Source organism: Eleutherodactylus coqui, chromosome 1 (assembly GCF_035609145.1).
Source record: "Eleutherodactylus coqui strain aEleCoq1 chromosome 1, aEleCoq1.hap1, whole genome shotgun sequence".
Taxonomy (NCBI): Eukaryota; Metazoa; Chordata; class Amphibia; order Anura; family Eleutherodactylidae; genus Eleutherodactylus; species Eleutherodactylus coqui.
Genome location: NC_089837.1, coordinates 155,036,100 through 155,108,188, shown reverse-complemented (window position 1 = coordinate 155,108,188; position 72,089 = coordinate 155,036,100). Strand labels below are relative to the sequence as shown.

Below are 72,089 nucleotides of genomic sequence, written 5' to 3'. Positions count from 1 at the left end.
CTCGCGCCATGCCACCCTGCAGAGGCCGAGGTGCTCAAAGGTCTGGCAGTTTTTCATTGAGAGTGCAGACGACCGACGAACTGTGGTGTGCAAGGTTTGTCGTGCCAAGATCAGCCGGGGAGCCACCACCACCAGCCTCACCACCACCAGCATGCGCAGGCATATGATGGCCAAGCACCCCACAAGGTGGGACGAAGGCCGTTCACCGCCTCCGGTTTGCACCACTGCCTCTCCCCCTGTGCCCCAACCTGCCACTGAGATCCAACCCCCCTCTCAGGACACAGGCACTACCGTCGCCGGCCTGCACCCACACCCTTACCTCCGCTGTCCTCGGCCCCATCCACCAATGTCTCTCAGCGCAGCGTCCAGCCGTCGCTAGCGCAACTGTTTGAGCGCAAGCGCAAGTACGCCGCCACGCACCCACACGTTCAAGCGTTAAACATGCACATAGCCAAATTGATCAGCCTGGAGATGCTGCCATATAGGCTTGTGGAAACGGAGGCTTTCAAAAACATGATGGCGGCGGTGGCCCCGCGCTACTCGGTTCCCAGTCGCCACTACTTTTCCCGATGTGCCATCCCAGCCCTGCACGACCACGTCTCCCGCAACATTGTACGCGCCCTCACCAACGCGGTTACTGCCAAGGTCCACTTAACAACGGACATGTGGACAAGCACAGGCGGGCAGGGCCACTATATCTCCCTGACGGCACATTGGGTGAATTTAGTGGAGGCTGGGACTGAGTCAGAGCCTGGGAACGCTCACGTCCTACCCACCCCCAGAATTGCGGGCCCCAGCTCGGTGCTGGTATCTGCGGCGGTGTATGCTTCCTCCACTAAACCACCCTCCTCCTCCTCCTACGCAACCTCTGTCTCGCAATCAAGATGTGTCAGCAGCAGCACGTCGCCACCAGTCGGTGTCGCGCGGGGTGGCAGCACAGCGGTGGGCAAGCGCCAGCAGGCCACGCTGAAACTACTCAGCTTAGCAGAGAAGAGGCACACGGCCCACGAACTGCTGCAGGGTCTGACAGAGCAGACCGACCGCTGGCTTTCGCCGCTGAGCCTACAACCAGGCATGGTCGTGTGTGACAACGGCCGTAACCTGGTGGCGGCTCTGCAGCTCGGCAGCCTCACGCACGTGCCATGCCTGGCCCACGTCTTTAAAGGGGTTGTCCCGCGAAACAAAGTGGGTCTATACACTTCTGTATGGCCATATTAATGCACTTTGTAATGTACATTGTGCATTAATTATGAGCCATACAGAAGTTATCAAAAGTTTTATACTTACCTGCTCCGTTGCTAGCTTCCTCGTCTCCATGGTGCCGACTAATTTTCGGCCTCTAATGGCCAAATTAGCCGCGCTTGCGCAGTCCGGGTCTTCTGCTGTCTTCAATGGGGCCGCTCGTGCAGAATGCCGACTCCGTGTAGCTCCGCCCCGTCACGTGCCGATTCCAGCCAATCAGGAGGCTGGAATCGGCAATGGACCGCACAGAAGCCCTGCGGTCCACAGAGACAGAGGATCCCGGCGGCCATCTTCAGCAGGTGAGTATGAAGACGCCGGACCGCCGGGATTCAGGTAAGCGCTCTCCGGTTTGTTTTTTTAACCCCTGCATCGGGGTTGTCTCGCGCCGAACGGGGGGGGGTTAAAAAAAAAAAAAAAAACGTTTCGGCGCGGGACAACCCCTTTAATTTGGTGGTTCAGCGCTTTCTGAAAAGCTACCCAGCTTGTCAGACCTGCTCGGAAAGCTGCGCCGGCTCAGCGCACATTTCCGCAAGTCCAAGACGGACGCTGCCACCCTGCGGACCCTGCAACATCGGTTTACTCTGCCAGTGCACCGACTGCAGTGCGACGTGCCCACTCTGTGGAACTCTACGCTCCACATGTTGGCCAGGCTCTATGAGCAGCGTAGAGCTATAGTGGAATACCAACTGCAACATGGGCGGCGTAGTGGGAATCCGCCTCCTCAATTCTTTACAGAAGAGTGGGCCTGGTTGGCAGACATCTGCCAGGTCTTTGGAAACTTTGAGGAGTCTACCCAGATGGTGAGCGACGATGCTGCAATAATTAGCATCACCATTCCTCTGCTATGCCTCTTGAGAAGTTCCCTGCAAAGCATAAAGGCAGACGCTTTGCGCTCGGAAACGGAGACGGGGGAAGACAGTATGTCGCTGGATAGTCAGAGCACCCTCATGTCTATATCTCAGCGCGTTGAGGAGGAGGAGGAGGAGGGGGAGGAGCATGAGGAGGAGGGGGAAGAGACAGCTTGGCCCACTGCTGAGGTTACCCATGCTGCTTGCCTGTCATCCTTTCAGCGTGTATGGCCTGAGGAGGAGGAGGAGGAGGATCCTGAAAGTGATCTTCCTAGTGAGGACAGCCATGTGTTGCGTACAGGTACCCTGGCACACATGGCGGACTTCATGTTAGGATGCCTTTCTCGTGACCCTCCCGTTACACGCATTCTGGCCACTACGGATTACTGGGTGTACACACTGCTCGACCCATGGTATAAGGAGAACCTTTCCACTCTCATACCCGAAGAGGAAAGGGGTTTGAGAGTGATGCTATACCACAGGACCCTGGCAGACAAACTGATGGTAAAATTTCCATCCGACAGCGCTAGTGGCAGAAGGCGCAGTTCCGAGGGCCAGGTAGCAGGGGAGGCGCGGAGATCAGGCAGCATGTACAGCGCAAGCAGGGGAACACTCTCCAAGGCCTTTTGCCAGCTTTATGGCTCCCCAGCAAGACTGTGTCACCGCTGCCCAGTCAAGGCTGAGTCGGCGGGAGCACTGTAAAAGGATGGTGAGGGAGTACGTAGCCGATCGCACGACCGTCCTCCGTGACGCCTCTGCCCCCTACAACTACTGGGTGTCGAAGCTGGACACGTGGCCTGAACTCGCGCTGTATGCCCTGGAGGTGCTTGCTTGTCCTGCGGCTAGCGTCTTGTCAGAGAGGGTGTTTAGTGCGGCTGGGGGAATCATCACAGATAAGCATACCCGCCTGTCAACCGACAGTGCCGACAGGCTTACACTCATAAAGATGAACAAAGCCTGGATTTCCCCAGACTTCTCTTCTCCACCAGCGGACAGCAGCGGTACCTAAACAATACGTAGGCTGCACCCGCGGATGGAAGCATCGTTCTCTATCACCATCAAAAACGTGGACCTTTTAACTTCATCAATCTGTGTATTATATTCATCCTCCTCCTCCTGCTCCTCCTCCTGAAACCTCACGTAATCGCGCCGAACGGGCAATTTTTCTCAGGCCCACAAGGCTCAGTCATATGACTTTAGTAAACAATGTTAATACGTTTCAATTCTCATTAAAGCGTTGAAACTTGCACCTGAACCAATTTTTATTTTAACTGGGCTGCCTCCAGGCCTAGGTACAAATTAAGCCACATTAACCAAAGCGATTAATGGGTTTCACCTGCCCTCTTGGTTGGGCATGGGCAATTTTTCTGAGGTACATTAGTACTGTTGGTACACCAATTTTTTGGGGCCCTCGCCTACAGTGTAATCCTAGTAATTTTTATGGGCTTCGCCTGCACTCATGGTACAGCAAGGTGTGTGGGGTTGGCCTACACTTTTGCTACATAAATGTAACTAGGGCCTTGTCTATACTGCAACTACTGAAATGTGCAAGAGACTGTTATCTCCCTAAACTGCTGCAACGGGAATGTTACTGTTGCCTGTCTTGACTGCTACTACTACTGAAATGGAACTAATACTGTGCTCCCCCTATACTGCTGCTAGTGATATGTTACTGGGGCCTGTCTAGACTGCTACTACTACTGAAATGGAACTAATACTGTGCTCCCCCTATACTGCTGCTTCGGAATTGTTACTGGGGCCTGTCTGGACTGCTACTACTACTGAAATGGAACTAATACTGTGCTCCCCCTATACTGCTGCTAGTGATATGTTACTGGGGTCTGTCCCTAATGCTACCGCTGAAATGTTACTAATTCTGGGCTCTACCTATACCGCTGCTAATGCTATGTCACTGGGGTGTGGAAACGGAGGCTTCCCAAAGACATGATGGTGGCAAGGCCATTTCCCACCAATGCGGTTACTGTTAAGGTGCATATAACCACGGACACATGGAGAGGACACGTAGTGCCTCAAAAACATCCCCCTCCTCCTCCAACAATGAAAACATTCTTTGCAAATACCTTTGCATAGGTCCATCTGGTGGCAGTCCAAGAATTTCACCTTTACCGACACAACAAGAGAGCCCCCCCCCCACCATCCCCCCGCCACGGCCCACTTAATCCTGGACGCATTCCGAAAACCAACTAAATAAAACCGCGCTACTACGTCGGCAGTCGCCACCACATTCCCACCAACGCGGTTACTGTTAAGGTACATATTACCACTCTGACTGGGGCATGCACTGTGGGCCGAAGCACACCTGTATTGTATGTGATGTTAACTCTGCTGAGCAGGGCACTGCAATGGGATACATTAATGTACCGCCGAAGCCCACTTGCATTTAATCTGACGTTAGCTTTGCTGTCCAGGGCACTGCAATGGGATATATTTTTGTACCGCCGGTGGCTTCCTGGGACCCACCGATGCTGTCGGTCCACACGGAGTTGTGACTGCCTGTGTCTACTTATAAAGAACCCCAGTCTGACTGGGGCATGCAGTGTGGGCCGAAGCCCACCTGCATTAAACCTGACGTTATCTCAGCTGTGATGGGCAATGCAATGGGATATATTTATGTACCGCCGGTGGGTTCCAGGGAGCCACCCATGCCGTGGGTCCACAGGGACTTCACATTAGGGAGTTGTACCTGCCAGTGTCTATGTATTAAAAGCCCCGGTCAGACTGGGGCATGCAGTGTTGGCCGAAGACCACCTGCATTTAATCGGACGTTACCTCAGCTGTGATGGGCAATGCAATGGGATATATTTATGTACCGTCGGTGGGTTCCAGGGAGCCACCCATGCCGTGGGTCCACAGGGACTTCACATTAGGTAGTTGTACCTGCCCGTGTCTATGTATTAAAAACACCGGTCAGACTGGGGCATGCAGTGTGGGCCGAAGACCACCTGCATTTAATCGGACGTTACCTCAGCTGTGATGGGCAATGCAATGGGATATATTTATGTACCGCCGGTGGCTTCCTGGAACCCACCCATGCTGTCGGTCCACACGGAGTTGTAACTGCATGTGTCTACTTCTACAGAACCCCAGTCTGACTGGGGCATGCAGTGTGGGCCGAAGCCCACCTGCATTAAACCTGACGTTACCTCAGCTGTGAAGGGCAATGCAATGGGATATATTTATGTACCGCCGGTGGGTTCCAGGGAGCCACCCATGCCGTGGGTCCACAGGGACTTCACATTAGGGAGTTGTACCTGCCAGTGTCTATGTATTAAAAACCCCGGTCAGACTGGGGCATGCAGTGTGGGCCGAAGCCCACCTGCATTAAACCTGACGTTACCTCAGCTGTGATGGGCAATGCAATGGGATATATTTATGTACCGCCGGTGGGTTCCAGGGAGCCACCCATGCTGTGGGTGCACACGGAATTCCCATTGCGGAGTTGTACCTGCCTGTGAATATTTATAAAAAACCCTGGTCTGACTGGGGCATGCAGACACCTTGACAGAATGAATAGTGTGTGGCACATGGGTTCCCCATTGCTATGCCCACGTGTGCAGCTCCTGATGGAGGTGGCACAGGATTGGATTTCTCATTGCTTCTGTACAGCATTGTGGGCTATCGCCCCGCCCCTTTTGAAGAGGGTCACTGCCTGGCCGTGCCAACCCTCTGCAGTGTGTGCCTGCGGTTCCTCCTCATGGTAGACGCACTTATAAATAGACATGAGGGTGGTGTGGCTATGAGGCCAGCGTGTGGCATGAGTGCAGCTGAAGGCTGCGCAGGGACACTTTGGTGTGCGCTGTGGACACTGCGTCGTGCGGGGGGGTTGGGCAGCATGTTACCCAGGAGAAGTGGCAGCGGAGTGTCATGCAGGCAGTGATTGTGCTTTGTTGGAGGTAGTGTGGTGCTTAGCTAAGGTATGCCTTGCTAATGAGGGTTTTTCAGAAGTAAAAATTGTTCGGAGGGGGCGGGCCTACTCTTGCCGCTATTGTGGCTTAATAGTGGGACCTGGGAACTTGAGATGCAGCCCAACATGTAGCCCCTCGCCTGCCCTATCCGTTTCTGTGTCGTTCCCTTCCCTTTCTTGAATTGCCCAGATTTTCACAAATGAAAATCTTAGCGAGCATCGGCGATATACAAAAATGCTCGGGTCGCCCATTGACTTCAATGGGGTTCGTTACTCGAAACGAACCCTCGAGCATCGCGAAAAGTTCGTCTCGAGTAACGAGCACCTGAGCATTTTGGTGCTCGCTCATCTCTAATGCTGTGTCATCAACTCTACCACCAGTTCTGTGTGCTGTGGATATAAAGCATGGGCAGAACCGCTTCTTAGGAATGGCAGTAGACTTGGCTCACCACCTGCAGAACATAGAACTATTGCTTCAGTGGGAGCGGCTTGAAGTGCCAACATGGCCTATCCTCTACCACCTCAACCACCACCACTGACACATCTCCTACCCCTTGCTTACTTCATGTTTCTTTTTTACTTGCCTCCTTTTTCGTTTTTTGTTTTCTTTTATTTTTAGTATAGTTTTATCAGCTAACTTTGTAGTTTGCAGCTCCATAAGGCCTGCAAATAATTTGTAGTGGCCAGATTGACGACTTTAAATTACATCTGAGGCTACTGATACACAGCGTGTATTTGCTGTTTCCTTGTTTGGGTTTCTTCTTGTTTTATATTGACACAAAACACCACCACCAACTTAAGTCGCAATCCCTGGATGGCACAATATATGAAAACAGAAGGCCACAGAGTATATCTGTTCTGTCTGTATTGGACGCAAAATGCACAACATCCAGGACGAACCTGTGGCTTCATACAGTGAGCAGTCCATGGCTCAGAGTGCAGAAATAAGAGAATACAAAACAAAAAGAAGGGATAACCGTGCCCTGACTTCTTGGAAGGAAGAGCCCTGCCTAAAAGCGAGGTTATCATCTTGAAAAAGGCGGCCCTTCATCCCGTGCCTCATCGACTAACATTTTACACCTAACAAAAAGATAACAAACAGATAAATCCACTTCACATTAACGCAGGCTTAGGCCGCCTGCAGACGAGCGGGTCGGATCCGGCGGCGAGAATTCTCGCCGTGGGACCCGACCCGAGAGCCTGGAGGGAGGAGCGCGTACTCACCCGCGCTCGGCGGCCCCGGCTCTTTCATGTGTCGGCTGCCGGGCAGCCAGCGCATGCGCAGACCAGAGCCGGCGGCCGGGTGAGTGACGTTTCTGTGCGAGGCTCTGCGAGCCCCGCACAAAAATAGGCCAAACCGCGGCCGTCTGCATAGGAGTGCGTATTGTAATGCACTCCTATGCAGGCTTTTAGTGGCGGAAATCCCGCGGGAAATCCCGCCGCGGGATTTCCGCCCGTGTGCAGGCGGCCATACACAAAGAAAACTACTTAGCTTGTAGCAGCAGATCTCCAAAAGGCACAGCCTCACTCCACCAGAGTTGAGACAATAATCAGCAACACCTAAATCTAGGAACTGACTTAAATAATGACCAGTGTGATGTCATTGGTCAGACAAGACTCCACAAACATCAGCACAACACCTACATGCAAATTAGCGATAGGGGGAATACAAAGAGAAAGCAGACAAACAACCCAGAGACACAAACAAAGAACTACAATATATCCAACACCAAAGCATAGTTTGTCATTCTGGTTTGCTCCTATATACGTTTACAGCAGCAGAAATATACCCTTTCCCAATGTACAATCCACATTTCGTATAGGCATACAAATGTGATGTAGCTTCTTTCTTTGCTCCCTCCAACAGAATCCTGTTTAAGTTCTCTGCTGGTATACAAGCTTTTATACCCAGCAACAATAAATTCTCTTTAAAATATACATCCTTATTAACAACAGGCCACGTGTTATATAGCCATATAAATGTGATTCAGCTTCTTTCTCTGTTCCCTGGAATAAAGCTGCTTTCTCTGGTCCTTCTAATATAAATTTGGATAGACAAAAAAAGAGGTCGGCACTCAAAAGCCTCAATAAAAAGAATTTTGTTAATGCTTAGAGATGAGCGAGCAAGCTCGGATAAGTCAGTTACTCGAGAAAGCTTCGCTCCTCTCGAGTAACTGCATTCTTGTCTGAGCATGTTCAGGGGGCGGGGGGAGTGGGGGATAGCGGGGGGGAGGGGGAGAGAGATCTCTCTCCCCCGCCGCCGCCCCCTCGGACAAGAATGCAGTTACTCGAGAAGAGTGACGCTCGCTCAAGTAACTGACTTATCCGAGCGTGCTCGCTCATCTCTGATAATGCATACAGCCGGTTTCAGGAGAAACCATGTACTATTAACAAACAGAAATGGATAACAGCAAAGGAATCCTGTGACTCCTGGTTACAAAAAAAAGGAAGCTAAACTATTTAAATATGGGAACAAGGCAGGCAAAATTATGGCTAATTTAGCAAAAGGGCCTTTTCAGAAATCTAATATCACATGTCTAAAGGATTCGGCAGGAAAATCACACTCCCATCCCCCCAAATTTAATAGTATATTCTTTGAGTTCTACTTAAAACTGTACTCCCAATCACAACCAAACACAGTATCAGGGGAAGACCTATTTTCAGACATATCCTGGCCTTCACTGACTGAGGAACAATGTAAAGTACTGAATTTACCTGTGTCCCAAGCAGAAATTTAAGAGTGTATAAAAAATCTGAGCAATAATAAAGCTCCAGGACCAAACAGATTTACAGGGGAATACTTTAAAATATTAATAGACCAGATGTCCCTATTTACTTGAGTCTCTACTCAATAGTTATATGTATGACAACCCAATTCTCTCGGATATGAATATAGCTCATATTAAACTGCTTCCCAAATCTGGAAGGGACCCTATAGACGCTAAATCACATAGACCAATTTCTCTAATTAATGCCGATTTAAAACTAATGACCAAAATTATGGCAGATCGCCTAGCCACCATCATGCCTCATATAATTTCCCTGATGCAGACAGGTTTTACAAAAGGACACTCAGCTATTATAAATATATGGAAATTGACCATCCTCAATGATATCAAGTTACACCCGTCAGCTCACCCCTCCCCAGCCCTTCTCACAATAGATGAAGAAAAGGCATTCGATAATGTCTCTTGGTCTTGATTAATGGAGGTGATGAACAAGATTGGCTTCAAAGGTCCCTTTTGCTCCTACTTATGGAAGCTTTATTCTTCTTCACAAGTACAAATTAATACACCAGGTTTTCTATCCCTGAGATTCCCTTTACAGAAAGGTACTAGGCAAGGTTGCCCTCTATCGCCACTTTTATTTAATTTGGCAATTGAATCACTGGCATGAAAGTCCTTTAAAGAAATGTGTGAAGAATTCAGTATACTTTTGTCCCACTTCCTACCATTCGCTCAAGCACGTAGCTTCCTTCGGGACAGTCTTACTGATATATCCAAGGAAACAATACTCAACCCAATTGATATCTCTGTAAAAGACTATTCATATAAACATTCAATTTCAAAATTGTATACCAAATTTAGAGAGAGATGGGGGACGAAGAACAATTCTAACTTATTCAAAAAATGGGCTTGGAAGCTCCAAGATCCAGAGCTACCCGAGGGAATAATTGAGAGTTGGAATACCATGAGGCAGGTGATGTCAAATGAAAGATGGAGGGAAACCTACTTTTAAATAATTCATGGAGCCTTATATGACTTTGACAAGCCAAAGAACCCCATTGGACCGGCGAGGATACAAGTTTGTCCTAGATTCTCCCAAAAATACTGGGTAGAGGTTCAAAGGCTGATCCAAGATATGATGGGTGGGTGGGGGGGGCACTCCTGCAGTTGTCACCACAAGTGGGTTTTTTTCTCCAACTACCTGATCAGACAAGGAAAACCAAAATGATGCACACTATTCTATTGATCAGTAAAAGATGCCTCTTAAATGACTGGCAATTGGCTGAATCCCTGAGTATAAAGGACACTATACAACAATCAAAATATCTCCTAAAAATGGAGAGAATGTAAATAGAGAACCGAGTAGAGTCCCAGGTCCAGAAATTTTTCAAAAAGTGGAGGGAATTTGTGGTAAGGTTGCTTAGCCCTAACAAGATCAAGGAGTGTATGACTCAATTTACTAACACAACATGGTACTAAGGTCAGGATAACATGAGCCAATTGGGAATCCTAAAAATGACATTACAGGACTAGGGGAGGAGGTGGTTGCGGGAGGGGGGGTTTACTGTGGGTGAATTTAAATTCAAATGTTACAGTTGTATATTGGTTATTTTTATAATGTGGTGTGAGTTTGTTTGGAGGTTAGGGGAGGGGGGATAATAGGGAGAAATAAAAATGGAAGGTATATGCATGGACAAGGGATTGTTTGTTTTTGCTTGCTTTTTACACAGAAAACTTTAAATTGGTAAACTTATGTGAAGTATTATGTGACCAAAGTTTTTTTGTGACTGTTATGCCCCGCTCATGTATTTTCCTTTTCTCAAATGTCAATAAAAATGAGTTATTAAAAAAAAATTTAGGCAAGCTCAAAAACAGTTTCGCTAAATACATTCCCACTTAGCTTAAAACCCACAGTCGGTACAGTCTTAACCCTTTCCAATCCAATGTCGGGCCTGCCCCGATATCATAATTTCCCTCCACAGCTCCGATGTCGGGGCAGGCCCGACACTGCAGTGCAGGAGTGCATCTGCACCCGATCATCAGACACATCAGATACACTCCTGTACTGGTCCTTATCGAGGACCCCCGAGGAGAAGGCAGAAAGGGTTTTTAACCCTTTCTGCCTTGTCCTTTACACATTACATAGCGCTCAATTAGCGCTATGTAATGCACGGAGATTCCGGCCGGCGATCATGTGACGGCCAGTGTCACCTGACCCCCAGCGGTCACATGAACGCAGAGTCGGGAGCCTGCACCATGGGGGGCCTACTTACCTGTCCGGCATCTTCCGCATTCTACCTTCTGTCTCCCGGCTCGGCGATCATGTGACTGCTGGGTGCCACCTGACCCCAGCGGTCACATGATCGCCGAGTTGGGAAGCAGAACAGAGAATGTTGAAGACGCCAGACAGGTAAGCAGCCCCCCCCCCCCCTCCCACGGTGCAGTGAGCACCTGCACCCTCCTGAACTCTTTCAGTTCAGGAGGGTGCAGGGAAAATGTATTTTTTCTCATCCATTCTTCCCAGCTTCAATTTATTTGGAGCTGGAGAGAATGGGTGAGAAAAAATAATTGGATTGGAAAGGGTTAATATAAAATGGTACCATCTAATAATGTAACGTTGGTGTTCTAAAACTCTGACTGTCTCCACTAGTCAAAGTTAAGTAAGAACACAGACTTAACTAGAAGAAGTAGTGGTTTTAAAGAAACTAATAAAGCGGTATGTTTTACTGGAATAATGGTATACAGATGCAATTGCATATGTAGTTAATATGGGATTATAAGCAATCTGCCACAGTTACTGGTGAACTATCTGATACATCTGTTTTATCCAGTAGCAGTTTATCCCAGTGCTATAGATATACTGCACAGATCCATCAATCTAGCCATTATTATTTTTAAAACATATTAAAGGAAATATTTGAGACATGAGATATTTAAACCTACCTGAGAGTGACACAGAAGCTATGGCTTCCACGCTTTACAGTGCTGATCCAGAGATTTTATCTCCCTATCTTTGGCCCCAAAAACATAAATAATTGAAAGGTGATATAACATTTTCTGGTGTGGGAAAATTTGTATAGTGGAATTACCAGCTGTTCAATGCTAAAACATAAAAATCTCTGCCTAGACTATAAAAGTAAAGAGAAGAAGCACATGTACTTTTTGCTACTGACAGTGAGGGTCAAAGTAATCTTACTCCTTAGACAGTGATCTATGGAAGCTGAATAAGGGCCAAGAAAATGTCCTTTAAAGAGCTACTGTTTACACATGGATAGAATTTTTTAACTTAGTGGCTAGTAGCAATCGCCACTTCCCGTTAACCTATTATTTTTGGTTTCTATAATATCATCAATACGCTACAGTATTTGCATTGCTATTTAAGAACTGCACCACAGGTTACACTTAGTTGGTAAGTACCTTAATAATATTTCATTTTTACAGTTTCTTTCATCTGCAGCTAATTCAGTTACTGAGTATCAAATTAAAATCACAAAATAAAACTTGCGTGTGTTATAACGGTACGTTGCCAAGATGATGTCTATGTTTAAAGGGGTTATCCTATTTGTAGCTGTTTTGCTGCAGGAAGCAGACAGCTCCGTACATTGCACATTGACCCAGGCTGGTACTGCAGGCTGAGTCCCACTCACTTCAATAGGACTCAGCCTGCAGTACCAACCCTGGGTGACTGTGCTATGCGTGGTGTCTGCTTTCTGCAGCAAAACTGACAAGTTTATGTCAGTTGTAATCTTATATGTTTCTAAGCATTTACAAATAAATGTAATTTTTTTTCCATTATAAATTTTCTGGATGGATAGAGCCCAAAAATGCACACTTTACAAATTTAACAGCAAAATTCACATGGTTAGTCAACTGTGTAGTCAAAGTGCAGTGGATCTCCTCCTATCCTGCACATGTTGAGGAAATCACACTATTAAACAAACTAGTTTTTTTTCCTGATATTAATAACTATTGTTTTTTTTTCAGAAATATGTATAAAAAAAAACCCTCCAAAACCTATAATAATAACTGATAGCACAGCTGGAGCTGCACAGTGGTGGAAAAGTGATGTGTGTATATATATATATATATATATATATATATATTTATATTATTTTTTTTTTTGTGTACATAGGTGTGCATATAAAAATAAGTCAAATATGCATCACCTGATACTGCAGGGCAGGCTCAACCACCATATACCTTAGCAGCATGCAGAAAGCCAGATTGCAATATGAGGTAGCTAAATGTTCAGTGTAGACTAATGTGCAGCCACTCAACTCAACCCAAGATTAGGGGAGGGGTGACTGCAGACAACATAGTCGGCTTATATAAACCGATACCAATGAGGCTAGCCATAGGTAAGTGGGCCACACCATACAGGAATTCAACCCCTACTGGCAAAGCAGTGGGTTGCCCTGTATCTCCACAGTGCGCCACACTGGTAGGGCATCCTGGGCTCCCCCAGCATCTATAGCACACTGCATGCAAAAAAACACTGATAAATGTGGGTGCTAGTCTTCATTTTGGCCAAAACACGTAAGCTGATGGGCCACGGCAAGGCCACCACGCATCCGTCAGAACCTACGCTATCTCACTAATAGATAAATAAAATCATAGAGGTAAGAGAAAAAATGTAAAGACATAACTTACAGAAAAATAAGCCAAGCAGGCGTGGTGGCCTTGCGATGTCTGCTGCAGAGTGAGGAGAAGCCGCTGTTGGAGATGCAGAGACTCTACTGAGACGAATGCCACTCAGCCAATTCAAAAATCCCACCTCCACAATGTGATGGCTGTTGATTGGTTCTTAGAGAGCTGCTCAGCCAATCAATGCAGTGCTCGATGAACCAATCACAGCCATCGCATTGTTTCATCAAGTGCTCAAGAACCAATCAGAGGCAGTTTATGAATCCCAGAACCAAGAAGCAATCTTCTGTCAGCAGCTGAGGACTGCAAGGAGCTACAGATACCAGGGGGAGTACATGGATTGTCACTGCTAGGTAATTATAATAAGACATCCCCCGAAAATAAGACATAGTGCCTCTTTTGGGGCAAAAATTAATATAAAATAGAGTCTTATCTTCGGGGAAACACAGTAGATTCAACTGAGAGACCTGTGAAAGTTACTGAGACTATAACCAATATACTAAGTGCTCTAAACTATAACTAGACAGCTGTGTGCCCACAGTGAGAGACAGTTTCTTGATATTTGCAACCATCAAGCTAAGTGCCCCCCTAGGGTTTGTTCACATCTGCTTCAGAGACTCCAGTCGAAACTTCAGCGCAGAGCTGGCAAAAAAAAATCCTGGAAAAACTAACATAGCATGCTGCATTATTTTATCTGGGAAATTTATGAGCACCATGAGGGAAACCTATTATAACCAATGGGAATTCTGTGAAGGATCCAGCCTTTTTGTTATTTTCATTGCTTGGATCTTATGTCAATAACCAAAAAACAGAAATTACACTTCAAGTGTGAATGAGGCTCTAGAGAGTCTGTAACTGCCAAATCTGGCGCCATCACTGTAAACATCAAGCTCTATATCTTCTCAGGACTCTGTAACCTACAATTTGTACCCATTGTAACCATACCCACGTTATACTTCATTTAGAGTGAAACACTATTATGTTAGTGCTGGTGTCCATCTTAGCTATTGTGCCATCTTTGAGTGGGCCGCTGGAAGGGAATGAAGGGCCGCATATACAAATTGTCCCCATATAGATAACTATAGTGGTAGGAACCTGATCAGCAACAACGCCTAGGTAAGTTGTACTGATTTGAGGCATTTCAAATGGTAATATTACAAGATTATTATCTAGATCATTACACAATTACTACCACTTTCATATTGGCAAGCTAAGATAACATTTGGTACAGCATATCCTTCCTTAAGGCTCATTTACACACAAAGACAATCTTTCAAACGATTGAAAGATTGACAGTTTAAGCAATCGTTTTGCATGAACTGCTAATGGACACCAATGTACTCTAGCAGTTTATTACCTTAATTTGGGTGTGAGCCTCAAACAGCTGTTTGCAAATCCCAACATGAGGTCTGGACTTTGCACTCAGCTGCATTGTCTACGCATGGGCAGCAGCGGGCTGTCAGCTAAAAACAATGTAATTAGCTGCTCCTGTAGAGAGCATGCATTCCCTGCTATCTATCTCCAGCTGAACAATTGGATTTTATGCTCACCTAAAAATCATCCTTCAGCTAAAGAGTGAAAGATGAAAGCGTTCGTATGCAAAGATTATTGCTCAAAAGCCATCATTTGAACAAATTTTGAACGATAATCTTTGCATGTAAATGGGGCTTTAGCTTTTGTTTGCTGTAGGGTAGCATTTTTACCTATTTTACTCCATTTACTTATCTCATCAATAAACAGCCATTTATGTAATTTCTTTTATTTTTATAGAAGAATAGCTATTTCTACTTTATGGAAAACATTGAATAAAGATATATTTTTACTTTACTTTTATAGATTAATGTATAAAGACAATAATATAACTCTACAATGCCCATTGTGAAAGGTCATAATCTAAGGGAGTGTTATCTAATCCTAGATATTTATGACATAGCCACAGGGTATTTGAAGAACAGAGGTTTCCTTACCCCTATACCATCATAAGCGGCTGGTAGAGGTAATAAATGGAAAAGTGACAATGAAGCTTGCTCAGCTCTTTTCATAATTCCTTTAATGAAGATCGTGACGCACATAGCAGCCATTTCTCTATTCAGTCTTAAAGGGGTTGTCCCGTGAAAGCAAGTGGGGTTCAGCACTTCTGTATGGCCATATTAATGCACTTTGTAATATACATCGTGCATTAAATATGAGCCAAACAGAAGTTATTCACTTACCTGTTCCGTTGCTGGCGTCCTCGTCTCCATGGTGCCGTCTAATTTCAGCGTCTAATCTCCCGATTAGACGCGCTTGCGCAGTCCGGTCTTCTCCCTGGTGAATGGGGCCGCTCGTGCTGGAGAGCTGCTTCTTGTAGCTCCGCCCCGTCACGTGTGCCGATTCCAGCCAATCAAGAGGCTGGAATCGGCAATGGAACGCACAGAAGACCTGCGGTCCACCGTGGGTGAAGATCCCGGCGGCCAATCTTCGCAAGGTAAGTAAGAAGTCACCGGAGCGCGGGGATTCGGGTAAGTACTATCCGTTTTTTTTTCTTCAACACATGCATCGGGTTTGTCTCGCGCCGAACGGAGGGGCTATTGAAAAAAAACAAAACCTGTTTCGGCGCGGGACAACCCCTTTAAGTTGGGTGATACAAGAAGTAATGTATAACCCCCATGTATCAAACAATTATGACAAATGACTCTAAGTGAAGAAAGGAATTTTAAACCAAAATGTCAAAGTGTTGGACAGGAAGGGGGGTATAATAAAATTCCTTCAATTCAACATCAATGGAATCTGATAACTGCAGATTATCAAATGTTCTGGATTATATAATCATAGAAAATTATATAAACTCACTTTTAGGGTAGAGCTTTCAGGAACAAGTCCCAAAATCTAACATTTTGCAGTACTACTTCTTTATAATTAGAGAAACCTTCTTATTGATTCTCTTCACTTAATTCTGTGCAACTGTCTTGGATAACATTGTTATTGCAGCTCAATGCCAAAACCAAGCACCGGACTATGAGAGTTTCTGGAATATTTGACAGTAGATTTAAATGATTCAACTATATATAGATATATATTTATACATATATTGTTCTATAGTCATCTATTTTTTGCATTGTTAAACTTTGGGGCTTTTTAAAAGGTTTCAATTGCAGCCTGCAATTAAGCTGCAACAAAGGTAAAAAGGATAGTGAGTTACATGGAGGAAGTACAGTCTTAAAATAAAGATCAGTGGAAAATCTCTAAAAAATGATGTAAGAGAAACCTAGGCAGGGATTGGAGTGCGGAGGCTGGAGCAGGGTCTATAAAATCTCTTCCAGAACAAGCTTGAGAAGCGAGGATTAGACAGGAGGAGGAGGAGGAGGAGACAGAAACGTACTGAGCAGACATAAACTTTCAATCAGTTGAATTCTATTCAAGGTAAGCAGAAGAGGGATTAACAATATGCACTTTGATATTATGTTCTTTAAGACATATCCATCAAATGCATAACTTTATTTTTATTATACATATTACATACGTCCTGATAATAATATATTAGATAATACAAATTAACTCACATGTTTCTGTTAAAATCTGTTATCAGTTAAGTTCTTATAATATTCTTATAATGACTAAATAAAGCATGTAATTATGAATTATTAAAGATTAAGAATAAGCCAATAACACAACATTTGTGGGACATAATTCATAACACAATATAGGAATAATACTTAATATAGGTTTATACTGCTTAGAATATATATATATATATATATATATATATATATATATATATATATATATGCATATATATGTGTGTGTATATATATATATATATATATATATATATATACATATATATGTATATATATATGCATATATACATATATATATGTGTGTGTGTATGTATGTATGTATATATATATGTATATACACATACATACATATATATGTATATATAGAGAGCACTATTCCAGCTGCAGATTCCTAGACAGTATATGCTACAATGCTAAGTTATAAATTTGCTTTTCTTAAATGCTTTTTATATTCTGTCTGATTTCTTAAATCTACCTTAATTAGAGAAGAATTCCAGATACACATAGAGAAACACACAATTTTTATGGAACATATATATCTGTCTGATACTTCTGATGCTTGGATGTTCTACCTCTGTGATCTGATACATATAGAATCTATTGTATATCTATGCACAGGTAATTCTGTATTGGGAACACAGAAATTTCATATAGTTCACAAAATGTAGACAGTTTATGAAGTAAAGCAATAGATCATCCCTCACTAGTTAATATTGGCCATAAATTGTAATATAAAATAAATGGTATTATGATAAATCTGATCAATGTTAAAATTACATTATTTTAGTATTTTAGATCCATATATTATCCATATATTATTTTAGATCCATTTTACACAAGAACGTTTAATGTTATAATGATTCTTTAGTATATATATATATATATATATATATATATATATATATATATATATGGATCTAAGCTAAAGAATGACTATAACATTAAACAGTCTCATGCTAAATACATATATATATATATATATATATATATATATATATATATATATATATATATAATTTGTTATAATGAATTTAATACATGAATGAATTTGGTGCTTCCGCAATAAAAAAAAGTGTTTTGGCATTTCTTAATTAACTTGACTGATTATGTACTGCAGCAAAAATACCTTTAATGCTCTATATTTTATCTGAAAGAAAAAAATTAACAGATGTATAACCGGTATAGTGTTTTATTAATATTTTTGAAATGAACATTAATCTTTACAAATAATTTATCTCATTTTATCTAATTTTATTTTATGGGCAGTTTGGATGTCTAATAACCAAATCTGAGATTAGCATTATTTTTAATATCATTTTTATTAGTATATATATATATATATATATATATATATTTTATTTATTTTTTTATATTTTTTTTTGCTTACGTAATTTGTAGCCATGATCATAAATTATATTGGGATATATATTTATGTTTCAGTTATGGCACCTCTAAATGTGTAATATGGGACAAATCTATCAAATCAAGTGCAATGGGAAGTGCATAGGTTCTCCATGGCAACCAATCAGGTTGCTATTTTTACTTTTCAAAGAAAATGAGAGTTGGGATCTGATTGGCTGCTATGGTTAATTGTTGAATAATACAACAGTTTAGCTTGTTGCAACTTGAACAGATGACCCTTCAATTTTGATATATGTTAACCAGACTCCCATTTGTAAGATATAAGTACATATAAAATACAACTGGCCTACTACACATAATCACAATACAATTTTATATTCTGAGAAATAACTTGTAATCAAATTTCAAAACACTTAAATATGTGAGTTATAAATCTGCAAGGTAATTGTGCTTATTATGACATTATGTTTCCTAAAGACATGGACAGGTAGAATACCGTATGTATTACTATGCATTATCTAAGCAATGTTACTGGTATATTTGCTATAATAAGTTTTAAACATGAAACAGAATAAATGAATATACAAATGATAGAAGCAAAAAATGAGATGTTGTTAAAGCCTAATCAGTAAAAGTGCCATTTATTAAACCAGCCATACATATTATGTCAAACTGGCCAAGTGGCAAGAGGGATAAGCTGCTTCCAGACTCTTCTAGCAATGGCTTATCTCCATGGTAAGCAATTGATAAAGCAAAAAAAAATTAAAAATGCGTAGCTCTTCTTTCTCTTGCAAATAGACGACTATGCTACCCCAACAATAGATGCTTAGCTGTATCCACTGAACTAGATGGGTTTGTTTTATCACATTAACTATTCTCACTGGTTCTGAAAATACTGTGATCCCTTAGTCACAAAATTAACACATAGATATATGCAAAGTAGTTATGCAGAATGGCTACTTTTTGAAAAGTAAAGGGAATTTTTTGTCCAACATTGATAATTGATAGGAGTCGCCCTTTTATAAGGGGGGTTTGCAGCATCTGAATTGCGCACTATAAGGCTCCGCAGCTGCTGGGGCACAGTACTGTAAAATACACACTGCATCTGCTAAACAGAGATGGAGTATTACATATCAGTCATTCAGTAGAAGGCAGAGAAGGAGGAATTTCCTACAAAAGCAATCTGTGATAGACTGTTTCTGCAGAAAAAGGCGCTTCTATGTGGAACTAGGTACCTTTGTATACGTACCTCGTTCAGACGAGTATTGTTTTCATGCTCTTAGCAGCAAGAAAACATTGTTGCTGTAGTGCTGAAAAGATCATGTGAACAGGCTACTTCAAGCTATGGGAAGTTGCCCATTCACAAGATCCGGGGTGTGGGCTGCGTGCTTTCAAGGCTCCCATAGGAGCCTATGGAACACACGCAGCAAAGATAGGACATATCCTATCTTTGTGCACACCTCGGAGCACTCACATATCCTATCTTTTGTTAGGTGCGCCTTACATTCCCTCATGTGAACCTATTGGTTCCTATTAGAAGCGCATTCTGTGCACTGCAAACAGCACTCGTCTGAACAAGCCCTAATCATCAGGTTCTGACATCAGAATTAATATAAATATAATTTAGCAACATATCAATAGAAATATCCATCTCCAACAAGAAAATGAGCAGTAAAGACCGGCAACAGAGATCTGATGGTCAATGTTTATTTTTGGTGTAGGATCAGTATTAATTAGGAAACCTAATTCCTATTTTTTAGATTATTTATGCAAAATATTGTAATCCTCAAAAATGTATCCGTACATAAACCACAGGCGTTTTAGTAGCCTCTGCACAAAACAAAATGACGTTTTACACTGTTGCCCCTTGTTAGCCCCCATGCACATAGTAGTATTATGAATCTGTGTTTTGGAGATTATACACTCTGCTCTTGTAGCCTAAAATATACCCATACCATTACCTCAAAGTGCCTCTGATTGTATAAGGGAGCACACAGAGGTTCCTGTTTCATCTACTTCATTCTAAGGATTTATTTTTCAAAACTTACAAATATGGTACTTTAACTAAAATAAAGTGATAGAAAAATATATCAAGAAATAGGTCAAGTAATTATGGGTTTTGATAGAAATTGTAGCCTTGTGGGCTGTTTGAGGAATTGTGGATTATCTGTAATGGACAATTGGCATATAATTTTAAATGTAAGCAATGTCAAGGGTTTTCATGGTGTCCTAACTTGTTTTAGAGTGAAGCAGGGCAAGATGCTCAATATCACTTCCCGCACCACCCTATATGTAAACTAGTTGATGGTTGCATACTGCTAAAGTCTGTGATACCTAAAGGGGCCGTCCAGTCTTGTACATTTGATGTATAAAAAATATCTGATCGGTAGGGGTCTGATTCTTGCCACCCTTACTAATCAGCTGTTTGAAAGGGCTGCGGTCTTCATTCGAGCACTACAGCTTCTTTAAAGTAAACATCAGTTTCACTCTGATTCATAATTGCAAGTGCTTTTTTCTAGCAGTGGTACAAAGTATTGCAATAATGTCCCATTCACTTTACAAAGCTGGATAACTCTTTTAAATTAGAAAAATATGGCTGCATTGACCTTCACATAGGTGTAAATAAAACCTGAATGAATAGATGCTGCATGTTTTTCCGGTTCATTTAACTAAGAGAACTAACTTAATTTTCGAATTGTGCAGGTGCAGCAAATTTTAGCTTGATTGTAAAAGCGCAGTGCAGAAAGTTATCCTATCCATTTCAAAGCTATTGTTCTCCTATCCTAACACAACAAATCCTATTGTAAAGCAATTCAAAGTGTAAATAAACCACCCTGACAACACAGCACAACATGATATCACATTACTTTAAGAGTCAAGCTAAAGAAAAATACATCTGTAGCAGGTAGAGATGAGCGGGCGTACTCGATAAGGCAAACTATTCGAGCGAGTAGTGCCTTATGCGAGTACCTGCCCGCTCGTCTCTAAAGATTCGGGGTCCGCCGGGGCACGGGGAGCGGTGGGGGAGAGCGGGGAGGAACGGAGGGGTGATCTCTCTCTCAATTTCTCCCCCCCCCCTTCCCCACTCCTCCCTGCTCACTCCCGCAACTCACCGCTCTCCCCTGCCGGCACCCGAATCTTTAGAGACGAGCGGGCAGGTACTCGCATAAGGCACTACTCGCTCGAGTAGTTTGCCTTAGCGGGTATGCTCGCTCATCTCTAGTAGCAGGGTATCAGTACAGGCATCAAATATGCTGTAAAATTCTCCATTTTCAATAGTGATTAAAATAACATTTCAATAGTGCAGAACCAATTGCTCAAGCCAATTTGCCTACGTCTACTAATACTTATTAAAGTTTACTGCCCATATCTGCTAGTTTACATACTTCTCTTCCTCCCTTGTGTAAGTGGGCCTCGTTCAGATGAGCGCTGTCTACGCACGTTAGAGGCGCACACAGGATGCTCTTCTATAGAACCAAGGGGTTCCTATAGAAGCGTTCACGTGAACGTTTGTTAGACACACTAAATTCACACATCTAACAAAGATAGGACGTGTGAATGCAAACTCCCATGTAATCTCCTTGGTGTGCGCAAAGATAGGACCTGTCCTCTTTGCTGCGTGCTTTCCATACACTCCTATGGGAGCTGGAAAGCACGCACCACGCACCTCAGATTGTGTGAACAGGCTACTTTAAGTTGTTGGAATTAGCCTGTTCATGTGGTCTTTAGAGCAGTATTAGTTGCGAGTTTTGCGTGAGCAAGCCCTATAGGGAACAAAGTAATTGGCCCGCTGAAGGCATTTCTTGATGAGAGTAAGTTCAGATCACTTTTAGGAAGCCACTCTTGGACCGACAATATATGTGTGTGTATATATATATATATATATATATATATATATATATATATATATATATATGTGTGTGTGTGTATGTTACTCTGACATGCCTCTTTCATACCACCCTCTTTTTTGTCACATACCCATATAATTTTTCTTTATATCCATATATGGGAGAAGCATCCAACTCTTCCAATGCACTGTTAAAGCCATTTTGACTCATTTATAAAGGTAGGAGCTGCTCATAGTTTGCTGGAGTATTACATTTTTCACCTTGAAAATCCTTGAAATTATCATATTTTCGTGTCTTTTGTTCTGGAAACCTTGAACTGGATTTTCAACACTTGGTCTCTGCATTGTTTTTATCAGTTTATCCAAAAGCCCGGCAGTCCTTAAGAGTTTATCCCAATTTCTTTGCAGCACGAACCAGACTTACATACCACAAATAAAGATCTATGACTTGTCAGGGTTTAGTTACATTTATTTGTTATACTTTAAGTCTTTAAAATTCATATTTAATGCAAACATATCATTGTCTTGCTGCATATGCAAGCGGTTTAACTAACCAAGCTGTATGAAATGGGTACATTTTTTAATTCATCTTTACTGATTTCCAGACACAGAGAATAAATATTTTGTGGTTTGTTCACCTCACCGTGACTCATTCCTTTACAGTAAATGGAAACATGGTAGGTACATTGTTAAGAGGGACTTTAGTGCTTTTTCATGTTTTTCTTATAAATGTTCCATAATGTTAAACTAGATGACCAAATTTTTGGGAATTTTTAGCAAAATTATTAAGACATTATAGTCAGGAAGAGATATTCAAAGATCACATTTCTCAATTTAAATCAAATGATGTGTCAAATGAATAATCTTTAACTTTAAAAATTAAGTAACATGTAACTCTGTTTAACAATTTATCTTTTAAGCTAAACCATTTGGGTTTAAGTCATTTACTTCTTTACTTTCTGTGAAGAAGGAATGCATACTTTCATTTGAAAATCAAGTAAGTTCTTGGAATTTTTATGCAATATTCCCAGTCCAACAAACCTCCAACTTCCAAGATCTCAGATATTGGAAGATTACACCTTCAAGTAAAAGAGACACATAATACCTGTACAGTTTCCCACGAACAGTCTGCATTCAAAGGGATACAGCTTGTTAAGAAAGAGGAAACGTCTTGGAAATGAGGGACAATGAGAAGGTCTGCATTGTGTGCAACGTCTAACACCTAGTGAAGACCTTAACAAATTGGGGTCAGTTGACAGGGAAATAGACAGCATCCTGTTCACCCTGTTGGACCTACATAGCACTTTTATCTTAGAGATTAATCTGTGTGTTCACCACCGAGGATACTGAAATATCCAACTGTGCCCAAAATCTATTAAAAAAAATTTATAGCCTAATCAGACTGCCATATATTTCTTGCTAACATCAACTCCTTCTACGTTGCTGCCATTTATCTTAGAGTTCATATTTATTGTGCCTTGTTATGGCAGAAATATGTAATCCTGTCTGTTTCCTTGTGTTTCTGTTTAAGTTGGAAAAACAAGAAAGGTTTGACACATTGTAAATGATGATTAAGCCTGAGCCATAAATGGTCTCTCTCTTAAAAGGAACATATAATCAAATGTAATGTAGACTGGAGAGTAATTCCGTAATATAAGCTGTCAACATGCAGTGTTCTCTCAGAAATCCCGTTGCTGTGGATATTTTGACGTAAATGCAAAATGGAAATCATTGCATCTTATTGTAGACATTATAAATTTTATACCCATATGTGCATTAAAAAAAGGCAATGGACTCAAAAAATTAGTAAAGTAGTGTTTAAAGACTTCAACTGGAAACTCAAGGTCTAGATAGACAAAGCAATCAGATCTTAAATAGATTTTTGGGGGATCAAATCTCATTCTTAGCTATAACAATTTGCGCACAAATGAACCATGTGAACTTAAGCTAAATCTTCCTGAACTAGTCTTTAGTTCAAGTAACCAAGTTCTACACAGTTTGTTATCGTTCAGGAGCACCTTGTATGAGTAGCAACTTGGAGAATAGAATGTGTTAATACATCGTCCTAGCTAAAGTTAGGAGAGGTCACAAGGTAGGATCTCCCCAAAAATCCCAAAAATAGTCTTGAAGTCTTAAAATAATTTTCCCCTAAATCACCTTTAACCTCAGCATTTTGTTTTGGGCGCCAGGGTGAGGAAATAGGAGACAGCAAATGATACCGCTTCCAAATTCTGCACGAGTCTAATTTCAACCACTTAATCAAGTGTCTTTTGTAAGGCAGGTGCTATGGTTTATTTTTGTTAGTATACCATATTCTATTTTTAGAAATTCAGTCTTTTGGATGAATAAACCCAAGCAAGCACATTAAGCCATATTAAATGTGTGTATTTAGGCAGCCCATTTATTTTTACATCCTCACGTCCAAATAATCAGGATGTGGTTATCGAAGGGGTGATAGAGTCTCTTTATACTTCTACATGCATACAGACATATTATAAAGCTATTCATGGATTCTCTATTGTAGGAGGAACGAGACTATGAGTGAGAATCAGACTCACCAAAGCTAAATAAACATTAAAGGCATGCTTTTATGTGGAATTTCTGATGAGAATTCACACATTGGTTACTATTTGGTTTATAGCACACAAAGTGAATGACATAATAAGCCAAACAGTTCTTTCATAAAAATGCTGTACACAATTGTTACTAGTTAATTCTAATTAACTTTCTGCTTCTACATGAAAGTTGGTATTTCTCTCGCCTACTGCCTTTCTAATCTTTATCCATATTTTGTACCAATTAAGGTCGCCTGCACACGAGCGGGTCGGATCCGGCAGCGAGAATTCTCGCCGCGGGACCCGACCCGAGAGCCTGCAGGGACGAGCGCGTACTCACCCGCGCCTGGCGGCCCCAGCTCTTTCATGTGCCGGCTGCCGCGTAGCCGGCGCATGCACAGACCGGAGCCGGCGGCCAGGTGAGTGCATGCCCTGCACAAAAATAGGACATGCCGCGGCCGTGTGCATAGGAGTGCGTATTGTAATGCACTCCAATGCAGACTTTCAGCGGCGGAAATCCCGCGGGAAATCCCGCGGCAGGATTTCCGCCCGTGTGCAGGCGGCCTTAGACAGATAATGCTCCTCTTTAGTTTACATAGTGATTGCATCTTTAGCAGGTGTGTTTGTGTAGGTGTGTACAAATAAATATATATAGTTCTAACATTAGTATTTGTGGTCCTTGGAGTGGCAACTGTGTAGAATATATTTTCTTTTGGCCAACATGCAATACTTTTTAGACACAGATTGGGCTGTCTATGGCCCAATGTTTCATGAAGAAGAGCACTTTATGTGAAAGATGAGAATGCACTTGCACACTATATTTGGAGCATCAGACAGTGATGCTGTGAATGAAGTATGGTGTTTTGAAGGTGACAGATGACATGAAAAAAATTTGTTAAGGAATCACTTTCTCTCATAACTCACCTTGTTAATCATTAAGATGTTTGAGGGAATGTATCACCTAGATTTGTTTACTAATTGCTAAACACTCAAATATGTTATTTGTTTTAGTCTGTTTATATTTCTAATACTTATTTTCTCTTTTCTTTTGTATGTAAATACAAAGCTAGCTATCTTACCTGAGTTGCGTCTCTGAACTTTAAATAGCATTGAGAGATATTTGTTACATCAACCACATTGACATAAAAGACCTCAGTTAGAAAATGGCTCATTGACTTTTATGGGAGAGTTTTGTGTGCATGTTCTGTGATATGTGTATAGCTCATTGTGCGGGGAAGGGGAGAAAGTGCGATGTGACCATCATCCCTTATAAAAGTTAAATCTGTGTTGGCTGTTTCCAGCTCCAGCTTTATGAAAAAGTGTATGCAATCGTACATGCCAAGATAATGCATTGACTGATCAAAAGTGATATGCAGAAAAGATAACATAACCATTCAAAGTTGAAAAAAAAAAACACCACAAATAATTTGTAATTGTGCTTAACATAGAAATTAGTTTTGAACAGTTTGTCATTTCCCAACAATAAATACCCTTTCGAGTCTTCTAATAGGTCCTGACAATAAATGAGATATTCTTTCAGGTTCTACAAACATGCTGCTCATAAATGCAATAGACTGTCTTATAGTCTTTCATTAATATCTATCTTGTATCCTTTATATATTATGGTGGCTAATACGTTGAGCTGAATTAATAATCTATATAATAAATGAATATATTCACTTGTGTCAAAGAATATACTAGGGCATATGAACTGTTAAATCCATGATTCCTTTTTCATTTTACCATATGATAGAGATGTTTAATTGAATGCCACCTTTCATATAAATGATTATTTGTAAAAAGGAGAACATTATGGACCAACGACGCAATCTGTCTAATGTAAAGCACATAAGAGCAAAGGATTAACCCAATTTCTTCCTCATTATTTAAATTATAGCCAGCACAAACTACGCTTTCGAGACGCGGTCCCTTCTTCAGAAATAGACGGAAAGAAATACAGGGATGTTACTGGACATTCACGTCCTGTACCTCCAGAAAAGAAGAAATGGTGTGGTCCTACATTTGCTTTTATGCACTATACATTACAAGGGTTGCACCCACGATCCATCATTTTCTCCTTTTTACAATTAATCATTTCTATGCCCCATTACCTATGATGATGGTTACTGGACTGGCAGCACCCTATCAACTATTCTACAAAAAGCTACTGTGAATATTAGGATCACATCCCTAATAGGAGTTGCTCCACCCTTCTCTTCTCTTGAACTATTCATATAAAACTGCCTTACCCAGTTTAATGCATATTGTCTCAATCAAGGACTTTAGTGTGATAAAAATGATGTTGCATTGCACTGCAGTCCTAATCATTTCAATGGAGCCGAACTGAAACACCAGATACAGCTAATGGGCAGGTATGGTGACATTTCTAGAAGAAAGCAGCTACGTTTTACATTCAGGTCAACTCCATTAAGCATGTAACGTATAAGCATTTGAGCATGAACAAGTATTTTATAGTATCCAAGATCCAAAGTAGGAATCGCATAAGGACAGTGGATTTTAGCAATATTTGAATTGCTCATTAAATTATTTTTTGTCTTATTTAAACTGTATAGAAATGCTTAAACAGAGAGATCTATAATTAAGTCGATGTTTCTAGAAAGGTACATGTATTATATGTTATAAATTTAATAACTTGCACTCGCCTCTTAAAAAATGTAATATTAGCATATTAGCTTGCACGTGCACCAGAAATTCAAATCTATGCCTGCTACGATTAGTCATAGATGGGAGCTCTAGTTCATGCCAGAGTGCGGCATCAATTCTAGTAATTTTGTTTATTCACTGAGACAGTAGGCTTCTCGTTTAATGTAAATTAATTCACTTTCCAGTGAATTAACTAGTAATTTTGTTGGTTCATTTTTCAGCACTTTTGAAAACAGGGTAGAGAAGGTAAAAGTAACTTGTAACTTGTATATGCCAAAAACTGGCTCAATAAATACTCTCATAGTGCCCAGTTTTAAAGTGCAGGATGGCAATGATTACATTGTAGAGAAAGCCTGCTGTGCATGTAAACCGTATGACATGTGTCCATATTGTATCCATGTTCTTTCATCTGCTCAAAACTTGCATGGGTTTGAGAAGTGAACTGTAAAACAGTGAAAAAAGCAGATTACAATGCAAGAGAGAGATTATATTGCCAACTAATAACGTCCCTGAACCAATTGGAAAAACCTTTACCAAGCTAAACCTGGATGTTTGCATACTATTGAGCAACTTAATCATTTACTCTACTGATGGTTTTTGGAAAGACATGATTATTATCATATCAAAAACTAGAAAATAATCTAACAACTAATTCATCCATCCACAATCCATCCTAAATGTAGCAGCCAGGCTTATCTTCCTGTCCAGCCGCTACTCGGACGCCTCTGCCCTGTGCTGGTCACTGCACTGGCTGCCTGTTAAATACAGAATTCAATTTAAACTTCCTTCCTTCATCCACAAAGCCGTCCATAGCACAGCGCTGCCCTATATTGCCTCCCTCATCTCAATCCATCACCCAGCCCGGGCTCTCCCCTCTGCTAACGAAACTAGACTGCGCGCACCTCTAATTCGAACTTCTCCAGAGCAGCGGTCCTCTGGAAAGCACTACCTAAGGCTACCCGGGCAATCCAGGACTTGAAAAACTTCAGGGGTGCTCTCAAAACGCACCTCTTCAGGGAGGCATACCGCATTCCCTAAACAAACCCCTCTGTACTCCGCCTGTAGTTCAACTTTGAGCTCCACCCGTCAGAATTTTAAAATTTATGTAGAAAATGAAAGAGAAAACAGACTTGTGGCTTACAATTAGATATTTTTTCTAGTTTTTGATATGATAGTAATCCTTAGTAAATGATCAAGTTGTTTTAAAGGGGTTCTGTCATTAGAAAAAAAAAATCAATATTCGCCTATTTCTCCCCAGGCAGTCTTCTTACAGGATCTTCTCCTTGCTGATCTTCTCCTGTCTCCTGCAGTTCTCCGGGTCACAACACCTCCAGCTGTCTGATTCTTCGTCTTCCGGTGACGAAACATCCATTGCCGGCATTCTCCTTCCTGCAGGGCAATGTACGCTACATCAATAGTGACATAGCGTTCATAGCCTAGCAGGGAGTGCCAAGCTAGACAGCAGTCTCAGCAATAGATCAGCATTCCTTCCTAGGCAGTGAACATCATGTCACTAGTGATGTAACCTACACTGACCTGCCGGAAGAAATATGCAGAGAATTGATGGATCATAACAAGAAGAAGAGGATCCAGCCTTCTGGAGGTGAGGTTACCCGGGGGCCTGGAGAAGTTCAGTGAGGAGAAGATGTGGTATAAAGACTGCCGGGGGAGGAATAGGTAAGTTTGTTTTTTTTTAAATGACAAAATCCCTTAAGGCCTTGGTCAGACAAGTGATTTTTTAGCACATGAATATCCGTGCAAAAACACTTGCACAACGCGTGTAGTAAAATTACGTGAATGGGTGAATTTGCACTCGTATGTCCTATCTTTTACGGGCTTATTCACACAAGCACATCAGCGCCCGTGTAACTGCAGGAAGAAGACGGCTGTACCTCAAGACGGACGTCTCTCTGCAGCGCCGGGAGAAAGAACATGTGACCGGCTTCATTGCGGGTCATGTGTTCTTTCTTCAGTGCTGCAGAGAGACGTCCGTCTTGAGGTACGGCCGTCTCCTTCCTGCAGTGAGGTCTCAGTCACACGGGTGCATCGGCGCCTGTGTATGGGTGCATCGGCGCTTGTGTGACTGAGCCCTACAGGTGCGAGTATTTAGCGCCTCTAAAAAAACATACATGTGAACACTTTCATTGGAAAGCATTGGTCTAATAGAGCCGCTTTTTAGGCGTGCCTATTCATGAGCTAAAAAATCACTCATCTGACCGAGGCCTTAATGTTCACCCTGAAGAAAAAAAACAACAGATATATTGTGTAATTAGGATCTCCCAAATCTAAATTTTGCTTCAAAATGAACTATTTCTCTTCTATTTTATATGAAATCATATCAGTTATACAGGGTGTTTAATGTAGAATGCAAACTTTATTTCAGTGAGTAATTTGCGTAGAACTGTACTCATTTTTAGGAGTGTAATGTTTATCAATGACTCATGCCCTCTTTCCCAGCCTGGGTGTATTTTGTTCTCAAGGGGCAGCACCTACTGGCATCCAGTTCCCATTTCCGCAGAAGGTGGGGCTCATTTATCAAAACCATCTAAGTGCCAGGTTCAGAAGTACTTAGAGGGTGGCCACTTTCAACATCTTTTGTGATGACTCTGAGCTCATCCTGAACCAGCACATCACTATCCACTCTTATATATCACTATTAGATATCATTTTCCCAAACGGAAGTATTCTTCAATTATTGGGTTGCGCTTCAAGAGCCACACCCTGTATTATTAGTATAAACCGTGCAGTTATGAATCCACATATTTTACAGCCTTATTCCAGACCTACAGTGAATGCCAGAGCCACTGTACACTATGAAAGTTTGAGGATCTGTTAATATGCATGTAAAATCTATTACAGCAAATGTTTTCCTCAAATATGAGACGTTGATGTAAGTTTAACTCAATGCGGATCTGGTGGCAGTAACTATAAAAATATATGTTTCCAGAATATTTTTTCCAAGGTTAACAACAATTCGGAAAAAAACATAGTAACTTGAGATGTGGAGTGGGAAGAATATTTGGTCCAATATGAAGCTACCTGCATGCCTATGCCCATTACCTTTTGGCCTAGTTAACACATCCTAAATTTAAGTTTCTTTCAAATAATTGTTTTGCATAAAAAAATGTTATGAGCAGCAGAAACATTCACACTTCATAAATTCTAGGTGGAAATAGTGTGTGTACATCATAGAGACAAATATGGTGGAGGCTATGGGGCTCAAGGAAGGAGGAGGCCCATGTGAATGGCAACATTATCCAATTAGAGAAGACATAAGCAGCCCAAATTCCTTTTCTCTTCCAAGGGATGAGCAAGAGTGCGAACAATCCTGTAACTAAAATAACATGGTAATATGATTCAGCCCTGCGGAGGGCATTTTAGGCTGGCCGCACACCACCTGATTTTCATTGCGTAATCTGGAGTGAGCGACCGCCTCTGGATTCTGCAGCATAGCATCCTATAAAAAAGTGACTTTTCCTGCCCGCGAGCGGAAATCAACTTCCATTTTCCGCTCGCAGAGGAAAAATCGCAGCATGCTCTATTTCAGTGCGGATTCCTCACAGACAGCTTCCATTGAAGTCAATTGAAGCTGTTCAACCCGCGAGCCTTGCAGAAACTCTGCTGTTACCCGCATTATTGTCTAGTGTTGACGCAGGAAAAGCAGGGATTTGAGAAAAAAACAAAAAACTGTACTACGCATTGCTCGCCATGGGGACCATTCGCAGTACAGGAAAAAGAAGAAAATGTCAGGTACACGCGGATGCTGGCCGGGCACAGGTTTGGATTCCACTGCGGGCTCCTGCATGCAGAATCCAATCTGGCCGTGTGCAGCCGGCTCTTGTTGTAAGGTCTGACAACCCTTTATGTACTTCCCTAATGATATGCATTTCCTGACCATTTTGATGTATTATGTGTGAGATACTGAATTCTTCATTATTACGTTTGGCTATTCTTTTTACAGATGCTGGACTGGACCAATGTGAGTGTCTACCTTTTAATTGCTGTTACTATACTGAAGTGGACTGGTCTTGCTGAGGCATCTTCAGAGGTAGGGGAGTAAGTACAGTAGAATTGTTTTACTTACTACTCATTGCAATCTGCCTCAAATGGGGTTCTTCTAGCAAAGAAATGTTTTTAATACCCTAGGGATTTTTCCTCCCCACTCATAACTCTTCTAGTCATCCATCAACATAGATGTGTGACGGCTTGTTTTTTGGTGGGACAATTAATAGTTTTCAATGGTAGTATTTATTGTACCATATAATGTGCTGCAAAACGTTTAAAAGATTCTAAGCGGAGTGAAGTGGAAAAAACAAATTCTGCCATCTTTGGGGAATATCTTCCTTCTGCAGTGTATATACTGCAGCAAAAATGACATGATAGCTTTATTCTATGAGTTAGGACTCGGTCACACGACTGTTTTTTGGTCTGATCTGCAGACATGCTTGCGATCTGCAGATCTATAGACCAAATGCATCCCAATGGGATCGGTCACATGTCCGCTTTTTATGCGGATGTCCGATAAATTATAGGACACAACGATTCGCAGAACGCGCCTATCTGCGTTCTGCGCATCGCTGTGTTCTATATATGCGCTCAATGGGGCCGGCGGTAGCAGCGCCGACCCCATTGAGAACATATACTTAAAGATCGTTCTCCTCTGCCACAGCTGTAACAGCTGTGGCAGAGAAGAAAGATGTTCGCCCATTGAATTCAATGGAGCCGGCAATACAGCCGGCTCCATTGAAAGCAATGGGCTGCCGGCGAGCGCGGGATGAATTTTCGGTAAGGGCTTAAAAATATAAGCCCTTCCCTGAAAAGCATCCTGAAATGTGTAAAAAAAAAAAAAAAAATTATACTCACCTTTTCCCAGCAGCCGGAGTTCAGCCACGGCCGGCCGGCAGTTCTCCTGAACTGCTCTGTGTAGTATTCAGCAGCCGGGGATTTAAAATCTCCGCCTGCTGAATAGGCTGCGTCTGATTGGTCACAGCCCTCACCAATCAGAGGCAGCTCTCACTCACCCATTCATGAATTCATGAATAAATGGGTGAGTGAGTGCTGCCTCTGATTTGCTGAGCGCAGGGACCAATCAGGGGCAGCTTTCAGCTATTGAATGACAGCTGAGAGCTGCCCCTGATTGGTCCCTGCACTCAGCCAATCAGAGGCAGCACTCACTCACCCATTCATGAATTCATGAATGGGTGAGTGAGAGCTGCCTCTGATTGGTGAGGGCTGTGACTAATCAGAGGCAGCCCATTCAGCAGGCGGGGATTTTAAATCCCCTCCTGCTGAATACTACACAGAACAATTCAGGAGAACTGCCGGCCAGCCGCGGCTGAACTCCGGCTGCAGGGAAAAGGTGAGTATAATTATTTTTTTTTACACATTTCAGGATGCTTTTCAGGGAAGGGCTTATATTTTTAAGCCCTTCCCGAAAATTCATCCAACGCTCGCCGGCAGCCCATTGCTTTCAATGGAGCCGGCTGTATTGCCGGCTCCATTGAATTCAATGGCCAAACAGCGGACAGCGCTCCTTTGATCGGGCCTGTTTCGCTGAAAACGCTGCTAGGTGCAGATTTTTCAGCGAATCGTTGGCCCCAGTCACGCAATTTGCGGACGCGCATCCGTTATGCGATCCGCAAATCGCTCGAAAAAAAGCCCGTCTGACCGAGGCCTCAGTATGATTTCTATGATATCAAATTTATATACCGGTAGTTTTTTTTTTGCTGTACTACTTTTAAAAATAAAATATCTTTGGATAAAAATAAAATTATTTTCTGCCACCATCTGACAGCCTTAACTTTTTTATTTTCCTATCGACATAATTATGCAAGTGCTCGTTTTTTGCGGGATGTCCTATTAGTACCATTTTGGAGTAACATAGTATGTAAGCCTTAGAAAGACATATGTCCATCCAGTTCAGTCTATTACCATCCCCCACCCACGCCTGCGCACACACACACACACACACACCAATGTTGATCCAGAGGAAGGCAAAAAATCCCCCCAAAAAACTAAGAGATAAAATCCAATTTTCCCCATTTAAGGTAAAAAGCCTGACTCCAATCTGGCAATCGGAATAATCCCTGGATCAACAACCCTTCTGAAGTTATTAATGATCATAGCATATAATATTGTATTGATCAAGAAAGATGCCCAGGACCCTCTTGTACTCTTTTATCGAGTTCTTGCTCTTAAAAAAAAAACCTTCTATGTTGATGTACAAACCTTCTTTTCTCTAGACGTACAGGATGCCCCCTTGTTACAGTCACAGTCTTGGGTATAAACAGATGATGGGAGAGATCTAGAGATGAGAGAGCGTACTCATTAAGGCAAATTTCTCGAGCGAGTATTGCCATTTTCGAGTACATGCCTGCTTGTCCGAAAAGATTCAGGGTCGGCGGGGGTGAGCGGTGAGTTGCGGGAGTGAGCATGGGGGAGCCGAGGGTGGGGGGGAGAGGGAGAGAAAGAGATTCCCCTCCCCCCGTTCCTCCCCGCTCTCCCCCGAATCTTTTCGGGCAAGCAGGCATGTACTCGAAACGAGTACTCTCGCTCATCTCTAGAGAGATCTCTATATTGTCCCCTGATATATTTATACATAGTTATTAAGTCGCCCCTCAGATGTCTTTTTTCTAAACTAAATAATCCCAATTTTGATAACCTCTCTGACTGTTTTTTATTACGTTTTCTGGAGATAGGGGTGACCAAAAAGAGCATTTCTGACATTTTCTTTCCTACTAACGACATTCACCATGTGGAGTAAATAATGTATTACTGTGATTGATGGGATTTTTATGGATGCAGCCATACAAAATATGTTTTTTTTTAGTGTTTTTTTATTTTTATTTTTATTATTATAAGTATATAAAAATGTTTGTTTTTTTAAAACTTTTATAATGTAAAACTTTTCAAAACAGATTTTTACATTTCCCATAGGGAACAGGAACTTGTGATGGTTTTATCGCTACTGCAGTATGACATAATACCATAGTATTACATTAAAACGTAATCTGACAGGTAATCTATCAAGCCATGCCACAGGCATGGCCCTGGGGGCTTTCAGTATGCCACGGCGACCGTCTGGCACTGGACCCTCAAACATCGATCGGGGCATTTCTATGCCTCTGTTAGAATTGACCGCGGCATTTAAAGGGTTAACAGCTTCAGTCAGCAGCACTCATGGTTGCAGCTGTTGCGGGCATTGTATGGAGCGGGTTCCACTCCTGATCCCCCTCCATACAAACCCCGAACCTCCATGATGTAACTGTACGTCATGGAGCGTTGAAGGGTTAATATTTTGTGATGCTTAAAAGACAAAAAAAATGTAAGAAACAAAACATAACTGTTTCTAAACAATAAATGTATTGTTATACAGACATACAATTAAAAAGCTTTTTTGGATTTTCTTCACCACTCACATTGAATTTTAATGAACAGAGGTTTGAGTCTCCAATCGTCTTGGATGTTGGACAACGATCAGTTTTACATGAAGAGAAGTCAGCAGACCTGGCAGCTAAGCTCTTACTTCTGGATGAGCTAGTCTCCCTGGAAAATGATGTGATTGAGACTAAGAAGAAAAGAAGTTTTCCCGGATTTGGATCTCCACTAGACAGAATTTCTGCAAGCACCACTGAAATGAAGGGAAAGCAAAGGTAAATGAATTCACCTATATAACTGAACATTTACCAATGTGGTAGAGATTGTGATTTTCTAAATTCTAAATCCATATAATGTATTTTTTGGACTATAAGACTCACTTTTTAGTTAAAAAAAAAATCTTGCTAAAAAGTCTCCACATCTTGTACAATGAAGTTCCCCATGCAATAGGTCATCAGTAGAGATGAGCGAACGTACTCGTTAAGGGCGATTTCGCAATCGAGCATCGCTATTTTCGAGTACCTGGCTACTCGGGTGAAAATATTCCGGGGGTGCCGGGGGGCAGCGTGGTGGAGTGGGGGTAGCAGTGGGGAACAGGGGGGAGCTCTCTCTCCCCCCCCCTGCAACCCCCCACTCACCCCCGGCGCCCCCCGAATCTTTTCACCCGAGTAGTCAGGTACTCGAAAATAGCGATGCTTGATTGCGAAATCGCCCTAAACGAGTACGTTCACTCATCTCTAGTCCTCAGCAGTTCAGCTCAGTAATAGAAAAGCTCCTGGTGTGTGCATGACCTTTCTGTGACCAATTGGATGTGTCGGAGGAGTCATAGCAGTTCAGCAAGAGAGCAGAAAAGGAGCTATATAGCATAGTTGTGTCTGTACATATAGCATAGCAGATCAGAGTAGTATAAGGCCCCCTGCACATGGGCGGAAATCCTGCCGCGGAATTTCCTGCAGAATTTCCACCAATGCCCGCAGCCATAGGATTGCATTAGATAATGCAATCCTATGCAGACAACCCAATTTGACCACATGAAAACACACGCAGTAAACAAATCGCGGCATGTTCTATTTCTGTGCGGGTCTCTCACAGGCCTGCACAGAAACGTCACTAGTGACTCGCCGGCTCCACTCTGGGCGCAGGCTGGCATATAGCAGAGCGGGGAGACGCCAGGAGCAGGTGAGCCACAGTGGTCACTGCAGGGGCACTGCACACATCCCGCTGCGAGAATTCTTGCAGCGGGATCCGACCCAGCCTGCAGGAGCCCTAAGGGTGAGTTCACACATATCAGAATTTTGGTGGAATTTCAGCTACAGAAGCCACGTCAAAACTGAACAAGAAAGCAGAGTATAAAGTAAGTGCGAGGGGGGTTAACAAACACCTTTCACTCACAATGGAAAAAATCCACAGTGGATAATGGTCATGCTGCAGGTTTTCGAATTAGTACCATGCTCTATCTGTTGCAGAAAATAAATGGATTTTCACAGTGGATTTCAAACAGAAATCATAGTGAACATTTGCACCAAATTAAGTTAATAGCACCAATTCTGCTATCCTTCAGCAGTAGAGTGTCACCTGTTGCCCCTCCAACACTTACCCTACAATAGAAAGAAAGGAGGTGTTGCACTAGACCATAGTTAGCAACATTAAATCCTCAGACCACCAGGACCACCACACGCTCAAAATGCACTCCTGAGAGCAAGCCAATTAAAATCAATGGGTTCTATTCCCTGTATTTTATGTATGCAGATTTTGCATGTGCAAATACCTGTGCAAGCATGGTCATGGCAGGAAGCCTTTATAGGCAGGTGCATCTTAAAGTCCGAAAAACAAGGTGTGCGTATATGTGCGTATATGTGTATATATATATATATATATGACATTATTTTACTAATACAGGTACTTTACAAAAATGTCGGATTTGTGTTGCTTTTACCCTAGGATATGGACACATAGTTTTGAATAAAACACATTAAGAAAGTTGTACTCAGGCTAGCTTGACACCAGTTTAGGCTTTGGGCAGAGTTATCAAAACTGTCTAAAAGAAAAATTGTCTTTGTTGCCCATAACAACAAATCATAGAACAGCTTTCATTTTATCACAGCAGTTTTAGAAATGAATTGCACAGCTGCTGTATGAAGTTAAAGGGGTTGTCTCGCGCCGAAACAGGGTTTTTTTTTTTCCATAGGCCCCCCGTTCGGCGCAGGACAACCCCAAGGGATGTGTTAAAAAAAAATATATATATTACTTACCCGAATCCCCGCTCTGCGACGTCTTCCTTCTTCCTACTTCTTCCTTCACCAAGATGGCCGCCGGGATCTTCACCCACGATGCACCGCGGGTCTTCTCCCATGGTGCACCGTGGGCTCTGTGCGGTCCATTGCCGATTCCAGCCTCCTGATTGACTGGAATCGGCACACGTGACGGGGCGGAGCTACGAGGACCAGCTCTCTGGCACGAGCGGCCCCATTCACCAGGGAGAAGACCGGACTGCGCAAGCACGTCTAAAAACGCCAGAAGAAAGCAAAATTAGACGGATCCATGGCGACGGGGATGCTAGCAACGGAGCAGGTAAGTGAATAACTTCTGTATGGCTCATATTTAATGCACGATGTATATTACAAAGTGCATTAATATGGCCATACAGAAGTGTATAACCCCACTTGCTGCCGTGAGACAACCCCTTTAATGTAGCCAGGGCCCTACGGTGAGACACGGGGAGCACTACGGAGTCGGACCACAGAAGAGAGCAATATTTAGTGGGACCACAAAGGCGATTACTATTCAGTGTTGCCACAGAGGGGAATATTATAACTGAGTGGGCCAAAAATAGGAGCACTATTAAGTGGGGACACAGAGGAGAGTACTATAACCAAGTAGGGCTGTAGAAAGGCATTATAAGTAAGTGTGGCCACAGGAAGGGGAAATGTTGGTAACTGGGCCTACAAAGAGGTGAACTAATAATAATAAGTGGGTCCACAGAGGGGACACTGTGAGGTCTATTGGAAGCAGTGGCAGGATGGGGAGAGTGTGCAGAGACAAGTCATGGTTAGAAGTCTTCATGGCAGTCCAGGTCCAGAAAAGAAAAATGAAAGTGGATTATTCCAATCAGAGAAGATGTCACCTGTGATCACTGGAGGTAACTACACTGTAATCACTATCATTGTGCAGGACAATTGGAGGTGAATGCATTATTTACAGGTATACTGGAGTCAAGTGGCTGTATCTGAACCTGTCAAGTTAGGCTAGGTTCACAACAGCAACAGGTTTTTGTGTTGTTTGGCTTTGCCCTAGGAGCTGAACAACAGAAAAAACAGAAGTGCCAGATCCAGTATTTGCTGGGCCCTGATGGCACTGAATGGAACGGACCCTAATGCTATAATGCTGTCCGTCCAGCTCCTGACATGCTGGTGGAAATCTTCCTGGATGAAATAGCACATGCTGTATTACCAAGATGTCATGCCGCATCTGTGCCAGAGCCAAAGTGTTGTTTGCAGCTTGTGTCCACCCCCAATGCTGTCACATATTTGTTGGGTGGTAATTCCACTTGCTATGTGCTTTAACTAAAGGTCCATCGTCATAACTTCATCGTAATTATATTTTCCTTCAAACATCAATGTTTGGATTCACAAACTTTATTTTAGAGTTTGGATAAGTTGTAAGAGAAGCAATAAAGAAGATTGTACTGTAAGATCTGCTAGTGTGATCAGTTTTTCAATCAGTTACTCTTAATGTCAAAGGAGGCAAAAATTGATCTTGGTGGATCCATTTTTCCCACGAACTCTAACAGGACGAGAGAATGTGTGTTTTTGTTGATCTGAAGCTTGTTGCTTTTTACCAGAAGCAGAATTTAAAAAATTATAGGCAATTTTAAATGAGTTTTCCCTCTGTTTAGATCATACATGCCCTAGAAAAAAATGCACATACATGGACATAGCCTAAACTACAGCATTTAATCACAGAACAAGTCATAGACTATAAGTGTAAAGCTGTACTTTTAAGATTCTACCAGGAGAGGGAGACAGTAAGCTACTAATGTTACTAACATTGAATATTTAGTTTCCAGTTTCAAGATTGCTTACATATGCAGTTGTTAGATATACTCCCCCCCCCCCACCCCCGAAAAAAGAAGTAGAAATACTAAAGAAAAAAAAGGTAATATAGAAACATATTAAATGTATATGTGTAAAGATATGTAAGGATGGATGGATGAATGAACCAATCAGCGACTTAGCCCTGCTAAGTGTCCCTGTCTTTGACTTCCTTCAGACAAAAGTCTTTGCTCTGGGTTTTTTTTTCAATGAATTGCATGTATTTGAATGATGCCTGCAATTTTTTACCAGCTTTTTTTTGGGTGGAGTTTTTAGGCCGTTTTCACACAGCCGGAAAAAAGTGTGTGCGATTTGTGCATTGCAAACATTGGGGTCATACACATGAGCAATGTTTTCCTGCTTTACATCGCAGGAAAAAATCGATAAGGTAGAGTTGCGCATGTATTGGCGCATAGTACTTTACTTTTTGCGCACACAGCACCTGATCACATACACGCACGACACTCCCCGCTGTGATTTAAATGGCTATGTAGCCTCGTGCAGTGCAGATGCCCTCTTTTTTCACACAATTGTGCAGTGTATGGCACTTTTGTGCACTTCCTATAGAACTCTGTGGGGCTCTGAGTGTGCAAATATGCAGGAAAATTGCACGCGTGGAAAATACGGAGATGAAGATGGACCCGTTGAACTCAAGGAGTCGGATTTTCAGACTGTGCACGTACTTCAACACTGGACAGAGTGAGAGTGGGTGAGTATTAAAGGTACATCCCCCACGCTCTGTCACTGGGGTGGCAGTGTCCCTTTAAACAAATCTCAATCATTTGCTGTGGAAACAATTCACAGTGAATGGCGCCCCCACATCGCACTTGTAATCCATGTGAAATCCCCAGGGATGAGAGGCGCTTTCATGTGAAAATAGCCTTGTATCACTTCGGGGATGAAGGGAACCTCTGCCCCGGTTGTTTTCAATGGGAGACCTGCATAGCATCGCGGGCACCTAGCACATGGTGCGATGCTGCCACGGGTTCCATTGAAAACATTTGGCGGTGCGATGCGAGAGCACACACAAAGATAGAACATGCCGCGATTTGTATGCTGCATCACATTACGGTGCCAAACAGGAAAACATCGCTCATGTGTACGACCCCGTTCAAAGGAATGGGGTTCATTTTTGTGCACCTTGGAAAGCACAAAGCTTGCGCAATTTTGGTGCCCGTGTGAAGGCAGCCTAAGGGCTTAGTCACACGGGCATTTTTTCGAACGATTTGCTGTGCGCATAACAAATGCACTCAAAAAAATCGCGTGACCGAGGCCGGCATTACGGCGAAAAATCTGCACCTAGCAGCGTTTTTCGTTGCAGCCAAAACGTCTGTCTGACCTGAGTATAATCGCAGTGCACATCAAAATGCGCATGAATTTCACAAATATCTGCAGCACATTTGCAGTACATGCGTTTGTGCACACAATTTAAACGCAGCGTCCTGCGAATCATTGTGTCATATAATTTTCCGCCCATCCGATTAAAAAGCGGACATGTGACTGCTCCCATTGCAAAGCATTGGGTCTATATAGATGCGGATCGCAAACGCATCTGGAAATCATGCGAAAAAACGCCCGTGTGACTAAGCCCTAAGACGGACAAACAGACATACGTAAGTCTTTGTAGTATGCTCAGTTCTGCCATTATATGTATGCAGTTAGCTCAGTTCTGGTACTGTATTTATGTAACAAACTCAGTTCTCGTACTGTACCTATGCAGGGAGCTCTATTCTGTTATCATATTTATGTAATAAACTTGGTTTTGTGCTGGTTTCTTTTTAGTAATCTTGGCTCTCGTATAATATTTATGCAGTAATCTTGGTTCTGTTCTGGTATCTATGCAGTGAGCTGGGTTCTGGCACCATATCTATGTAGTAAGCTTGGTTTTATTACCATATCTACATAGTAAGCTTTCTTCTGCAACCATATCTTTGTATATACATTCGGCCTGCTCTCATTTAGCTTTCCTGTGAAATACATATATTAAGTATCAGAGCAACATAGAAAAAAGTCTGCGCTACAGGAAATTGTGAGCTGCTCTTTTAAACTCAAATATAATTTAGAATTTAAAGTGAACTTACATTATTATTGTATAGATGGAAGGTGGGCCATCAAAATCAGGCCGCTTCCACACGGGCGACTTTATCACGCTATTTTGTCACGATGCAACAGTGCTACATATCGCATGCATCTAGAGCCCATGCCTTTCTATGGGTTCTTCCACACAAGTGATGTTTTGTAGCCGACAACATTGTAGCCTCTATACGGCCACAATTTGCAATTTTTTTGTAGCCCATGTTTCTCTATGAAGCCTCCCTCTCTGTTGCATCGCATTGCATGAAAACACGTTTTAGTGCGGTGCGATGCAACTTTTACAGTAGGAAATCTTACTATAAAAGCCCTAAACTAAGCCCTAGCTGCATAAAAAAAAAAAAACATCATCTAAGAGGCGCTGTCATTTCGGCGCGTCTCCTCTTCACCTCCGGCACTTGTCTTTAGTCTTCTGCCAGCCCTTCCTAGATTTAAAAATCAAAATCCCCGCCTCTGGGAATGACTGGCTGTGATTGGTTCTCGAGCGCCATAGTTTAGCAAATCAGAGCCAGCGCTCGATGAACCAATCGCAGGCATTCAATCAAGGAATGAATGGCTGTGATTGGCTCCTCAAGCGCTGGCTCTGATTGGCTAAGCACCGCAGCACTCAGCTAATCAGAGGCAGCGCTTCCTGGAGGACAGGATTTTCCAATCCCTGACCAGAACAGATGCCTGAAGACAACTGCCAGGGACCGGGGAGAAGATCCCTTCGAAGCTGACAGAGCTTCTCAGGTGATGCATGTGTTTTTGTCGCTGTTTTTATGCTGCTAGGGCTTTGTTGTGTGGGTAGGGCTTATATTTCAAGTCCTCCCACCCCCCCATACCCACCCCCTGAAAATGCTCGTATGTGGTGCAAACGGCCTCAATTCCACTGGTGGTCCTTATGTACCCTAGTCTGACACTGGTTCTACGTATTTCAACATCCACAACCTTATTTTTGGCAACATACAGCATGAAAGAGGAAGAAGTTTATGTATCCGAACTAGACATCTCCCCGCCACCTGACAAAACCACATAATTCAAATAGTAACAAAAAAACCAAAATAGTAAAAACTTGCCACACCAAAAATTAAACAAACACTGTGATGAAATAACAAACAACAGTAATAATATAATATCAGGTCTCTGCCGATCAGTTGACATCAGTCAGGGACTTTTCACTTAGAACGAATTGTTTGGTAAAACGCTGTGGAATTTGGAGCTGCAGACGTCCGCACCAAAATCTGCATGGATGGATGCAGGCTCTGATGCAAAATTGCTGGCAAAATTAATCCAGTTTAAGTTCCGCAAGTAAATCCACGCTATGACATGCAGATTTTGGTGCTGAATTTTCTGTGAATGTGTTGCAGAACAATTGCGCCAGCGTGAAATGTCCTTTACAGGGCTAAAAAAGGGAAGCCATGATCCCTGTCGAAACTGGTAATGATGTCTTATCAGGGAGACAGTAGGGTTACATATTGCCGTCTTGGCCTTGGGTGCCAGGAGAATTTGTCCTTCCGCTGACATGATGTTGAATATTTTAGTTAAAAGCAAAGGTGGAGCGCTGCATTTCCCCTGTCTTCTCCACAAGATATAGAACTATCACAGAAATAACATTTCTTACAAGCAGAGGAATTTTTACTGCGTGTATTCCAGAATCACTCCTTTATTAACACACAAAAATAAACAGCCTGCGGACGCCTGTGTTGATGTTAACTATAATTACGTACATGCTGGTTTTAGACACAGCTAGTATTCTGCAATTCACACCTAAGTGAGTCAAAAATCATCAAACAAGAGGAAGCAGCTGCATAGAATGAAATAGCTACCTAAATAAAATGTTTGATAGCCCAGTCATCTTACGAATTCTAAGCATACATTTCCTGTACACTAAGACCCCGAAATGACCCTTTGGGTTTAAGGAAGGTCACACCTAAAATAAAAATCACTGTAAGTTTAAACTCTTGAATTGTCCTTTTCATGTTGTTTTTAACCGCTTTTTTTCTTTGGAAAGCTGGATATGGCTGTCATTGCTGTTCCTATGTGGGTTGTCACTCAGCTTCCTTAAATGAACAATCCTATATTCTATATACAATAAGACATTCTCAGAATTCTCATTTGTCCTTTTTCTAAGCAGATTTCTTATAGATGGACTGTAAAACCCCTATAAGAGTTGGTGCCCACTATTGGCTTTCCCTACATAGTATGTCTGCATTTTTAAAAATTGAAGTAGCAAATTTGGAGACATGTAACCTGTTAGCAACCACTCTCTGCACTGGCGTACTGTGAGGCGAAGCAGGGGTCGCAACGGCAATCCGGCCCTTGCGCTGAGGGGGCCCAGTGGCCCCGCCATATTCAACATGCACAGTGCGTGCATTACCGGCGCTGTCGGCCACATGATCGCTGGGTCCGACAGTGGGTTTGTAGCGGGAGGCGGAGGGAGAGAAGAGGTGGGAGGCAGCGCCGCAGGTCGGCCCTCGCAGAGGGGAGGGCTGTTACATGTGGAGTCGGCAGCCAATTACAGGCTGCAGACTCCCACGGCACGTGGCCCTCCCACTGATAGGCTGCAGCTGTGAGTGGTCACAGCTGCAGTCTATCAGTCACTGCCGGCCAGCGATTACCAGAGGGAGGGGCTAGTGCGGCTCTACTCACTTCCAGAGCACTGGATGCACCGGCTGTGCATGAAAGTGCAGGAGGACCTGTGGTTGCAGATCACATGAGCCGGTCATGTGATCATAGGACCGGGACTTTCATTTACAGGCTGCCCAGAGACTGCTGCAGAGGTGAGTAGAGGAAGGAGTGTAATTACATATGTATAACTTGCATAAGTTATACCAGCTGTATATATATAATTCTATACAGGAGATACACAGGTTAAACCAGCATGGGACATACCACCAGAGGCGTAACTTGAAGCTCCTGGGCCCTGAGGCAAAACTTGTAACAGGGCCCCCAACTATAATGCTTTACTCATAGTACTGGGTTCCCTATATGGAGAAGAGAGGCCTTATGGGCCCCCTAAGGCTCCTGGGCCCGGGTGCAACTGCATCCCCTGCATCCTCTATAGTTACGCCCCTGCATAGCACTATATACAGGGGGATATATACATCCTGTATATAGTAATATGTACCATGTTGGTGTAACCTGTGTATCTCCTGTATATAATTATGTATGTACAGCTGGTGGAAGCTCTACAGCCTGTATATAGTGATATAGACCATGCTGGTGTAACCTGTGTATCTCCTGTATATAATTATGTATGTACAGCTGGTGGAAGCTCTACAGCCTGTATATAGTGATATAGACCATGCTGGTGTAACCTGTGTATCTCCTGTATATAATTATGTATGTACAGCTGATAGAAGCTCTACAGCCTGTATATAGTGATATAGACCATGCTGGTGTAACCTGGCCCAGTTTATATCAGCATGCTCTATATTACTATATACAGAATGTATAATTTATATCAGCTGTACATGTGTAATTATATACAGAATATATCCAACTTTGGGAGGTTTCACATCTGCACTGGGGAATTCCGCTTTCCTGTTCCGTTTGTGGAGCAGGAAAGGGGAATCCCCGCGGACGAACGATCCGTCTGTGGACAGAAACGAAAGCGTCGGAAGGACTCCATTGACTATAATGGTTTCCGTCCGATTTCAGCCCGCCTTTTGGACGGAAGAAAAACGTGGCACAGAGCACTTTTTTTCCCCAGTGTTTGGTGCCGGATCTGTGTGGAATCTCCGGCCAGAGGTCCCGACGCAGATGTGAGACCGGCCTTACACCAGCATGGCCGATATCACTGTATACAGGAGATGTATATACTTATACATCTCTTGTATGTACCATGCTGGTGTAACCAGGAGATCTCCTGTATATAATTATATATGTACAGCTGGTATAACCTGGGTATATACTGTATATAATTATATATGTACAGCTGGTATAACCTGGGTATATACTGTATATAATTATATATGTACAGCTGGTATAACCTGGGTATATACTGTATATAATTATATATGTATAGCTGGAATAACCTGGGTATATACTGTATATAATTATATATGTACAGCTGGTATAACCTGGATATATACTGTATATATTATATATGTACAGCTCAGGGGCATACCTAAAGGCTCAGGGGCCCGGGTGCAAAAGTTCAGCTTGGGCCCCCCACCCCGGGCTTCCACCCCACACTCCCCCATACCCATATCTAGATCGTGCTGCATACATGATCTGCCCCTTGGCGTAATCTTTCCAAACATGGCGCATTTCCTGAACATGAGAATTTGTTTGTAGCCCCGCAGGCCACTCTCACACACACACCGCTTTTTACCGCTATTAGCGCAGTGTCCCGAACGCTGTACTAACCGCGGTACAACACTCCCAGAGATTTTAATGAGCTTACTCAAATCTGCGCCCGAACACTGTGTTTCTATCGCTGTGATTTTCGTGAGCTGTCTGTTCTATTTTTGCATTTTCATGGTTTTTAGCACATCTCATCACGCATTAAAAAGTGCTGTCAAATGCTGTAATCTGTGTTCGTAAATGCTGCTTGAAATTCCGGTAAAAATGCCACGATTTCGAGCTGCGTTTTCTGAACCCGTGTGAGAGCGGTCATGTTTTTGTTGCCCTTTAGAACCACAATAAAGAAGAAAACATAAAAAACCTGCATGCAGTATTTAAAGACCGCGTATGTTATTAAGGAGCTGCAGACACAATTAATAACAGCATGCGGTTTTGATGCGTTTTTTGATTGTATGTAAAGGGTGCAAATAAATACAATTAATCCAGGGAAATGTTTAACTTCTACCAGCGATAGGCCGCCTGCAGACGGCCGGCTCGGATCCGGCAGCGAGAATTCTCGCCGCGGGACCCGACCCGAGCGCCTGCAGAGAGCAGCGCGTACTCACCAGCGCCCCGCAGCTATGGATCTTTTTAATGTCCCGGTTTGTTTGCCAACAAACTGCAGCTAATGCAATCCTATGGCAGCTTCCAATGTCGGAAATTCCACGGGAAATCCCGCCGCAGAATTTCTGCCTGCCTGCAGGCGGCCATAGATAGATAGATATGAGATAGATATATATTGGATGGCTGGATAGATAGATATTCGATGGATGGATAGATAGATAGATACATAGATATGAGATAGATAGATATTCAATGGATGGATGGATGGATAGATAGATAGATAGATAGATAGATAGATAGATAGATAGATAGATAAATATTAGATAGATAGATAGATAGATATGAGATAGATAGATAGATAGATAGATAGATAGATAGATAGATAGATAGATAGATAGATAGATATGGGATAGATAGATATGGGATAGATAGATAGTAGATAGATAGATAGATAGATAGATAGATAGATAGTAGATAGATAGAGAGTAAATAGATAGATAGTATATAGATAGATAGATAAATAGATAAATAGTTTATAGATAGATAGTAGATAGATAGATATGAGATAGATAGATAGTATATAGATAGATATGAGATAGATAGGAGATAGATAGTATATAGATAGATAGATATGAGATAGATAGATAGTATATAGATAGATAGATATGAGATAGATAGATAGTATATAGATAGATAGTAGATAGATAGATATGAGATAGATAGTGTATAGATAGATAGATAGATAGTATATAGATAGATAGATAGATAGATATGGGATAGATAGATAAAGGAGGGAGACAGACAGACAGACATATCCCCTTCCCCTAGGGACCGGTCCACTTCTCCTCCATGTGACAGCAGCAGCAGGAGAGGCAAACCCAGAGGCTTCCGTGCAGCAGGAAGCAGGGGGCAGCACATGATCACATGATCCTTGTGCCCTGCCGTCCCATGTGGCTTCCTCCCTACTCCCCTGCTGTCCCATGTGACTTCCTACCTCCTCCCCTGCCAGCCCATGTGAGTTTCTCCCTTCTCTTCCTCTCTGGCTGGCCGTTATGGCTGCCGCATGATGGGAATCTTTCTGCAGTCAGAACAGCCAGCCATTAATGCACTGAATATACGTGTGAGTATGGTCGAGGGCGGCCTCCCGGCCCCTGAGCGCAGGGGCCGAGTCGCCATGGCGACCCCAGCAGCCCCTGGCGCTACGCCTACGGTACAACTAGTATAACCTGGGTATATACTGTATATTTGAACACTATACGCACAACTGAAAAACGTATCAGAAACCTGCATGCAGTTTAAAAACCGCATGTATTGTTTGAATTCACATGTGGTCTTCAATAGTGCATGCAGTTATGGATGTGATTGTAATTGTGGTTCAGAAATGCAACACAATCCATGAACACAGTCTTAGGCCGGCTGCACACAACTGGGTCGGATTCTGCATGCTGAGCCCGCAGCGGAATCCAACCCTGTGCCCCGCTGGCATCCGCGCGTACCTGTAATTTCTTTCTTTTTTTTCTAATGCGGATGTCCACAAGGCGAGCCGTCGGACCCGTGCAGTACAGTTTTTTTTTCTTTTAATCACTGACTTTACAGCGCCGTCGCTAGAAAAAAAATGACTTAACTCAAAGAAACAAAAACTTTACATTAACCCCTTAAGGACATGGCCTATTTTAGGCTTAAGGACGCAACGATTTTTGGCGAATTTTCATCTCCATTCTTCAAAAGCCATAACTTTTTACTTTTCCGTTGACACGGCCATATAAAAGCTTGTTGTTTGCGTGGCGAACTGTAGTTTTTATTGGTGTCATTTTTGGGTACATAGACTACATTGTAAAACTTTTATAATTTTTTTTTATGATAACAGGGAGAGAAAACGCATCAATTCTGCCATAGATTTTTTTTTTTTTTTTTACAGCGTTAATCATGCAGCATAAATGACACAATCCATTTTTTCTGCAGGTCGGTATGGTTACAACGATACCAAAATTCTTCTCTTTTTTTAGGTTTTTCCACTTTTCTGCACTAAAAACCCTTTTTTTGGAAATCTTTTTTTTTTCTAAATCGCTGCATTCGAAGTCCTGTAACTTTTTTATTTTTCTATGTACGGAGCTCTGTGAGGGCTTATTTTTTGTGAGACGAGCTGTAGTTTTTATTGGTGCCATTTTGGGGAATATGCAGCTTTTTTGATCACTTTTATTGCATTTTGGGGGGGGCAAAATGCTAAAAATTAGCATTTTGCCTTATTTTTTTAACGTTTTTTTTTACGCTTTTTGCCGTGCAGAATACAAAGCATATTCAACTTATTGTACATATTGTTACGGATTAGAGATGAGCGAACGTACTCGTTATGAGTACTTACGCACCCGAGTACCGCCATTTTCGAGTACATCAGTACTCGCGCGCAAAGATTCGGGGGGCGCTGGGGGACGGGGAGAGGCGTGGCGGTGCGGGGGGTAGCAGCGGGGAACAGGGGGGAGCCCTCTCTCTCTCCCTCTCCCCCCCACTCCCCGCTGCAACCCCCAGTGCCGCCACGGCGCCCCCCGAATCTTTGCGCGCGAGTATTGATGTACTCGAAAATGGCGGTACTCGGGTGCGTAAGTACTCATAACGAGTACGTTCGCTCATCTCTATTACGGATGCGTTGATACCAAATATGTGCCATTTTAATTTTTTTTTACCTTTTTTTATGCTAATATGAGAAAAACCATAAAAAAATGTTTTTTTTTAAATATTTTTTACATTTTTCTTTTTTTTACATTTTTATTATTTTTTTTACACCATCTATGTCCCTCTGGGGGACTTAAAGCACAGCACTGATGATCGCTGTAATAAGGCATGGCAGGAGTTCTGTCCTGCCATGCCCTATCGCTTATACAACGATCATAGGCTCTGTCAACACAGGACGTCCGAGAGCCTGGCTACTTCACAGAGATCGCGGCAGGGAAGGGGTTAACAGCGGAGGGCGCATCTCCGATGCACCCTCGCTGTTGCAGCGGGAGGCCGGCTATGACTGACAGCCGTCTCCCGCTGCGGGATAGCGCGAGATCTGTCATGATCTCGCTCTATCCCTATGTCGTAAGGGTACGTCATTTTGTGGGAAGTACACCGCTCCCATGACGTACCCTTACGTCATGGGGAGGGAAGGGGTTAAAGTACATAAACCATAGACATCAGGTTCACATTACAGTTTGTCTTTTAAAAGTTCATCTTTGACCAGCTGTCAGTTTGTAAAAAAAGTTTGGTGCAACCTACATGCATGTAGTGATGGTCATCTCCATCTAGGGGCTGACGTGCACACTACACTACTTAGTTCAGTGTTATCCCACTACAGCACGCATAAGAAAACTCGAGTAATGTCACAAGTTCCCACCAACTCCAGACCCCAGTACAATATTCGCAAGTTGAAGTAAATATTGTATAATAATATAAAACATTTTGTTTAATTGTTATTGTTTGTTTTGTGTAATAGTTTTACTAACCAACAATTTTAATAAACTAATTTTAAAAACGTATTGTGGCGGAGCCAGGAGATTTTGTCTGTCTAGGGACCTCTACAGGGTTTAATCTGGCACTGCATACAGTTTCCCATAACTAGAGCAGAAGATCACCCGGTGGCTTGAATCTAAAACGGAGATGACCACTTGAAACAAACACTTTAATGAAATTAGAATGCTCAGTGTAATGACTGAAATGGACTGTTGTAAATGATGTAATTAAAATTCTCCTTAATATTCACAGTTTTTTTAATCTTGAAATAGTGAACCTTTTTATGTCGGTGTGGTACTTCATTGATATATCCATAATGAATATTTGCATACGAAATAGCAAATTATAAGGACAATTAAGGTTTACACAGCAAACATTATCTGTTGCCCATAGGAACCAGATTTACATGAACAGCTGGTAACATCATTGTAATTATACAAAAAAATGTGTAAAATAATAACTGAAGAATATAAGCTTTTTATTACATCTAATTCCATAGCAAGTAATACTTACAGTGGACCAAATACAGATGTCTTACCAACTTTTAAAAACTGACTCAATTCCAAACTGATACATTTGCTTTTGTCTTTGCAGGAAAGTAGTAGATATTACAAAAAGGAGATTTGGGATTCCCATTGACAGGATTGGCATGAACCGTCTTGCCAATACTAGAGGTTAAAAGAAATCCATAGTGAGTAATTTATTATCTACAAACTCCTATAGTGTTCTGGGATTGTCCAAGTAAAGTTTTTTATATAGTTTTGGACTGACCATGGAGCTGGAGCAACTCCTCGGTGCCACAGCATGTGACAGGTGACATCACTAGGTCGTCTTGCCTGTAAACCTGTCATGTGGGTTTCTAATATAGAAGCCCCTAGTGGGCTTATGAAACGTCATTAATGATAACTAATGACTAAAGCCTTCTTTCAACTGCAACAACCATGTTGGTTGCAGTGGAGAAGGAGCAGTATGGCAGTGGGGACATAAGTATTGATGATTGTTTTTGTAAATGTGACTCATCTCGCCACTGACACCAATGGGGAAAACCGCTTTAATGCTTCACATTAAAGACGTATTCCTAACTTAGGCATTTGTGTACTCTCCACAGTGTATATCCATTGAAAGGGTGAAATCTGCTGTGGAATCGCATGAAAAACTGCATCAAAGTTCACACCAAATGGTGCAGATTTTGACATGGTTTTGATGCGGATCCACTCCAATAGCCACAAAATATGCTGGGTATTTTGGTGCACATCCACAACAAAATCCGCTACGTGTGAACATACCCTAAGATGAGGTAATGTGTTAGAAAGGAAAGAGCCTCTGGAAAAAAAGAGAACTTACCCCGGTGTAGACAACCGAATCCATAAGGGTAGGCTGTCACACTTGTAGTCCCCAGGGCCTAACACAGGTGCAGAGAGGACACTGTTAACCAGACAACTACAATTAAGGAGAGTGTGACCAGGGATGATCTAAGAAATCCCCAAGAATCTCAGAATGACAATAATGCAAGCAAAGTGTATAAATAAAAAATGCTCACATGCTCAAAGGGTCAGTCCATATAGAAATGATAAGAAACACAGCACTTACTTACTGTAAATAGGGGTGGGGGGCTAATGAAGGTCTGAACCCCTTCCTTTAGTAGATCCAAGGTAGCAATGAAAAAGGTTTTTCCATATGTTCTTGGGAAACAGACTCAAGGTCCTGGGAACATATGGACAGACCTTTTTCATTGCTACCTTGGATCTATCAAAGGGGGGGTTAGGACCTTCATTAGGACCCCTCATTCAAGTAAGTGCTGCGTTTCTTATCATTTATATACGGACTGATGCTTTGAGCGTGGTAGCTTTCTTTATTTATACGCTTTGTTTGCATCCATGGGAATAACCCTTTAATGCATGCTCATAATGTGTGAGTATACCAGAGGCTCTAACCTGCAGGTAAATTGTAAAAACCACAAGTGAAAGGTTTACTGTGTAGTCATAAATGCTGGGAATACTCAGGTCAAGACCAGAAAGTAAATTCTAATATTTTATGAACATGTTAAAATTACATATGAATAAGAAACATTACTTTCAGGGCCAACCACAGGCTAGGTAGGCTGTCACACTTGTAACTCATGCTGCCCTGGGCACGAAGTCTAAATATGTCTTCGCTTCTGAACAATCATAACAATAATTGACCAGTGTTAACTAAGGAAAAGATGAATGATAATGATAAAATCTTTTTTTCATTGATCATCAAATGTGACGCTATAAACATAATAGTTGGCGACACAATTGATATCTAGTGGGGGGGATTGTGTTTCCTAAGAGTCATGTGCTCGATTGTGGAATTCAGGGCACACTGTGGAATTTGTATATCGGATGCCGGAATTTGTCTCACCTCTAAATAATAATAAATACAGTGATTAATAATACCGCCATACAGTGAATGAATAATACCATCATACTTTTACTTAATAATACCACCAAACCATCACGGCGGATAATACCACCATAATGTGTCTACATGATATCTCAATAACATGACAAAATATTATGGCAATAACCAGATTAGACAAAATATTAAACTACTTATTAAAGACAGACTAAACATGTCCTTGCCTAGAGCATACAGGTGTGAGAGGATGCCTTCATGGTCCTTCATCTGCTGACTATTGGACCCCTTCTTCCTACCAGATGGGGAAATCCAGTCCGCCCTTCTGCATGATTAGCCATGCCACACCAGTTGTTTGAGGAGACTGCTGTATGGAATGGGTCTGTTTTTATTGATTGGTGGAGCAGCTGTCAATCAGCTTCTCCGCCAATCAGAGCTTATACCAACAGTGTCATGTTGCCAGCACTACAGATGTCCCCAGCTAGAGCTTGCTACACATCCTCACTGCTAGCTCAAAATACAGTTAATACACACACTGAACTGTGTTAGATAGAGTGTCATTCATCCTCATGGAGGTTCAAATGAGTGGTACATTCTGTGAGCAGAGAGGGAAGTAATGGACGGGACCATGAGGAGTATTTTGTGTGTATGTAGGGGGGTGAATGATTAGGGGCAGTCCTTGTGAGTGGGAGGAGGAAGAGTCTATATGTGGGGGGGGGGTGGCACCATGAGGATGACTCTGTATGATGGGAGGGGAAATCTCAAGGAGCAGCTACGGGGAGTAGTCTTTGTGTGTTAAGGGGGGAACCAGGAATGCAATCATTGTGAGTGGGAAGGAGGACCTTAAAAACAATCTCTCTTTGAGGGGGGACTATGAGAAGCAGCTTATGGGAATAGGTCAGGGGAGAGATAGAGACCATAAAATGCAGTCTGTGTTTCTTTGTTTGAAAAGGGGGCATGGGGAAAAATCTGTGTGATATTAATGTATGAGATTACTTATTAGGCTGGAGAAGGCAATGGCAAACCACCCCACAAAAACAGTCCGCTAAGAAAATGTCACAGTGTGACATCACCCTAGGAGTCAGTCATGACTCGGTGCTTGCACCAGGGAACTTTACTTACTTATTAAGCATAAAAGTAGGATGGCACTATTAAATAACCTGCCAATAGATTCATTGTATCTGAACCACAGGCAGAATGAAGTCGGGCCAGGGATACACATTGCAGCTGTGTGTTTATAGGGAAATATGTCAGTCTAGGAGATCCAGGTGGGGAGAGGCTGCTGAGGCCCTGCCCCTGTGACTCATTGCCCAATTCCTGAAAGTTTTCTAAATTATATCATCTCTGAAAAGCTGCACTATTTCAGGATCAGACATATATGGCTGCAATGTGTGTTCCGGTCCCAAGTTCATGTTGCCCATGGTTCAAGGAACATGAACCCGATAACAGGTTCTTTTAAAAGAGGGGAAGAAGGATGTGGAGCCAAAGTTGTCTGTGTTGCAAATTCTGCAGAGACGAGACTTGGCTGGAAGAAGTCATTACGGCAGTCTGGGCTGGATGGAGAGAATGGGGAAAGAAAATGTCTTTAATCAGAAGAAGTCACCTATGAGGTAATTGTTAATTCTTCCTTTGACTGCATCAGTATTTTATTAAAGTGTCCAGGTGTCTGGCCATGATCTAGGATCACCGTGCTGAGTCTAAGCATGATGGTAATTTTTTTTTATTCTATAGCGTTATTTTGTTAATTAGCAACAGTATTGTGGTGTTATGCAGTCATGGTACAGTGGTAATTTTTAGTTACAATATGGTGGTATTATTCAGTTAGGATATGGTAATACTATCTAGTTTTGGTATTGTGGTATTACCTAGTCATGGTATGATGGTATTTTTCAGTCATTGCATGGCAGTGTTATTTAGTTGCTGTATTGGGAGTAGGGCTGATCTCTTTATACAGATTCCAGATTTTGGTACAGCATAGGGTGCTCTTGATTTACCAGTAGAGCACGATAGTTGGGAAACACGGTCCACACTACTGAACCCAAGAACCAGGTTATGCAGTAGGTAGCAATGCCCCTTGTAAATTTCACTGTATGTGGCAATTAGATTGATCAGTTATGCCACCAATAATTATTTGTACATTACAATTGATCAATGAATCAATCAAACAATAGTTTGATCGTTGCTTTTCTCCTTTATTAACTAGCTCTGATCAATTATCAATATGTTTGCTCACAAACAAGTGAATCATGATAATAATTGGCAAGAGTAAATGTGCCTTTAACCTCGCTATCTTCTTAGTGGGGTTGGTGGGGGTACTGAAAGTCCTCAAATGAATGGAACGGTGGTCATGCATGCTCACTGCTTCTCCAAGCAACAATATATATGGGCTGTATTTGTATGTATATTGCTGCTTGGGCAAACATATGTGCATGCCCTGTGCTTGCTGAAAATCTTCTTAAAAAACCACAGACTACATTAAAGGCGTTTGTCTCACCATGTGATAGGGAATAACTATTTGATCTTTAGGAGGCTGACAATGAGTGTACCTAAACAAATCTAATGGTGTTAAAATGCTGACCATTTGCTTCACTCTCACAGCTTTGTGCATTTTTGAGCATTATATATACACATGCATATATATATATATATATATATATATATATATATATATATGTTTCTTTTTAAGCAAATTGGTAGTTTCCAAACAATTATACAGCAGTGAAAGTACTGTAGATGGTCAGCATTTTAGCACCATTAGATTTGTCAAAAAAAATCAAGCACCTAGAAGGAGTTGTCAGAGTCAAATGAAGTTTTATGTGTGTGATTGTAATGTGGATATAATATATTGCGGAAGACTGAACACTTGAAGAATTCTGTTGGGTCGCCTCTAGCTTGGATACAGGATGTGATACGGCTGGGCATGGAGGTATATACGTTCAATTTGGAATCCCATAGGAAGTCGAAGTTGGTATCACAGATGGTCCCATACATGTTCTTTTGGTGATAAATCTGGTGACCGGGCAGGCCACAGAAGTAAGACAATGTTGTGCAGGTATTCCTGTGACACCATTGTTGTAGGTGGCCGAGCATTATTCTGCAGGGAAATGTCTGTTGCCATGAGAGGAAAACATATGCGGCTGCAGGATGTCCTGAACATATCCCTTGTACCACTATAACAGGGGGTGACCGACTGTGGTGCTGCTTCAGAGCTAAGGCAGGATTAAGGTGCTCACACCTTGATCTCCAGACATGAACACGACTGTTGTCAGTGCCCAAACTTAACTTGGATTCGTTGCTGAGGACAACTTGTGTAGCCGGTTTCAAGCACTAGGGTAAAGCCTTAGGTGTAGCAGCTACAGGTCTGGAGAATAGTCAGGGAAGAACCAGGAGTCAGCAACGAGAGGTCTCAGTTTATAGTACAGATGGATGAGGCAGGCATCGTAGTCAAAAGGGAAGCCATGGATCAGCAACTGGATGTCTCGGTTTGCAGTATAGATGGATGAGGTGGATAGTGTAGTCAGAAGGGAAGTCAGAAGGTGATATCAGGGGGTCTTGTAGCAACAGTAGAGGAGCAGGCAGAAGTGAAGCTTGACCACTGCTGTGGAGCAGAATATATCATGTGCTGGTGCAGTGGCAGGGTCAGGCTTATATATTGAGCTCAATCAGGAACAGAGGCAGAGTCAGGACCAGAGGACAGGAACTAGTTAACTGAAATTATGGAACAAGGTTGAGAGTCATGTAAGGGAACTGGATGGCTCAGTAGTAAGAGCTACCGACTGGTGCTACTGACTGCTCCCTGGTTCGATCCCTGACAGTGTGCCTCTCCTTTAAGGATGGCCTCTGGACATCCCAGGGCCTGGTTTACCTCTTATGGAACTCCCCTGTGAGCCTTGAAACATGTATATTCTCTTTTGGCCCCTAACAGTTTTCCTCCAGCCCATATCCCTGCCACTGCACCAGGTACTGAAGTTTTTCTCAGAGTTTTTGGGAGTCCAAGATTTCCTCAACAACAAATTCATCATGCCCCTGAACCTTCACAGGAGGAGGAGGCAGTTGTTGTCTCACCATGAAGGTATTCTCCCAGAATGGCTTCAGCAGAGACACACGGAAAGCTTCCTGGCCGACCCTTGCTGAAATTGGGAAAGGTCATATAAACCTTGGCCCAAGTTTGGGAGAAGGTACGTGAGTCTTCAGATTTCTGATGGATAACCATACCTTTTCTCCAACCTGGAAAGGAGGAGCTACTTGGCAATGTCAGTGTGCTGCTTCCTTATAGGCATCCTGAGCTTCCCGTAAAGCCTCCTTTAATTTCTTCTGAAAATCCAATGCTGCCAGTCTGTGGTTGACTGTTGAGACAGGAGTGTTGGTATGAAGGCCAGAAATGAAAACTGAATGCATCCCGTAATTGGCATAAAATGGGCTCTGGGCACTGTGGCTGTTAGACTGAGGATGAAAGACTCATGTTAGTTCCCAGGGCCATGCAGAAGTGTTTCCAGAACTTCAAGGTAAACTGAACCCCTTGGTCCGAGACAATATCATCAGGATTTCCATGTAGTCGAAAAACTTCCCGAATCATCAACTCCGAGGTGTGCTCGGCCGTGGGAATTGTTTTTATGAGGACGAAGTGAACCATCTTTGTGAGTCGGTCCACGACAACAGAGATGGTAGTCATTCCTTTTGAAGGGGCAGATCCACTATAAAGTCTATAGATTTAGATCCCCATGGCCTGGATGGGACTGGAAGAGGTTGTAGGAAACCCAGAGGGAGAGCTTGTGGCATTTTCTTTAGAGCACATACTTCACAAAAGTTTACATACCTCTTCACATCCCTCCTGCAGTCGGGCCACCAGAAAGAACGAAGCAGGAGTTCCAAAGTCTGTCTGACCCCAAGGTAACCAGCAAGCTTGGAATCATGGACTAGTTTGAGGACTTCGAGTCAACCATCCTCGGGAACATAAAGTTGGTGTTCTCACCTCCAAAATCTATCTTTGAAAGAGAGCTTCACATTTGAAGGACGACTTAGAAAGGGGTAATTTTCTTATCCTCCCTTAAACTTTGTTAAAAGGTTTTAAGGGTGCAGGATACCTAAAAAGATTTTTTGGGAACAGGATTGTGTCATCTGTGTTTGACCCCTCTTCAGGTTCTGAAAATATCCTGTACAAAGCATCCGCCTTGCCGTTTCTGGAACCAGGGCGGTAGGACACGATAAAATTGAACCTAGAGAAGAACAGGGGCCATCATGCTTGTCTCAAAGACGACCTCTTGGCAGTACAGAGAAATTTTAAGTTTTTATGGTCAGTAAGAATTGTTATTGGATGGTGAGCTTCTTCCAAGAGGTGCCTCAATTCAGTGAAAGCTACTTTGATGGCCAGAAACTCCTTTTTTCTGACATCATACTTTTTTTCTGCAGCTGATAAGGTGTAGGACAGAAATACACAAGGATGTAGTTACATCTTATCTCCAACTTGTTGTGACAGGATAGCTCCCACTGTGGAGTCAGAGGTGTCCACCTCAACAACAGGCACTTCTGGTCTTGTGTGGATCAGTACTGGTGCTGAAGCAACAGGGTTGTCTCGCCACCCAAACTGAATTTTTTTCCCCATTAATGCCCTGTAAAGTAAAAGCATCATAGACTACTGCATTACCCATAAAAACAATATTTTGCTCACCTTTTTAGTCCTTTTCTTCCCTTTATAAAGCTGGCCTGAAGATTTTTTCAAAGATGGCGCCGCTGGGAAGTTCCCATGATGCACTGCTGCCTCTCTCTCCTCAGCGTGCGCGCTCCCAATGACGCCGGTCACATGACTGGAAGACCGGCGTCATTATGGAGACGCACGCTGTCATGGGGAGAGCGATATTGGGCAGTGAGTGACAGCCCGATATAGCGCTTTCCCTCCGAGTCCGTTCACTGCTTTGAATGGAGCCAGCAGCCCAAGCAATGGGAGAGCTGTGCGATCTCCTGCTACTGCTGTGACAGCTGTAGTAGGAGATTCCTTCATCTCCCCGGCATGTCCCCTCATCACTGGACACTGGGACAATGATGTCACAGTGTCCAGTGATGAGGGCCATGCTGGGGAGATGAAGGAATCTCCTGCTACAGCTGACACAGCAGTAGCAGGAGATCGTGATCTCTGTAAAACAAAACAAAACATATCCCCACACACAAATGCCCCCACAGTGCCCCCCTACACATGACCCCCCACAGTGCCCCCCCTCACAATGGCCCCCCCCACAGTGCACTCTCCCATAGTGCCCTCCCCAATGATCCCCCCACAGTGCCCACACATAGTGCCCTCCACAGTACCCCCCTACACATGCCACCTCACAGTCCGCACCGCAGTGCCCCACCACAATGTCCCCCCCACAGTGCCCTCCAAAGTACCTCCCCTCAGTGCCCCCCTCCACATGCCCCCCAGTCCCCCCCACAGTGCCCCCCTCCTCCACACTGTCCCTCCACAGTCCCCCCTCAACAGTGCCCCCCCACAGTGCCCCCCCAGTGTCCCCGCCACAGTCCCCCCCCTACAGTGCCCACACACAGTGCCCTCCACAGTACCCCTACACATGCCCCCCCACAGTCCCACCCCACAGTGCCCCTTCCAGTGTCACCCCCACAGTGCCCTCCAAAGTAGCCCCCCTCTACATGCCCCTCCAATCCCACCATCCACAGCGCCCCTTCACAGTTCCCCCCTCAACAGTGCCCCCCCCACGTAACCCCACAGTCCCCCCTACAGTGCCCACACACAGTGCCCTCCACAGTACCCCCCTACACATGCCCATCCCACAGTGCCCCCCAGTGTCACCCCCACAGTGACCTCCAAAGTAGCTCCCCTCAGTGCCCCCCTCCACATGCCCCCCAGTCCCCCCCCAAAGTGCCCCCCTCCTCCACACTGTCCCTCCACAGTCCCCCCCACAGTGCCCCCCCCCAGTGTCCCTGCCACAGTCCCCCCCTACAGTGCCCTCACACAGTGCCCTCCACAGTACCCCTACACATGCCCCCCCACAGTCCCACCCCACAGTGCCCCTTCCAGTGTCACCCCCACAGTGCCCTCCAAAGTAGCCCCCCTCTACATGCCCCTCCAATCCCACCATCCACAGCGCCCCTTCACAGTTCCCCCCTCAACAGTGCCCCCCCACGTAACCCCACAGTCCCCCCTACAGTGCCCACACACAGTGCCCTCCACAGTACCCCCCTACACATGCCCATCCCACAGTGCCCCCCAGTGTCACCCCCACAGTGACCTCCAAAGTAGCTCCCCTCAGTGCCCCCCTCCACATGCCCCCCAGTCCCCCCCCAAAGTGCCCCCCTCCTCCACACTGTCCCTCCACAGTCCCCCCCACAGTGCCCCCCCCCAGTGTCCCTGCCACAGTCCCCCCCTACAGTGCCCTCACACAGTGCCCTCCACAGTACCCCCCTACACATGCCCCCCCCACAGTCCCACCCCACAGTGCCCCCCCCAGTGTCACCCCCACAGTGCCCTCCAAAGTAGCCCCCCTCCACATGCCCCCCCCCAATCCCACCATCCACAGCGTCCCTTCACAGTTCCCCCCTCAACAGTGCCCCCCCACAGTGCCCCCCCGAGTACCGCCCCAGTGACCCACCCACAGTCCCCCCTACAGTGCCCACACACAGTGCCCTCCACAGTACCCCCCTACACATGCCCTTCCCACAGTGCCCCCCCAGTGTCACCACCACAGTGCCCTCCAAAGTAGCCTTCCTCCACATGCTCCCCAGTCCACCAATCCACAGCGTCCCTCCACAGTCCCCCCCCTCAAGAGTGCCCCCCCCACAGTGCCCCCTCACAGTACCCCCACAGTGGCCCCCCCCACAGACCCCCCCTACAGTGCCCTCCACAATAACCCCCTACACATGCCACCCCCACAGTGCCTCCCCACAGTCCCACCCCACAGTGCCCCCCAGTGTCACCCCCACAGTGCCCTCCAAAGTAGCCCCCCTCCACATGCCCCGCACAGTCCCCCCATCCACAGCGTCCCTATACAGTGTCCCCCCACAGTACCCCCCAGTGACCTCCCCCACAGTGCCCACACACAGTGCCCTCCACAGTACCCCTACACATGCCCCCCTACAGTGCCCACACACAAGTACACTAACAGCACCCCCTGCCCCTCCCCCCTACAAGTACAGTGACACCTATATATAGACAACACAGGACCCACTATTCACAACAGACACAGCACATCTCCTCTCCTCCCTGCACAGCAGGATTAAACCGTGCACGATAAATTACCGTGACAGCCCCCCGGCAAACCCCCCCAGCACGACAAATTACTGTCACAGAAACCCTCCCACCCCACGCGACAAATTACTGTGACAACACCCCTCCCCCCCTCTTCCCCGGTGATAAGTCTATGTGACAGACCACCCTCCTACAGCTACAAATCTATGTGACAGGACACTCCACAGCGACAAGTCTATGTGACAGCACTCCCCACCATGACAAGTCTATGTGACAGCACCCCGACCCCCAGCAAGGAGTCTATGTGACAGCACCCAACAGTTACAAGTCTATGTGACAGCACACCCCACCGTGACAAGTCTATGTGACAGCACCCGACCCACAACAAGAAGTCTATGTGAAAGCACCCAACAGTTATAAGTCTATGTGACAGCACCCCCCCCCCCCCCCCCCCGGCGACAAGTCTATGTGACAGCCCCCCGACCCCTGGCAAGAAGTCTATGTGACAGCACACTCCACAGCGACAAGTCTATGTGACAGCACACCCCCACCCTCAGCAAGAAGTCTATGTGACAGCACACCCAACAGCGACAAGTCTATATGACAGCACTCCACGGCCAAACGTCTATGTGACAGCACCCGACAGCCAAAAATCTATGTGACAGCACCCGAAGGCCAAAAGTCTATATGACAGCACCCGACAGCCAAAAGTCTATGTGACAGCACCCCGCGGCCAAAAGTCTATGTGTCAACACCTCACGGCCAAAGGTCTATGTGTCAGCACCCGACGGCCAAAAGTCTATGTGACAGCACCCCCACTGCAAAAAGTCTATGTGACAGCACCCCCAGTAACAAGTCTATGTGACAGTACACCCCCATCCTGGGCAAAAAGTTTATGTGACAGCACACTCCACAGCGAAAAGTCTATGTGACAGCACACCCCCACCCCCGGCAAGAAGTCTATGTGACAGCACCCAACAGTGCCAAGTCTATGTGACAGCACACTAAACAGTGACAAGTCTATGTGACAGCACCCGATGGCCAAAAGTCTATGTGACAGCACCCCACGGCCAAAGTCTATGTGACAGCACCCCATGGCCAAAAGTCTATGTGACAGCACCCCATAGCCAAAAGTCTATGTGTCAGCACCCAATGGCGACAAGTCTATGTGACAGCACCCTACAGCCAAAAGTCTATGTGTCAGCACCCGATGGCTAAAAGTCTATGTGTCAGCACCCGACGGCCAAAAGTCTTATGTGTCAGAACCTGATGGCCAAAAGTCTATGTGACAGCACCCCAACTGCAAAAAGTCTATGTGTCAGCACCCCTGGCGACAAGTCTATGTGATAGAACCCCCCTCCCCACCACCCGCAAGTACCAGTGACAGCCCGGCACCCGCCCCCCGTTCCGACCAGTAATAGCCCGGCACCCCTCACCCCCCCCTTTCCGACCAGTGAGAGCCCGGCACTCCCCCTTCTCCCCTCAAATTCTTACCCTTTATTTGATGCTCCGGCGGCCGCGTGTCCCCTGCAAGCAGACCTGGGCTTCCTGAAGCAGCGCGCGATCACGGCAGAAGAAGCTGTACTGCGCATGAGCGAAGGAGAAGAAGCTTGTCCTGTCCCGTCAAGACCTGGAGCCGGCCCGACAAGAACAGAAGAAGATTTGTCGTAACCATGGATGACCGGAGAAGCAACACAGGGGGGGGGGGGGGGACCCCTAAAGGTAAGTAAATAACTTCTGTTTGCCTAATTTTCAATGCACAATGTATATTATAAAGTGCATTGAAATGGGCGAACAGAAGTAATCAAATGCATTCTTTATGGCCAGACAACCCTTTTAATAAATCTTCTGTAGAAGTTCGCTGTACTTCCTTCACATTTTTTGGAATGGGCCAATCCAGGATGGCTTTAATCTTGCTAGGGTCCATACGGGGGAGATAATATATCCCAGGAATTGAATTTGGGTCTGTTCAAACTTGCACTTCTCTAGTTTGATGTAGAGGTTATTCTTTTGGAGTCATTCCAAGACCACCCAAATGTGCCTGCGATGTTCCTCCAAGTTATCATTGAAGCTAAGGATGTCATCAAGATACGCCACTATGGATTGGTCCAACAGGTCTCAAAATACATCATTGATAAAGTGCTGGAAGGTGGCGAGAGCATTGCAAAGGCTGAATGGCATCACTAGGTATTCAAAATGACCATACCTTGTCCTAAAAGCAGTTTTTCATTCATAGTAACATAGTATGTAACATAGTAGCATAGTATGTAAGGCCGAATGAAAGACAATGTCCATCTAGTTCAGCCTGTTTATCCTCCTATGTTGTTGATCCAGAGGAAGGCAAAAAATGCAAAGGCAGGAGCCAAATAGCCCATTTGGGGGAAAATTCCTTCCCGACTCCCTAATGGCAATCAGACTAATCCTTGGATCAACCTCTAATAGTATCTACCTAACTGTACGCCCAGATTAACAATTAACCTAAGATTTATATCCTGTAACATCATTCCCCTCTAGAAAGTCCCCTTTTAAACTCCTCTATGGATTTTGCCATCACCACATCCTCAGGTAGGGAGTTCCACAGTCTCACTGCTCTTACAGTAAAGAACCCTTTTCTGTGTTGGTGATGAAACCTGCTTTCTTCTAGATGTAGCGGATGCCCTCTTTCGTCCCCAGGGGAAATCCGCACAAGGTTATAGGCCCCTCTTATATCTAGTTTAGTGAAAATGCTGGTAATAGTTCTGGAATCAAGGGAAGGGGGTAGCAATTCTTGACAATAACTCCCTGTAATCGAAACATCGTCGCAGGGTTGAGTCACTCTTTTCCACGAAAAATATGGGCACCCACGCTGGGGAAGAAGAACATCAAACAAACCACTTTTTCAAATTTTCATCCAGGTATTCTTGGAGTACCTTCAGCTCTAGTTGTGAAAGGTTGTAGATCTGCCCGAACAGAATAAAAGCACTGGAGAGCAACTCCACTGAGCAATCATAGGGCTGATGAGGTGGCAGCTGGTCAGCTTTATTCTTATGACAGACATTCCTGAACATCTGGTATTGAATTGGTAACTTCTCAAGGTCCTGTTGACCATTAACAGGTCTTGCACTGGTTTAGAGGCAAATGATGCTATCTTTCAGTTCTCTTTACATTACTCTGAAGGGAAGGCAATGATTCTTGATTCCCAGTTCATAAAGGGATTATTGGTAGAAAACCAGGGGACCCAGAGAATTATCAGAAATTTAGGGGATGAGATGAGCTGGAAGCTGATCATTTCTTGGTGGTCAGGTTTCATGTGGAGCTCCAGTTCAATTGTCTCCTGTGTGACTGGTCCCGAGGACCCATCCACGGTTTCCATATCAATCGGTATGGGCTTAAGTCTGGTTGCAATGTTTTTGTCAAGAGCTAATCCTAAGTCCATGAAGTTTCCTCCTGCTCCTGAATCCAACATCGCTGAGCACTGCATCACCTGATTCCTCGTTAAGATTTCTATTGGGAGGAAAAATCGTTGGAGCGGGGACGGGTTTTCACAACAGTTTGAACTACCGGTGCAAAGGTGTGTTTGATAACATCTCCTTGTTTCGTGACAGTGGGATTGGTCATGATCTTGACGTTGGCTAGGCCAAGAGTTCTTTGGGATTTATTTGGACAGTTTAAGACATAATGTCCTAAGCTTCCACAATAAAAGCACAGATTTTCAGCACAGCGCCTTTCTTTCTCAGTGGTGGAAAGGGGTTTGCAGATGACATCAACCTGCATTGGTTCTAGTGTGGCTTCAGTCCTCTGCTAGGGACTCAACCTGGATTGACTGAAGGAGTAAGGGGTGTTGGTACCCAAACCCCATAGTCTCTCTTTTCACAGCTAAGGAAGTCTTTGGTCAATTTGGAGGCACAGCTAAATTAAATCTTTCAGGTTATCAAGAGTCTCCACTCTAGCAAGTTCTTCCTTTACCCACTCAGATAATCCCCAATGGAATTGGCTCTGTTGTGCAGCTGGATTCCTTGTGGTATCAGTCGCCCAGTGACAAAATTCCAACATATTCTCTGCAATGGAACATCGCCTTCTGCTGTGCCACAGTGGTTCAAATCATCAAAGATTTGACCCATAGTGGTCATAAAGGCATCGAGGCTATCAAGAAAATTACTGTTGATCTCAACATATGGTGAGGCTCAGGCAAGCACCTCATCAGTGAGGTGGTTGATGATAACGAATACCTTTTTCCAGTCACTGGTAAACAAGGTGGCTGCATCTGAAAATAGATTCGGCGTTGATTTAGGAAACCTTGGTATTGGCGACAATCTCCAGCAAATTTTGCTGGCAGTGGCATGTGGACATCCAAGCCTGAATTATGCAAATCCAACAGTTGTTTCTTTAAGGTAATTATCTACTTCTGTTGACCCAGCACCAGGTTCTGTAATACAGAAAACCTCTCCTGGTAAGAATTCTTGGAGCTCTGTCATTTGTTTCTGCAGGGTGGTCACTATGGGCTCAATTTTGGGCATGATTATTTTGTAGCAGTTTTAGGCACTAAGGTGTAGCCTCAGGTGTAGCAGCCACAGGTCTGGAGGGTAGTCAGGGAAGAGCCAGTAGTCTGCAACAGGAGGTCTCATGATTTCAGTATGGATGGATTAGGCAGGTAGTGTAGTCAGAAAGGAAGCTAGAGGTCAGCAACGGGAGGTCTCAGTTTACAGTACAGATGGATGAGGCAGGTAGCGTAATCAAAAGGGAAGCCAGGGGTCAGCAACAGGAGGTCTCAGTTTGCAGTATAGATGGATGAAGTGGGTAGCATAGTCAGAAGGGAAGCCAGAAGTCGGTATCAGGAGGTCTTGTAGTAATAGTATAGGAGCATGCAGAAGTGGAGCTTGACCAATGCTGTGGAGCAGAATAATCACGCACTGGTGCAGTGGCAGGGTCAGGCTTTAATAATGAGCCCAATCTGGAACAAAGGTGGAGTCAGGACCAGGAGGCAGGAACAAGATAACTGGAATCATAGAATAAGGCTGAGAGTCACGCAGTAGTGAGAGCTACTCACTGGAGCACAGGAGGTCCCCAGTTTGATTCCTGACAACCCACTTCCACTCCATAGCAGTATAGTTTCATTGTTCATGACACCACTGCAAACAGAGAAGATGATGGGTGGGTGAGAAGAAGCTGCTTGTGTTTGTCAGACAATCCTCTCTACTGGTGATCTGTTGAGTGTGGTATCCTTGTGTGCATGCCCTCACACATCCACTGGAACCAAAACCTCCTAAGAGTCTGGTTATAATGGCCCAGGTGGTGGGCAATTTGTTGATACAACCATGCAGCTTCTCGCATTCCAATAATATGCCCCCTCACAATTTCTGTTAACTAGGCAAAATCTCTTGGATTGTGTCATAGAGGCATGTCTAGTAGTCAACAAGCTCTACGCAAGCAGAAGAAGAAGTCAACTACACACAAGCAGCCTCTGAGAACCTTTTTAATAGGCTATGGGTGGAAGTGCTTTTAGTGCCTCAGGTGGCAAAACCGTTCATCTAATCATGCCACAACTCTAATCATTTGCATATCTGTTTGAGATACGACTACATGCCAAGTTTTGCAGCAAAATGACAACTCCTTCTAGGGTGCTTGATTTTTTTTTATTTTTTTTTACAAAGAGGGTAAAAAACTTTCTAGAGTAGAAAGCTGTTTACAAGATGCTTCGCCTTACAGAACATTTCTTTTTTATCTTTGCAGGAATATACACCCTGGATGATGTATAATACATCTCCGAAGTCATCAAACCACGCTCCTACCTTACAGAGCTCCAGATACTGATTTATGTTACATTGATTAATGAACTGACCATCTATAAATCTAGTTCATGTCCATTGTCAAAACAATAATAGATTCAATCCATCAGATGAGAACTTCCACAACCAAGGGTGTGTCTCTTCAGGTTGCAGGGTGTACGTATAATCCTACACTGGTTTGTGATCCTAGGTTTTGTGTATTATCATGAAATAACAGCATTTTGTACTAAACTGAAGAAATATATGCACATGAATTTACTGCACTTTTCGAATTCTAACATTTATCAAGCAAATGCATTTCCTACCCCCTTTACTAAAGGCACCACTCATACTAATTTTATTAAGTTTTTTAGGCTATCATTATACTATAAGGCTGCCTTCTCACATGACGGAATTGCTGTGGGCATTCTGCAATGGAATACCGGCAGCAATTCCGCAGAAATTCTGAAATGGTGCAAATTTGGCTGTGTTTTTACTTGCGGATAAGCTGCAGAATTCAACCGTTGGATTTCAACCCTTGTTTAATTCTATGGCATAAATCCAATGCACAAATAGATATGCTACGGATTTGTCCTAAAAAATTTCTGCTCAATATGAGATTTCTAAAATTTCCTCCACATGGCCCAAACTTTAAATGCTGCTAAATTTCCACAGCGACTGTGCTAGTGGAAATTCAGCAGCCTAATTTACTTCCTGTGTGAAGACAACGTTTGGCTGGGCTCACACGAGCAGATTTGAATTGCGGATTCCACAATCGGCATCCGCGTGGCTTTTACATGGTAAATTGTGGGCATTGAATGGCATGCATTTTCAAATCTTCCTTCACACTCATGGGTACAAATTGCATCCACTATAAGCAGAAGAAAAATTGCAGCATGCTCTATTTTACAGCTGGATCCGATGTCAATGGAGGCATCCGACCCGCAGCCTATACACAATTAACATTGCATATGACCTGCGGGTACCTGCCTCATCACTAAGAGAATGCACGGGAAATACAAAAAAGAAAAGAAAAACAAAACTACTGCGCATGACTGCCTGCGAGCCTCCGCGGTCTTTGGCAATACAGTTAAATGAGGTACGCAGGGTCAACGGCTGGGCTCACAGCCGGAATCCACTGTGGCCTCCCACATGAGGAATCCGACCCACTCGTGTGAGCTTGGCCTTAGGGTATATATATTGTACAGGTAGCCTTTCACCAATTTTTTGCTACATTCTATGCAAAACACAGCATTTATATATATTGCTAGCCAAATTAATAGCATAAGTGCACTTTTGCAGTCATCTTCTTAAAATGTAGTCAAAAGTAAATTATAACAAAAGAGAAACAGTTGAATTAGCAACATAGTGGATACAAGCAACATTAAACAATATATTTTAATAGTTTGTGTGCCTCCTTTGGCTTTTAGTAGCACTTTCGCCATGTCTAGCATTCCTTGAATATATTTTATGGTCATATCCTTTATTTTGGGATTGTGACTTTCAATAGTGTCTCAATTAGTTTAACTTTGTTGGTTACAGGCATGTCTGCATTCATTTTGTTTTTAAGGCTGCACCAAACATTCTGTATTGGAGTCATGCTCGGGCAGTTGCCCAGCCACAGAAGCCCCTCGATTTGTTAAACATCTGCATCACACGTTTGTACGTGTGGTGAGGAACTCCATTCTTCATAAAACTGTAGTAACATTCTGAAAATCACTCAATAGGCGGATTAAACAGCTGGGCCTCAATCAAATTCAATACTGAAACCGATCCATTATACCTTTTTACTGTGTGCAGATAATCTGGACTCTTTATTGAGATGACAATCCAGACCACCAGTTTGTCCAGATGTTTATGTTTTTGGACAATGCAATCCTCTAGGATTTCGTCTCTCACCTTGTTCCTTACATGCAAGTAACAATTATCATTGGACTCATCAGAGAAGCACTCTTTCCCAATATTTGGAACTCCAATTCTTTAACTGCTTGGCCCAAATGAGGCATTTAACCTTCATTTATGGAGTCAAAAGCTGCGTCTTCCTGGATCAATATGCTTGGTAACCTGCATTGCTCAACCTTCTCCTCACATTCATACAGCTTAGCTTGAAGAAGAATAGATTTACATGGAGGGCTTGACAGAAAGCCTTAAATCTTCATTGAAAGCTTTATTAGGCAACATTATGCATCACATCAGATGACATCACCCACTACTTTACTTGTGGCTTTTAAATTCTTCTGCTGTTCATCATGTATTGTTAAATGCATTGAAACGCATTGCATAATAAAGCTTTAAGTGAAGATTTGAGGCTCTCTGTCCATTGCGCTGTGATTCCCCTTCTTCTTCAAGCAGACAATTATTCTGCTGTGCCATTTTGGGAGGCTGATGCTGAATTGACTGGTTATTAAGTGTGCTGTGTCTCAGCATAACACCTTCAGGCATTATTACTCCTACTAACTTAGTGTCATCCTTTGTGCACACTTGAGATTCTACACCATAGAGTTTTTTTGTTTTCTACTACAGCTTAACTTGACACCACTTCGTGCCACTTCAGACTTTTGGAGCATGCCTTCCGATTTTTCCAGCACAGTTTTACAAGTAATCGGTCATTACTAGGGCTGTTGATTAGATTCCTTCTAAACGCCCCTTTCTGTTTGCGAACAAATCCTGACCCAATCCCAGTGACCTTTCTATCTGGGCCACCATTGATTCATTTATAATTTCCTACATATTTCAGAATGGGTTATTCAAGTATTTAGAAGCAACACATTGATTTTACCCCATTATGAGATAAAATATCACACTTTCTGTCAAATTTCTAAAAGCTCCAACAACTGGCAAACAGTCGTACAGTAGATTACTAGACAAGGCACAACACAAAGAGGTAAATCCTGTGCATGCGAGGTAGATTTTAACTTTAGATTTCATGGACAGACTATGCAGTAAGTAACATTGCTTACCGCAGTACCCGAATTCAGACCAATAACACATTTTTGCAAAAACAATGCAACTAAAGCATAGTGAGCTTCATTTATCGAAACTGTGTAATAAAAAAACGGTCTTTGTTGCACATAGGATCCAATCAGAGCTCAGCTTTCATTTTTGAAACTGTTCTGGCAAAATGCAAGCTATGCAGTGCTTGCTTGCCATGGGCAACAAAAACAGTTTTTCTTTTTGATAGTTTTGATACGTGAGACCCACTATATATTGATGCAAAATGTATGATTATGCTATTAATTTGGCCACTACTGTCCTGAGGGAGCGGTAAATGACACAGGGAACACAAAAGAGAAAAATACTGTGACGTACAGTATGTCACCCTGGAACCTAGAGTGTTCCTTTAAGGCCATGTTTACATAAGCGTATAACAGTACATTCTTATACCCAAATTACAAAAAAAGTGTCCTGATCCTACTGTGGGTCTACTGAGCGAAACACATCGCATTGTAGACCCGTAGGATGCTGTGAGTTCAGGTCAGTTGATCTGAAGTTAGACCAAGACACTCATCCATAAAAATGCACCTATATTACCCTCAAATTAGAGCCGCCTAAGGCCACTCTCACACAGGTGCTTTTTACAGCAATTACTGTGGCATTTTGAACTCTGTAGTAATCGCGGTAGAACACTCCTATTGCTTCCAATGGGGCCCTTTTAGGCCTGTGCTCGAACGCAGCATTTTCTAACGTCGTGATTTTCGAATACTGTCTGCTTTATTTTGCTGCGTTTTCACGCTTTTTAATGCACCGCATCACCCATCACAATGATGAAGAGCATTGAGAACTGCTGTCAGTTGCAGTAACCTGCATCTGAAAACGGTGGTAAAATCATAGTTTCGACGACTCCGTATAAGAGTGGCCTATGGGTATATTTCACACGCTGCAGTTTTGTTCCATGGAGTTGCAGTGGAGTTATTACAACAGCAAGTACATAGATTTCTGGAAGCCCCATTCACATGAATGGGACAGTCACAGAAATTTCTGCAGCAAACCGGCTGCATGCGAATTTAATTAAACTCAGCAACCAGATGTTATGTTGTTGAGAATCTGATTTTGTAAAATTTCATTTGCACAGTAAGGCCTCCCTCTCATAGGCATTTTTGTTTAGTGTTTAGCGCTGCCTTTTCAGCGCTGCGCTAAACGCTGTTCAACACTCCAACTCATTTCAATGGGGCTGTTCACACAAGCGTCAAAACACAGCATCTTCAATGCTGCACTTTGACAGTGATGCATATTCTATTTGTGGCCGTTTTCAGCCCTGCGTCACACATTGAAATGAATGGGCAGGGGTTTCAGTGCTGCTGAAAAGGTGGCACAACTTGGTACCACATTTTTGACAGCGCTAAACACAAGCCCTAGCTACACTACCTAAAAAAAAAAACAATACTCCCCTTGCTGGCGCTGTCCGTATCCCTCCCGCTGCTCTCTGGAGCGTCAGGCAGGCTTCCAGGCACTTGTCATTGCCGAAAGAGCATCTTTTGCTAGTGACGACATTTGAAGACCCCACCTCCAGCAAGAGATTGCTCTGATTGGCTGAGCCCATGGGCTCAGCCAATCAGAGCCAGCGCTCGATGAACCATTTATGAATGGCTGTGATTGGTGCATGCAGCGCTGGCTGTGACTGGCCTGTGGGCTCAGCCAATCAGAGCCAGCGCTCGATGAACTATTTATGAATGGCTGTGATTGGTGCATGCAGCGCTGGCTGTGATTGGCCTGTGGGCTCAGCCAATCAGAGCAATCTCTTGCTGGGGGCAAACGCCTGTGTGAGGGAGGCCTAAGGTTAAAAAAGTAATTACTGGTTTTATATGATACATCAAAAGAACTGCATTAAAGACAACCATAAGCAACATTTTGTAACTACTGCATCACTACCCTCCTGTGTGCATGCACTTTATGGCAAAACTAATGTAAGTTGTTTTCTACACATTGAAAAACATATAGAATGTTTCAATCCCATTGTGGAATAATGCAAATATACATCATAATGTTGCCAGACATACCTAAAACATAAGTCCTTATCACCCAGCTATTCAGTTGTACTATAAAAATGTGCTCACAGGTAATCAAGGCAGTGACTGCCAGTCACGGATATTGTTGTAGTTTTATGTATCTTCAGCACATGTAGCATTGTATAAAGAATTGCATTAATGTAAATCTCACCCCCCATAACTAATAGTAATTCATCTAATGTCAATATTATATTTCTACAATGCATGTTGAATTTATTGTGTTTTATATATATGTGTACAGTGTGTAACCATGAACATTATGCCTTCACGTGTACGGTCAAAGCATTTTAAAAGCTTCCCACCCACTAGTCGTAAAAAAATGACATGATAGCTGCAACAGAACACTTCTCTATGGGAAACAAGATCATTGAAGACTGTGCTACACACTAAAAATTAAACCATGTTAGATTTTTTTGTGACAGTCACAAGATTGTATCATAGCCCAAATGTATTTTCTACTAAAAACATGGCAATCTGGGGGATTTACATTACCCACATAATACCATGTTTCCCTGTCTTATTAATATTGCCCCAAAAGAGGCACTGGGTCTTATTTTCCAGGAGGTCTTATTATACTTACCTATCTGGCTAGTTCAGGTCCCTCCCGCTGCTCTCCATAGCTTCGGCACAGTTCTCGCAGTCCTCGGCCGCCAATGTGATGGCTGTGATTGGTTCATTGAGCGCTACATTCATTGGCTGAGGAGCGGTCAAAGAACCAAACACAGCCATCGCTTCCTGGAGGTAGGATTTATATATCCCGTAACCAGGAAGTGATATATAAGTGGCCGAAGATTGCGGAACCACTCCGGAGCTATGGAGAGCATCGGAAGAGACCTGGGCTGAGCCTGCTAGGTAAGGTATTTTTGGTTTAACTAGGGTTTATTTTCAGAGTAGGGCTAATATTTTAAGCCTCCTTGAAAATCCTGAAAAATCAGGCTAAGGTTTTTTTCTGGGAAGGTCTTATTTTCGGGGAATCACAGTACCTTTATTGGACATTATGGTAGAAAATGTGACCAATGCATATTAGATATTGTATATACAAATGCAATTGTTGGAAATGATGTCCCCGTGTTATAAGAACAATTTTTTGTTTAAAAAATGATTTTAAGAAAAGTAATTGGAACCCAGGGTGTCTACACTGCACAAAAAGTGGCTGGACCACAGCCATATATTAAACACTGTGTGATGCATTAATTGTAGTTTATTTGACCTGTGTGACAGGTCACTCTGCACAATTATTGGAGAGATGTATGCTCACTACCGTAATGGAAAAATAGTATTAAGCAATGGTTACATAGTATCAAGTGAAACTTGTTATTCTGGTATGTCGTCATTAAGCCATGAAATTATTAATTCTCATCAGTTCTTGATTACTACTTGCAAACATAGACACATGCTGAAGAATTAGATTATATGTATGGATGACCAGACTGGATAGATTCAAGTGTCCAC

The 72,089-nt window shown here is 43.3% G+C and overlaps 1 protein-coding gene across 1 annotated transcript; it reads left to right on the top strand.

Annotated features, from left to right (window-relative positions):
- The first annotated feature begins 16,710 nt into the window (after positions 1–16,710).
- OSTN (osteocrin) lies at positions 16,711–66,978 on the top strand. Its single transcript, XM_066590135.1, has 5 exons — positions 16,711–16,787; positions 31,335–31,421; positions 34,811–35,025; positions 49,909–50,005; positions 65,597–66,978. Exons 2-4 carry the CDS (start codon positions 31,335–31,337, stop codon positions 49,991–49,993), a joined length of 387 nt encoding a protein of 128 aa, XP_066446232.1. The 5' UTR covers positions 16,711–16,787; the 3' UTR covers positions 49,994–50,005; positions 65,597–66,978.
- Positions 66,979–72,089: the final 5,111 nt, after the last annotated feature.

What these genes read in the sequence shown, in the direction of transcription:
- OSTN (XM_066590135.1), top strand. Translation starts at nt 31,335, where the DNA reads ATGCTGGACTGGACCAATGTGAGTGTCTACCTTTTAATTGCTGTTACT. An exon ending in TTGCTGAGGCATCTTCAGAG is followed by an intron (nt 31,422 to 34,810) that starts GTAGGGGAGTAA and finishes TTTAATGAACAG; the next exon opens with AGGTTTGAGTCTCCAATCGT. An exon ending in GAAATGAAGGGAAAGCAAAG is followed by an intron (nt 35,026 to 49,908) that starts GTAAATGAATTC and finishes TTGTCTTTGCAG; the next exon opens with GAAAGTAGTAGATATTACAA.